This window comes from Alnus glutinosa, chromosome 2 (genome assembly GCF_958979055.1).
Source record: "Alnus glutinosa chromosome 2, dhAlnGlut1.1, whole genome shotgun sequence".
Classification (NCBI taxonomy): Eukaryota; Viridiplantae; Streptophyta; class Magnoliopsida; order Fagales; family Betulaceae; genus Alnus; species Alnus glutinosa.
Genome location: NC_084887.1, coordinates 33225825 through 33297913, shown reverse-complemented (window position 1 = coordinate 33297913; position 72089 = coordinate 33225825). Strand labels below are relative to the sequence as shown.

Here is a 72089-nt window from a genome sequence, read left to right as displayed (position 1 = left end):
CCTATCAACGCTACTGTTCAAAACTTGTAAAACAATGTACATTTTCAAGTTAATTTTTTTTTTTAAAATTATTACAGGATTGTATTGGTGCAGTCGACGGCACACACATAAAGGCCCAAATCCCAGCAGAGCACCAACGCCTCTATCGTGGCCGGAAAAATGAATGCACACATAACATTATGGCAATATGCGATTTTGATATGTTATTCACGTTCGTGTACGCTGGCTGGGAGGGATCCGCGAACGATGGCCGCATTTTCAAGGATGCTGTTACAACTGACCAAGGCTTTGAGTGGCCTACAGATGGTTAGTACGTTGCATACAATTGCGTAATTTTCTATATATCATAAAAATTCATGCTCTTCAATAAACTTTGGGTATTTTATTTATGAAGGGCACTATTATGTGGCTGATTCTGCATACCCATGCACACGAGGTTTCTTGCCTCCGTATAAAGGGGAGAGGTATCATCTCTCCCATTTTCGTAATAGGCCTCTGCCCCGTGGGTACAAGGAATTGTTTAATTTCAGACACTCCTCACTACGAATGATGATTGAGAACTGCTTCGCTAGATTAAAGAGGAGATGGCGTATTTTGTACGATATGCCTAGGTACTTATTGACACGTCAACCTGGCATTATCATGGCATGCTGTACACTGCACAACTTCATCGGGACACGTAATTCAAATGATCAAATATTCAACGGCACTGATGCAGCAGAACCAGAGACGAGTGAGCAGCCTTATGCATATGGCAACAATGATGAGGTAGGCCCCTCGCATTCAGGACAGTATGACTTCTCATCTGCAGCTGGCATTGAAATGGCCAATTTTAGAGAAGGCATTGCACAAGCAATGTGGGATAATGCACATGGAAACGAAGATGGAGATAATTAAAAAAAAGGGCAATTATAATGTTGAAGTAATATTTTTTAGAATGCCCGTGCATTTTGTTATGGTTGAGTTTGTTTTATGGTTGATAAGACTTTTCAATGTAAGACAAATATGTGAAATTGACTGATATGTATGTTGTTTGTGTGGGTCATTTGAATTACATATTTATGTATGTAAATATTTTTTTTTTTTTTGTCCATAGATTTAAGTAAATTGAGCCATTATATTAGTTTTGAAAACTTTTTAAACCTAAAAGACAGTAAAGAAAAAAGAAAAAAAACAAAAACAAAAGGAGCCTATTTTCAAGGATGGAGCCAAAAACTTTTATGAGCGGGGTAGAGCCATGGGCCAAAAATCTGTCATTGAATCTTTCATCTTCATGAGTATCCAGATTTAAACAGGAGCAGAACTGCCCTTGAGCTTGGAGGGACAAAAGTCTTCTCAAATTTTTTAAAAACCTCAAATTTTTTTATAAAAATTAAAAAAAAAAAAAAAAAAAAAAACTCCTGATTTAATGTTTTTTTATGAGTTTAACTCTCCAAAAAAAATCGCTAAGCTCCTTGCTTTCGAACCACTCGATCACTACCTACAAGCTTTGCATGTTGATAACGTAGGTTGACAAGATAAAAAAGAAAAAAGAAAAAAAGAAAAAAAGAAATATACAATAATATGATAAAGAAGAGTGCTACGTATGAGAGGCGTGAGTCACTCGTATGCATGCATGCATGCATGTTAATTGGGAGTAGCCATAGATTAGATATGTCATCATGATACAGATTCGTAGAGAGAGAGTACTGTAACATACATATACACATGCGATAATATTATAAATACGTGTCAAGTGTTGGAGGGTCATCGTTTGAAGTAGAGCTAGAGGACAATGCCCTTGATGGAAAAGGCCAGGGGGTCACGCTTCTCATTGCAATTTGATATTTTATTTGTCCCGGCCCTTTTAACACTAACGTGCCTCCACTTTGAACATACAAAATTAATATTATTTTAAAAAATTAATAATGCTTAAAAAGAAATGGACAGGGAATCAACGGTATTGTTGCCATATTTTTTTTAATTTTATAATTAATTTAAATTAAGTATAAAATTTTCCTTTTAAAAGTCATTTTTTTTATTATTATATTTATTTCAATCATAATTCCACACTACTTTTCATAACACCAATCATTATACACAACTTTTCATATCTCCAATCATTTCTAATCATTTCCTATCATTAAAAAATAATACTTTTCAATCTCAAAATTTAACACCCAAACACAATTTCAAAAAAAACTCTAAACTCTATTTGCCTAGAAATTCGTAAAGAGAATAAGAATTCAATTCTGATTCTAAAAATTCAATACCCAAACGCACCATTAGTATTTTCAGTAAAAATAAAAATAAATAATTTATTGTAAGTGCTCTTAGCCAACGTCCACGATAATGCCAAGAAGGAATTTGGTGTCCTCCATGTTGACGTGGGTAAACAGATGGGTAGACTGTAGAGGGACCGCGGCGTAGAGAGAGAGATTTTTAAGGCATTTTTTTGGGCCTTTACTTTGCCTATACTATAGAGCCGACAGCCTCCCTGCGTTGCATAAACAATCAGTGGCTCAAAATCAAACTTATTTTGATCTAACAAATATTCCTTCTAAAGATAAGATAAATTAACATATCAATCGGCTCAATTTTTATTCAGTAAAGTAACCGTAGGGGGGTGGATAGTGGATACTGACAGCCCTTGAGAGGGCCATTTAACTATATATAAAGCCCAATTGACCTTAAGAGGTATGAAGAGAAGAATCATGGGTCATTTCACTATAAAACCTTGAATAATTTCTCTACTCAAATCTTCTAACACAAAGAAGTGAAGAACAACGCAAAAGAAAAAAGAAAAAAAATTAAAGTTAAACAAAACTACACAACGATACTACAATTTACAAAGCCAAAACTACAGGCAACCCAGACAACCAAGAAAAAAAACCAAACACAAGCATCCTGTTAAATCAGATAACTTTACTAAATACTTATTTTTTTGAACATACATAACCAAGCAAGGAATGCGGCTTTACAGGGCTTCAAGACCGCTGGAAAACAATGAAGCAAACACTTCCATTTCATGTTTCTTCAAAAACAATCCTACTTCTATTCCTCCAGCGCCATCTCTACTATCCGTAAGACATATAGCTCCTGTTTTAGCTATGGATATCATCTCCACCTTCCTTGGCCTTCCCCACCCAAAATCAGTATTGTAAAGCTCAAACCGAGGTGACCCGGCAATTCCAACCACTCTGTCAGTCTTTAAAGCAAATATCATCGGCAGATAGTTTTCAGCCCCCCTTAGAACCCCATCATCCAAACTTATTATAGCTTCGCTAATGGAATTTATGGCCACAGCCACCCCCTCTTCCCCCAATAGCTCATTTCTCTGCGCAACCACCGCATGACCCGATATGCAATTTCCAAAATAAGTCCCGGGGATAGGAGCCTCTAATCGACTTCTGGCGTCCACAGTAATGACAAGAAGGAATTTGGTGTCCATTATTCCTTCTGCCTTGGCTAGACAAACCCACGTGTAGGCACATGTTATTGCAAACGTTGATAAGTGAAGTGGTTGTGTTTGTTCATTCCTCTCCTCCACCGCGGTGGTTATCAATTGCCTGAGCTTTTGCAGTTTTGGACGAGTCAACAGGAATGTGCCTCGTACGAGATCCGGTGGAGCTTTTAGTTCCCATACCATCAGGCTCTTGTTGTTTGGGCCATCATGGTTCATCCACTGGTTCAGGAAGATTCCCTCCAGCCCAGCCGGGTCCTTGACAACCGTCCTGTCGTAGGATGGTGTTAGCTCCGGTGGCATGGACCACAAACCGTCTCCTCCGTGTTTGCACAAGTAGGCCCATGATTTCATAAACATGGTTGAACTTTTGCCGTCGAGAACAGCGTGGTGTGCGGTGATTCCAACGCAAAAGCCGCAGTTTGAGAACATTGTGAGTTGCAACGCCAACACCTGGGCTTGTTCATGGGATGTTGGCAAATGGGGTACGAGGGGATGGTATTCCTCTGCTTCAACAAAGTCGTTCCCTGAGAGATGGTAGAAATCGGCACTGGACTCGGCAAGAGTGAAGGAAACTGAATCGCCCTCTATGTAATTGATGATGGGTTTGTGGGAATCCTTAGGCCAAGTGAGGGTTCCGGCAAGAGGGAGATAGTGTTGGAGGGTGAGGGAGAGTGAGTGTTTGAGGTTTGGAAGAATGGAATCCAACAAGGGTGCTTTAGTAGGAGAGATTTCATAGAAGAAAACTCGCTGGACTGGGGGGAATCTTAGCCAGATTAAGTCAAACAAGGTGAGAGGAAGAGACCTTGGGCTGCCTGAGTCTGGCGAGCTTGGTGGCGGTGACACCCGGAAAACCTCAACTACTTTCACCGAGTTATTGGGTGCCATTATCAGAGGGAGAAGCTCAGAAAAATGATCCCTTTTTAGCTGCTTGCAAAGGCCTTATATTCATTTTCCATTGATTGTGGTAATTTCTCAGATGTAATTTTACCCTTCTAAGCAATTTCTTTTAATTCAGATTTACGGTAAATTGCACTGTACCTCCAAATTATCATTCATTTGCATTCGAGTTTCGACCTAGCTTCCAAACTTTGATTCACTATAACTCCGAGAAAGAGATAAAAAAAAAAATTATGAAAGCACTCACAAGGAACTATTTTAATTTTTTTTTTTTTTTAACAAAATACGTAAAAATGATCATTTAATAATTTTTTTTTTTTTTTTTTTTTTATTGAAAGTTGAATTTTAACTTTAGAATCTCGTTTTGACCTAAAACGTCAATGTTAAAAGTCTTGCTTACTTGGCATCTAGCATGAGATAATTAATTCAGTCTTATCAATCACAATCGGCACACTTTTCAAGGGATGCAAAATTTATGATATCATAATTACTATTTAATTTATGAGAGGGCCGTACATGAGCATTGTCTACGTGGTAAGGTAGTCTCCTACCTTAATTTATTTTTAAAAAATAAAAAAAACTTAAAAAGTAGTGGGGGACCACTTTGCTACATTAGTAAGGTAATGAAAAGTTATATCTTTGGGTGATATTCAATCATTACTCTTTTCCTTATTTGTTTCTCTACCCGAGCAGTTCTCCATGAGCATGTTGTCCCAACTTCCCAAGTCCATCCACTCAATTATACGAAGGAAAATGCTACACATTTTAAATTTTTTTAAAATAAATTTAGTTTTCAAATATTTTATCATAATTTTGTGTAATCTATTATTTTAAAAAATATGTCACAATCTTATAAAATTGTGACACATCATTTGAAAATAAAATTTTAAATTTTTTTTTTAAGAAGTATAGCATTTCTCTTATTGTAATATATGAGCATGGTGACTTACTCTTGCCCTAGCAAATGGTTGCCAGTCCAACTTTTATCTGGTCACGTGTGTCCCGTAAGTGGTCTCTCATAATCATTAGTCCGAATTCTCTCAAATTTTGACAAATAATTTGAGAAGATCCTGATCAATAGTCTTTTTTAGAAACTAAATCATAGATTATTATAGACAGAAGTCAAAGAATGAATTAGTAATATATTAAGATAGGGGGGCGCCTAAGTAGGAATGATATTAAGATTGAACGTTAAATCAATATATAAAAAATAAAATTAGCATTTATTCGGTGTTAATAAAATATAAGTAAAAGAGGAGACATAAAATAATTATTTCTTAATCTATTTCAAATTTCAATCCAATCACTTATCAAAATTAATACAATTCTTTGGTTGTTCTTTTAGAACCCCAAGATCATATAGAATTTGAAAATCATACCCGACAATGGCTGCTAGTTTTGGATGATAATGAAATTGTTGCTGCTATATATTGATTGGGTGGCGTGACATGCTATGCTATGCTATGACTTATTTTGTATCTATGATTCTATTGGCAACTTTATGATTTTTGATGTATTTGTATAATTATAAATTTCAAGGTAAAAAACCCTTAGGGATTGGAGTATTTAGCATATATATATATAACTAGATGAGAAATTATAGAGTTCATTCTAGTATCTTTTTGAAGTCTTTCTACTACAGCTTAATTTATTTCTAGTATTTTTACTTAAAAAAATAAAAATAATGTTGTGTCGGCCTAAAAAAACACTAGAAGGTACTATAGCCTTTACAATAACTAGATAGGGATCCCAAACCATTGGTTATCCAATGTCTCTTTACGCATATAAAAAACCAGACCAAGACTAATCAGCCAATTAGGTATACTTCTCTCCGTTAATTACTAATTAGCTAGGTTTATTCATCCATCATAATAATAATAATAATAATTAGCTAGATTCCCTTTAGGCAACAAGTTGACCAACTATCTAACTTTATTATACAATAGGACCTGTTTAGCAAATAATATGTGCAAAAACTAAATTAAAAAAAGAGATGCTCATGTATCGATATATGTGTGTATACCGAATTTTATTAGTTTTTTTTTTTTTTTTTTTTAATATAAATTTGAGTTTTACTTTCGTTAAAACTAATCAAAGTGAGTTGATTTTTCGTAAAATTGATATCCAATGAGATCTGTGGAATGACGAGTCTTTTCTACTTTATCTTTTAACATAATTATAGTTCATTAAATTAATAAAGTTTATGAAACTGTAATAAACTTTGAAACAAAGAAATTTGAGTCACAACCCACGTACTGCCTAATCATGGAATGACACCAGGCATGGCCCATGCAAAAGGGGAGATCCTAACAAACGTAAGAAAGAAAAATAAAATAAAAATAAAAAGGTACGCATTTTATACTTTCTTCTCCAAATCCATTACTCATGCAATAAGATTAATGAGTTAAATCTCTATACCAACATACCTGATAAGCCTTGGAGCTTACTTTTATTTTATTTCACAAGCACTTCTCAGCTTAGACTCGACAGCACAGGTTTCAGCATCAAGAATTGATAATATCAATTGTTTTATTATATATATATATATATATATATATATATATATATATATATATATATATATATATATATATATATATATATATATATATATAAAAAGGGGGGGTTAATTTTCTCGAACTCCCATTATTTTTGCAATGATCCTCTCAATGTTTTAATTTTTACAATGTTCTCACAAATTATTGGGGTTGCAATTAAGGTACCCCTTTCACGACTTAAAATGACAAAAATGCCCTACATATTTTAATTTTAGTTTTGACTTTTTTTATATCATATGGAATATATTTTTTTTATCATTTTAAAACGTTGAAGGGAGACATTCCAACCTCAATAATAAATTAAGAGGGACATTGCGAAAATTGAAAATATTGCTGGCCAGTGCCGTCAATGAAGTGCCCACGGTCATCTAGTCTGGTTCGTCCAAGCGGGCAAGGAAAGGGGAGGTGGCGTAAGTTGGCCTTGAATATTGAAGAAGTCGCTCCACAAGGATTGGTACGCAGCAAAATCGTGAGCATCAGTAAGAGTGGCAAAAAGGAACCCCTCTTTCTCTTTGCTATTTCTCCCACCATCTCAGCGCCGCTATGTGGCTGTGGGTGGGAGTCTTGGGAGGAACATATATATATGGATGACGATTTTAAAGACGTCCTACTAATAAATTAAAACATAGGATTTGAATTAACGTCCGTCTAACTAATCCACCTATAATCTCAGTCCCTTTCAATTATAGAGAATTAAGTCTTGAATCCAATACATTTATTTAAAATTATCGAAGAACTAAATTAAGCTATATGAGCATAATAATAATAATAAATAAATAAAAAATCATCCTCACATTTTAAAATGGTAGTTGGCCACTGTAAGAAGGTATACTTGGAGTAGGCAACCATCCTCGAGGGAATGGCAAATCATCTTGTCACCCACAATGAATAGTCGGGCATCATAAAAAATGATGAGATCGAGGTGGTTGGTCACAATAACAAAAAGGCTTTAAGGGGTGGTTGCTACTTCCAAGCTAGTTTTAGGATTGCCAACCACCTTCTCAAAGGACAAGGGGTAGTTGGCATCCAAAATATAAAGAAAAGGTTTTAAAGTGTTGTCGACCACCCCCAAACTAGCCTTAGGGTGGCTGACCACACCTTTAAAGGGTAAAAAAGTTGTCGGACCACTCCAACCACTACCTTGGTGGTTGGTGGATCATTCCCTAAAGGGGCAAGGGGCTGGCAAGACTACTTAAGAAGTGGTTCAGCCACCCCTTAACTTCTTCTTCTTCTTCTTCTTCTTCTTCTTTTTTTTTTTCAATTTTTTGATTTAACGTTGCTCAATTCAGTTCATTCATTTTGAACGATGACATGAATTGAAAAAAATTGTAAAGAATCTCAATCTTAAAATGCCCTCCATGGTTATGTACGATATTACATCTCCATTTTCTTAATTAGAGGACTAATAGTAGATACACAACGATTTTCTTTAAATTTAGAGAATCAAACTACTTTTTAATACCCTATCCAAATACATCACACAATAAATTCAATTAATTTTCCTTATATCTTTAAAATAATATTTTTTTTACTTTTACCCCATTTTTCCCCCTTTTATTCCATAATCATCCTCCCTCTCTCTCACTTTCATCTTCATCTTCTCTCTCCTCTATTGTCTCTGTCTCTCAATTTCTCAGTCTCTCTCCTCTCTTGTATCTGTCTCCTAGTGTTTTTGGGTTGAAGATTTTGTGGATTCAGTGTTTGTGGATTTCATGGATTTATTGTTTGATTTGTTCAGTCCTTTGATCTTGAGAGAGAGAGAGAGAGAGAGCTGGCGTGAGCCATGAGGGGAAGAATAAGGAGTTGGGAAATGTTAGAGGAGAGAGAGTGTGTTTTTTAAGAATATAATATTACATTGAATAACTATAGTGCTACCCAAGGGTTTAAGAAAAATATAGAGAAACTAATATGGATGGGTTTTTGTAGTTTTTTTTTTTTTTTTTTGGATTTTTACTATATATATAAGAGCCATTTCTATAAGGATATGCTGTAAAAGTGATGTTTTAAAGCTTCTAACAAGGAGTTGACACATCATCTAAAAAGACAAAATATAGTAAACATGAGAGCACTGAATCTTATGAAAAAAAAAAACTTTTCAGTTTTCCCTTTTAAGAGCCCAACCAGCCCTAAAAAAAACCCACCACCTCCTCTCCGCCCAATGCCGCTGTCGGATTCTACCGGAGGCCACTGCCATCCTCTTCCTCAAGCTCCTTTTTTTTTTTTCTTTTTTTTCTTTTTTTTTGACCAGAAACAAAACTCTAGAAGCCATAAGTTTAAGGGGAAGGGATCTTAATTCACAGCCCTGCTTGAAACCTCTTGAGCGCCCACTCTTCATGAACTCTATCTTTCTCTCACTCTCTCTCCATGGTTATGTCACACATTGACTTCCTTTCTTGAATCCCATCAAGAACCGTTTGGTTCTTCATTCTTGATTGGATCAGGAGTATCTCTATCTTTCTTTATCGAATCACGCCTGTAGATTCCGCCGAAACAATGAGGAGAGAAGACAGGATTTCAAGGCGAGATAGAGAGAGAGCCCATGCATGAATTGGAGATCAACTTGATCTTAGGGTAGAATCTCAAACCCCACTCGGTACAGATCTAGCCGTTTTTGGCCAAACCGGCACAGATCCGGCAGTGACTCGGTGTGTGTGTTCAACATTTTGTAACCAGTGGATTCCGGCGGCGACGTTGGCTGTTGGCTGGGAGAGGTGTGGTGGTTTGTGGGTTGGCTCATTAAAAAGAAATGAGAAGAGTGATCATCCAGTGTTTTAGGCTCTAATGTATTTAGTATCTTTTAAATGATGTGTCAAATTCTTATTGAATACTGTAAAAAGAGTGTTTTACAGATGGTCCTGATTAAAGGCTCTCTCTCTCTCTCTCTCTCTCTCTCTCTCTCTCTCTCTCTCTCTATATATATATATATATATATATATATATATATATAAAAGGAAATTTATTGAATGTTGGTTGCTAGTGCTTTTACAATAGAACTTATGCTTTGATTTAATGTTCTAAAGCACACACAAAAAAGATAAATGGCAAGAAAGAAGATGAAACTCAACATGGTTTGACAATTATGTAGAAAATGATTGATAATATTATCCTACTTGATCAATACTTTAACTGTGCCGGCATGAGAGGATTTAGATGTTATTTCTCTCTTCACTCCACTAACTAAATTAGGTGAAGCATGTTATCTTCATTTCAATAGAAAAGAAAGGTAATTCTAAATGGCCGCATATTGAGGTAAATTCTTATGAGTATTCTCAAACAATTTCTTATCTTCATTCACAAAATGCCATGCCGGAACCAGTAGAAAAGCGTCGTGCCCTGTTCACCTGTCACAGTAGCAGGTAGCATTTAATGCTGCTGATGTGGTCTTTTGTTTACCAAAATATATCAATAATAAAATTACCACTCGCAATAGTACGAATCCTTGTAAGATAAGACTATAAAGAGGGTGTCGAATCTCAAGAACTGTGTAGGAATTATTATCAAGCTTTTCGAGATTAAATATAACTTAATTTAGAAGATGTTTGATTGATTTTGTTTTCTAAAAATAAATACATAAAAGTAAAAGACATAAATGTAAATAGAGTAGGGATAAGAGAAAGAATAGGGGATTGGTTTCACCACTCATCGCATAACAATGATCAATCATATATTAACAAGGAAAATTCATACTACGCATGATATAGGGCTTGTCTCACTCGAGTAGTCAAGAAATTACCTCTAAAGAATAAGTATAATCCATCTTCGGTTGGCACGAACCATCCACCTAACCACTAAGATGCGGTATGACCCGTCTTCCATAGGTATGGATTAGCTACGTCTTTAATAGGACACACACAATCAATGAAAAAGTATAACTCATCTTCGGTTGATATGAACTGCCTACCTAAATTACACTAAACTATGGTGTAGTACAATCCGTCTTCCTTACGCATGGTCTATCTAACCCTCTTGATCATATGTCAATTAAAACCGTTGTAAAACAATCATTCACATAATCACAAAAAATATGAAGGATTGAGTTCAATCAATATAAAAGACTTTCTAAGACAAGATAAGAAATTCCTAATGATTGAACATAAACATTAAAATTAATTCTCACAGTTATACAATCATCATGCATATAGAAAATACCAAATTAAAATACAATTAAACCATTGTTACTTGGAAAGGGCTACATCAACACTCTAGTATGAAACTCATCGTAGTGCTAGGATGATCTCCTGCCATGTTCTTCCCCTCTTCAACTTGTCAAGACTTCAAGAAGAATTTTATGTCTAAATCTAAGCACAAACACCAGCATACCTTCTCTTGAAGCTTAAATGTCTATTTATAGAGACTAGGAGAGGCCTAGAAACTCTTGGAATTTTAGAAAATCGTCTATTGAGTCTTCTTGTCCAAGTAGGAAAATGAAACTTTAATCCAAGTAGGAAAATGATTCCAAATTCGTCCAGAATTGTGGTCTTTTATTGCGGGGCGATTTTAGCATAGTAAACTTCTGAATTCGGAAAAAGCTATTACTAACATATTTGTTTCATTTTTTATTAGCTTTCCAACGCCACCAATTTTATTGCAATCTGATATTTGAGCCGAATACTGAGACATGTGCAAAATTCAAATTTGAATCCAATCCGATTTTGACTCTTATTGGAGAAATTCTGATTTAATCTTTCACTTGATTTGATTAAACTTAACAACATCATAAAGGTTTTCTATTATGATTAGTTAAGCTTAAATATATCTTGTAGTTCTTTTTAAAGTGTGTTTTAAGCTCAAAATTAATGAAATTAATTGCATTTTTGTTTAAAACCTAAAAACAATAAAACAACGCAAAATCAAACAAATAACAATGCTAAGGAATTAATATATGCAAGTTAAGGGACTTGAATGTGCAACATTCAATGTTTATCACATCCTCAAACTTACATATTGCTAGTCCTTTAGCAATACAAATCAAGAAATAAAACTGAAAAACAACAAGATAAATCATTCTTTCGTGGGATGTATGATTGTATTTAGTGTATGCAACAAGCCTTTTAAACCCCTAGGACTCCCTAGTGGACAAGTGAAGTCTCGTGAGGTTTTGCCAGTAATGAAACTCACAAACATTGTTCCTACCATGTTATCCTCAAGTAAGCTTAACAAAATAAACTTCATCTTTACAATTTCAGGGAATTAAAAATTAAGCTACTAACATGGCATTATGAGATATCACAAAATTCAACTCGTGTAAAGTGAAGTTAACACATAGTCATGAGGTTTCAAAACTAATCTGATTCAACACTCAAAATTCTTTAGACTCCTCATTAGATAAAACAACCAAGGCATATATATATATATATATATATATATATATATATATATATATTATTATATATGCAGGCTGTGCAATGCTTAGCTCCCTTATGCTTTCTAATTGACCCATGTAACGAGTGTAAGGTCAATGACTCCAAAACTTGATGGTTTTAAGACTTATTAACTTGAGTAAAAAAGGTTACGAAGCTAAACTTATTTTTTTTATCAATCAAAGAAAACTTTCACTTTTTAATGCGAACATTCAATGCTTAATGAGGCAAGAGATCCGGTTACACAATGAAAAACTCAAAGTGATCAATTTTATTTTATTTTATTTTTTTTAATGCCTAGGTTATTCTTCTAACAAATTACCCAATTGTATCCAAGATATTGATAACAGACATAACTGATTTCAAATTTCATACCCCACAAACTACACGCTAGTGTGCTTGTGAGAATCAAATTGAAACAAGTAATATCTCATGCTGTCAAAGAAAATAACAGAACTCTAAATTCCCTAGTCAAATGATTATGTGTTTATCATGTTAAGCTCACCAATAAAATACGAATCAAAATTCAAAATCAACAGCACGCTCAAGAATAACTTAGCAAATATTGGACAGTGTTTCGTTATTCCATACCCTCAAACTTGAATCACACATTGTCCCCAATGTGTGTATAGAACTGAACATAACAATAAAATGATAGGAATACCGGAATGAGCTATGCGGGGCATATCATACCCCCGAACTTGGTTGTAAAAACACACGTCTTGAAAAAGAGAGTGATACTCCAACCAAATACTAGTCAAGTGTAACATATTGTTGTAAAAATATAAACTAAGAATGAAGCAACAATGGAGAAAATAAACCTGGAAGGAGATCATATACCTTAGCCTGATAGATGACTCAAGCGTACGGGGCCTGTGCTCGAACCAATGAAACTGACTCATTTAGTCAAAATATATGAGATCCGCCAAGCCAACGGAATCTACATCCTTAATGCACTCAATGCTCTCTAACCCTTAAATTTAAATTTGAAACACAAATCTTTTCTTCTCTTGGACCAAAGAGAATTTACCTACAAAAAGGTAATTCCGAATGGCCGTATATCGAGGTAGATTATTTTGAGTATTCTCAAATAATTTTTCATCCGAAAGAGAATCATGAACTGGAATAAAATGAGGAGAATACACAAGGAAGTTTTCTACCTTGATGGTCTCATTTTGCTCTTCTAACAGCCCTAAGAAACTACTCTCCTTACCTCTTGGTAAGTTATAAGCAATAGAGGCTCGGGGTTCATATTGGGTCTTGATAAAAAGAGTGGATGATGAAGGAGCCTCAGTGCTCACTTCCTCCCCTTTTTCCCGATGTAGAGCTTGTGGGGCCTCAATTTGCTCCTCCTTCATCTATTCCACGTGAGTTTCAACCACTTTTCCAATATTCATTGTGCTGATGGCTTGCTCATGATAAGAAGTACTCTCATTCACCATGTAGTGTCCATCAAGATTGGCCAACGACTGTCTTTAAAGCTCTTCTTCTTCTCTATTGACGTGGTTCATGATTTGTTCAAAGTGAGCATCCATCCTGGCTTCCATCTTGGTGAAAAATTGAAGAGTGTATTATTCCTGTTGAGACTGTTGTTGTGGAGGCCAGTAGATGGTAGATAGGAGATGGCTCCTCTTCATAAGCTTCTATCTTGGCAATGGATTCAGAGTGAGAGTTCAATGTCTGACTGAGAGAGCTCAGAGAGGTCACTGTCTGAGTGAGTTTCTGATTGATCTCACCCATAAGTTTCAATATCTGAGCTTGAACATCAGAATCTAACTGAGGAGATGGTGTAGCTTGAGAAGAAGGTTCCCAGTTATCCTCAAAGTCAGCATAATATGGAGATGATTGCCATTGCTGGTAGGGAGGATGGAAGTTAGATGGTGGATAGACCGCTTGATCATTGAACTGTGGCTATCCCTGATGGTATAGTTCATGAAATTGTAGAGCATAATTTTCAAGAGCTTGAGCTTGCCAGAAGATATTAGACTGGTTGCTCCATCCCGGGTTATAGGAATCACAGTAAGGCTCATTCCTCGGTCTAGAAAACTGTGTGTTCATATGTTCATAAGAATAGTTAGAAAATTGTCCTGAAGTAGGACAATCTTTAACATGGTGATAAGAACTATAGCAATATGAACATGGTTCATGGGGTGTTGGAATGCCTGCCAAATGAACAAAATTAACAAAAATAAAATAAAGGAAAATAAAAACAAAAATTGGAAAAAAATAAAATTAATGAAACCAAAAATTAAAAAAAATTAAAAATAAAATAAAAACAGAAAAGAATTAAGTTAAATTCAATCTTTAAAACTTAATAACATAATCGTTTGCAGTCCCTGGCAACGGCGCCAAAAATTGATTTAGTCTTTTGTTTATCAAAATATATCAATAATAAAATTACCACTCGCAATAGTACGAATCCTTGTAGGATAATGCTATAGAGAGGGTGTCGAACCTCAAGGACTGTGTAGGAATTATTATCAAGCTTTTCGAAATTAAATATAACTTAATTTAGAAGATGTTTGATTGATTTTGTTTTTTAAAAATAAATACATAAAAGTAAAAGACATAAGTGTAAATAGAGTAGGGATGAGAGAAAGAATATGGGATGGGTTTCACCACTCATCGCATAACAATGATCAATCATATATTAATAAGGAAAATTCATACTATGCATGACATAGGCTCGTGTCATTCGAGTAGTCAAGAAATTACTTCTAAAGAATAAGTATAATTCATCTTCGGTTGGCACGAACCGTCCACCTAATCACTAAGATGCAGTATGACCCGTCTTCCATAGGTATGGATTAGCTACGTCTTTAATAGGATTCACACAATCAATGAAAAAGTATAACCCATCTTCGGTTGGTACGAACTGTCTACCTAAATTACACTAAACTAGGGTGTAGTACAATCCGTCTTCCCTAGGCATGGTCTATCTTACCCTCTTGATCATATGTCAATTAAAACCATTGTATAACAATCATTCACATAATCACAGAAAATATGAAGGATTGAGTTCAATCAATATAAAAGACTTTCTAAAACAAGATAAGAAATTCATAATGATTGAATATAAACATTAAGATCAATTCTCACAGTTATACAACCATCATGCATATAGAAAATACCAAATTAAAATACAATTAAACCATTGTTACTTGGAAAGTGCTACATCAACACCATAGTATGAATTTAGCCGCTCATCGTGGTGCCAGGATAACCTCCTGCCATGTTCTTCTTCTCTTCAACTTGTCAAGTCTCTAAGAAGAATTTTTCATCTGAATCTAAGCACAAGCACTAGTACACCTTCTCTTGAAGTTTAAAGGTTTATTTATAGATACTAGGAGAGGCCTAGAAGCTCTTGAATTCTAGAAAATCATCTATTGAGTCTTCTTGTCCAAGTAGGAGATTGAAACTTCAATCCAAGTAGGAAAAGGATTCAAAATTCGTCCAGAATTGCGGTCTTTTATTGCGGGACGATTTTGGCATAGTAAACTTCTGAATTGGAAAAAAGCTATTTTTGACATATTTGTTTCATTTTTTATTAGCTTTCCAACTCCACCAATTTCATTTCAATTCGATATTTGAGCCAAACGTTATGATCAAAACACTGAGACATGTGCAAAATCCAAATTTGAATCAAATCCGATTTTGACTCTTATTGGAGAAATTCTGATTGAATCATTTACTTGATTTGATTAAACTTAACCACATCATATAGGTCTTGTATTATGATTGGTTAAGCTTAAACATATCTTCTAGGTTTTCTAAAAGTGTGCTTTAAGCCCAAAATTAATGGAATTAATTACATTTTTATTTAAAACCTGAAAACAATAAAACAACACAAAATCAAATAAATAACAATGCTAAGAAATTAATATATACAAGTTAAGGGGCTTGAATGTGCAACATTCAATGCTTATCAACTGCCTGAATTGTGGATGCCTCTGAAAAGACACATCCAAGAACATGTCTCGCCAGAGTCGGGGACAAGACGTCATGCCCAATCATAAAATGACACATAACAGGGCCCCAAGCAAAATAGGGGACCCTCACGAGCACAAGAAAGACATAACCTCTAAAAAAAAAAAGGTACGCACTTCATATTTTTTAATTTTCTCTCCTAATCCATTACTCGTGAAATAAGATTATTGACTTAGGCATCGTAGTATCCCCATCAAGCCTTCAAGTTGACCTTTATTCTGTTTTGTAGATACTCATTGGCTTAGACTCGACCGTGTGGATTTCAGCATGAATTGATAACATTGATTGTTTAATTTACTCGAGAAAAATGGTTAACTACATTTACATCTTCTAATTAACATAATTTTTGCAGTGTCCCCCTCCTAATGTTTTAATATTTACAATATTCTCTTTAATTTATCATTAAGGTTGCAATGTCTTCCTTATGTGATCTAAAATTATAAAAATACCCCTTTTAAGATAAAAAATGACTAACAATTTTCTAGGAATTTTTTTATCATACGGTAGGTTTTTTTGTCCTTTGAAAGGTGGAAGAAAGACATAGCAACGCCAACAATAAATTAAGAGGGAAATTGCCAAAAGTGAGATGTAAAACAGTAAGAGCAGAAGGGAATCCCTTTCACTTTCTCTTTTTACTCCCCACTCTTACCCTTTCCCTCTCCCTTTTTTTTTTTTTTTTAGGTGTTCTCCGATCATATTAGTAATTTTGGCATCTCTGCTATGCATCCATCCATCTACCTCTGTGTTGTGCCGTTCATATCCTTCATGGCAGCTGTTCTCATGGACGATCTATGAGATGAAAGGTGTGAAGAGTTATTTCTCACAGCCTAGATAGTTCGATGTGAGGGATTATGTCCTACGGCCTGGATAGTTCGGTGTGAGAGGTTGTTTCTCACATTCAGTTTCCGGTTTAAATAAATTTTTTCGAGATATTTGGTTACCATTGTCTTAGATCTAGTTTGTACATGGGTTAGCGAAAAATGAAAGTCATAGATAGCGTTTTATTGTAAGAATTTTGTTTGTATTTATAACTTTGTAACCTCATAGCATGTGGTTATGATTTTACAAAGCTTTATACTCTGTGATGTAAAAGATTTATTCACGTGATCTTTGATCAATGAAACACTCAGATCTTTCGTTTAAAAAAAATGTAATTTTTTTATTTTATTTTTTATTTTTTAAAAAAGGCTCAAAGGATAACATCCATTTCAATGCCAATCTAACAATAATAAAAATAAAAACACAAAATTAATTGAAGAAATTTTGTTTTATTTGGTGGATAAACGGCCACTTGCAGGGGCTCTTGATTTTCACACAGATGCAATACCCGCTTCATTCTAATTAACTTGTCTATCGTCAGAGAAGCAAAGTAATGATACAGCCAAGATGAAAAGAGAGAGAGAGAGAGAGAGAGAGAGAGAGAGAGAGAGAGAAGCAAAGTAAAAATGATAGAAAAACGCATACTCGAGACATTATCTAAGCAGAGCTGGACATAAATCTTACGTAGTAGATACGAATATTTATTTCTTGCAATTGCGATTGAGATTATTGTAGCGGCCGCTACAGTTTTCTGGTGGAGGAGGTTTATTAGGTTGCGGAGTGCATTTTTGATACGATTTACCTCGGCCACATGGAACTGCTTGTCCATTCGGGTTTTCAGTGCCGCCGGTGACCTGCCCATTTCCGGCGAGCATTCTACTTATTTCGGAATCAAACATCCAGTACTCTGGTTCGTCCATGCGGCCGTGGTAAGGGGAGGTGGCGTTGTCCTTGAATATTGAAGTAGTCGCTCCACAACGAGCGGTGGGCAGCAAAATCATGAGCATCACCAGGAGTACTGGCAGAAAGGGACCCATCTTTGATCTCTTTGCTGTTTCGCCCACCATCTCGGCGCCTCTAGCTGTGCCTGTGCGAGTTTTGGGACTTCTTGTGGGCGAAAGCTGGTGGTGATCGAATGGGGGAACGGTATGAATTTAAAGACGTCCGAAACATTTACAGCGAAATGACAATAAAGCCCCTCCACTCGATGGTGTGCCCCAAATTTGTTTTCCGGAATATCCGGAAAAGCCTAATCCACCCTTTGTGTTGGTGTTGTAAATTTAACATTTTTTTTATTGTTTGGATCATAGTCCAAATACGTAGACGAGAGTCTTAAAGCCATATAAGCATACAAATTTGAAAAACGAGAACACCTCCTGAAAAGAAAAAAATTAAAATTAAAAAAATTAAAGGATAGACCTCCCTCCCTTTTGAAAGGTTGTTCGGCCACCCAAAGGTTACTTGGGATGGTCAACCATCCTATAAAAGGAGTGGCCAATCATCTCGCTACTTCTAATAGTAGTCTACTACTCACTCAAAAGATAAGGAATGAGTGGTTGCTTAAAAAAATAACTTTAAGAGGTGGTTGCTACCCCAAGCAAGTTATGGGGTTGCCGACCACACTTGGCCTCTAGAAAAAGAAAAAAAAAAAATAGAGGCTTTAAGTAGTCGTTAATCACCTCCAAGCTAGTCGTGGGGTAGGCCGAGTACCCTCTTAGAGGATGAATGCCTTGTCAAACCACTCTAACCACTGCCTTAGTAGTGGTTGGCCCGCCCAAACACCCCTTTTGGGGGATTGATCATTCCCTCAAATGGTGAGGGGGTGGTTAATTTGTCATTCCCTGAAAGAAGTGGCCGGACTACTTCCTTAATGTCTTTTAATTTTTGACTTTTTGTTTTGTTTTCAATTTGTAGTACTTACGTGGCTCAATTTAGTCCATTCATTTTGAACAAATGGCATGGGTTAAAAAAAAAATTGTAGGAAATCTCAATCTTAACATGCCCTCTACGAGTAAATGGTTATGTACGATATTACATATCCACTTTCTTAATTATATTACAGCTTATGCTTTGATTTAACGTTCTAACACAAACACAAAAGATCAATGGTAACGAAGAAGATCGATGAAACTCAATATTATGGTTTGACAATTATATAGAAAATTATTGATAATTGTAGTGGATTGATAAATATTCTCCCACTTGAATACTTTTCCTCTGCCGGCATGATAGGATTTAGATGCTGTCTCACTCTTACTCCACTAACTAAATTAGGTGAAGCCCTTTTATTTTCCTTTTTCTTTTCCTTAATTAAGCTAGGTGAAGCATGTTTTATCTTCATTTCAGTGGTCTGATCGATTGGGAAACACTAAGCTAAGTGAAATATGTTATGCTCATTTTCTGTGGCCCTTATGAGGCATACCAGCTTGTTTGACATTATCAATTTAGATATAAAATCCTCTCAATTTCAAATAAAACTACATAACGATCAACTCCAAGTTAATAGTCTAACCAAAAACTTCATAGATCGGATAATTAGGCATCATAAGAATCCATTGTTTAAAGGTTTCCATATCGTCATTCTCCTTTTAAAATTTAACAGCCTTAGCATGTGTTCAACGTTACAATTTCGTATATCTACAGTATCACTTTAAAGATTAAAATTACGATTTTAAAGACCAAATTACAGTAACATGTGGCATTTAATGCTTGCCTAAATTATGCATGTCTCCATAAAATACATTTGTGGACATGCCTCGCCAGAGTCGGTGATCGGATACCGTGTCCAACCCACGTACTGCTTAATCATGGAATGACACCGGCCGGCGAAGCCCATGCGGAAGAGGAGATCCTAACAAACGTAAGAAAGAAAAAAAAATAAAAATGAAAAGATATGCATTTTATACTTTATCAACAAGATTAATGACTTAAGCATCAGATGCATCTCTATACCAACATACCCTGTAAGCCTTCGAGCTTACTTTTATTTTATTTCACGTGCACTCCTCAGCTTAGACTCGACAGTGCAGGTTTCAGCATCAAGAATTGATAATATCAATTGTTTTATTATATATATATATATATAAAAAAGGGGTGGGGGGTGGGGGGGGGGGGGGGGGGTTAATATTCTCTAACTACTATTATTTTTGCAATGATCCTCTCAATGTTTTAATTTTTACAATATTCTCACAAATTATTTGGGTTGCAAGAAGGTCCCCCTTCCACGACTTAAAATGACAAAAATACCCTACATATTTTAATTTTAGTTTTGACTTTTTTATATCATATGGAATGTATTTTTATCATTTTAAATCGTTGAAGGGAGACATTGCAACCTCAATAGTAGATTAAGAGGAACATTGTGAAAATTGAAAATATTGCTGGCCAGTGCCATCAGTGAAGTGCCCACGGTCATCTAGTCTGGTTCGTCCAAGCGGGCAGGGAAAGGGGAGGTGGCGTACGTTGGACTTGAATATTGAAGAAGTCGCTCCACAAGGAATGGTGCGCAGCAAAATCGTGAGCATCAGTAGGAGTGGCAGAAAGGAACCCCTCTTTCTCTTTGCTATTTCTCCCACCATTTCAGCACCTCTGTGCGTGGGAGTCTTGGGACGAACATATATACATAGAGGACGATTTTAAAGACGTCCCACTAATAAATTAAAACATTGGATTTGAATTAACGTTCGTCCAACTAATCCACCTATAATCTCAGTCCCTTTCAATTATAGAGAATTAAGCCTTGAATCCAATACATTTATTTAAGACTATCGAAGAACTAAATTAAGCCGTATAATAATAATAATAATAATAATAAATAAAATAAAAAACTATCCTCATTTTGAGATGGTACGTAGTTGGCCACCGCAAGAAGGTATGCTTGGGATAGGCAACCATCCTCGAGGGAGTGGCAAATCATCTTGTCACCCACAATGAATAGTTTGCCACCATAAAAAAGGATGAGAACGAGATGGTTGGTCAAAAAAAAAAAAAAAAGAGGCTTTAAGGGGTGGTTGCTACTTCCAAGCTAGATATAGGATTGTCAACCACCCTCTCAAAGGGCGAGGAGTGGTCGGCATCCAAAATATAAAAAGAAGGTTTTAAAGGTTGGTCGACCACGCCCAAACTAGCCATAGGGTGGCCGACCACACCTTTAAAGGGTGAAAAAGTTGTCGGACCACTCCAACTATTACCTTAGTGGTTGGTGGATCATTCTCTAAAGAGGTAAGGGGCTGGCAGGACTACTTAAGAAGTGGTTCGGTCACCCCTTAATTTAATTCTCTTATTCTTATTCTTAATTTTTTTCTTTTTTCCTTCAAATTTTAGAGTTTACATTGCTCAATTTAGTTCATTCATTTTGAACGCCACATGAATTGAAAAAAATTGTATAGAATCTCTATCTTAAAATGCCCTCTATGGTTATGTACAATATTACATCTCCATTTTCTTAATTAGAGGACTAGCAGTAGATACACAACGATTTTATTTAAATTTAATGAATCAAATTACTTTTTAATTCCCTATTCAAATACACTACACAATAGATTCCCTTAATTTTCTTTATATCATTAAAATATTTTTTTTTTACTTTTACCCCTTTTTTTCCTCATTTTATTCCATAAACATCCTCCCTCTCTCTCTCTCTCTCACACACACACACTCTCATCTTCATCTTCTCTCTCCTCTATTGTCTTTGTCTCTCAATTTCTCAATCTCTCTCCTCTCTTGTCTCTGTCTCCCAGTGTTTTTGGGTTGAAGATTTTGTGGATTCAATGTTTGTGGATTTTGTGGATTTAGTGTTTGTTCATTCCTCTGATCTTGATTGAGAATGGGAGAGGAGAGAGAGAGAGAGAGAGGAAAGAGCTAGCGTGAGCCATTAGGCGGGGAAGATCGAATAAGGAGTTGAGAAATTTGAGAGGAGAGAGAGTGTATATAAAAGGAATTCTATCGAGTGTTTGTTGCTAGTGCTCTTATAATAGAACTTATCCTTTGATTTAATTTTGTAAAGAACACACAAAAAAAAGATAAATGGTAAGAAAGAAGATGAAACTCAATATGGTTTGACAATTATGTAGAAAATGATTGATAATATTCTCCCACTTGATCAAAAGGATTTAGATGCTATTTCTCTCTTCACTCCACTAACTAAATTAGGTGAAGAGTGTTATCTTCATTTCAGTGGACCTTTATTAATTGTGCTCATTTTCTGTGGCCCTTATTAGCCATACCTTCGTTACCGTCCGGGCCACATCGCAAAGTGGGCCGAAAAACATTCTCAATACTTTTTCCAATCTCTCTTCCTTTAGAATCAAACAGTCATTCTTGTATCCCCTTCGCTATTCTCTTTTATTTGCTCAAAAATAAATAAATAAATAAAATCACATCACATTTTTGGATTTGTGTAAAGATGCGGTGAGTGGTTTTTTTTTTTTTTTTTTTTTTTTTTTTTTTTTAATTAACCTACGTCAGGGATAATTTGTTATTATATATATCTTTCCTTCTTAACGGCGAGAAAATGATGGAACAAGGGTCGCTAAAACTAGGGTTGTACATGCGGTAGTGATTATTGGTTATTGTTTTTAATCACTAACCGCTTCACGTTAGGCAATTAGCAGTTTTGAGTAACAGTATCGCCTGTTTAGGTCGGTATGTTATCAACTGTCTTCATTGTCCGGTAGTTGTTATTTAACCATGTACACCCCAGTAATTGCCTGCCAAATTTGGGTCTTTTAAACCTACTTTTGGTGTTTTTGGCCTATATTAGGGCCTATTTTTGATGGTTTTGGCACTGTTTTAGTATTTCAGTATGAAACCCTATGCCAAAATGACATTTGTTATATATTTTTTTATTTTTTTTTATATATATTTATGGTATATATAAATATACTATAAATAGGGATAGTGTATATATATATGCATACTAAGGGTCCATTTGGATTTGCTATTTAAAATAACAATTTGAAAAAAAAATGATTTTTAAAAACGCAGTTAAGCGTTTGGCAAAATCACAGTTTAGCCTTTAAAATCGTAAATTAACCTTTAAAATTATGCGTTTTTAAAAAATAACTATCTTACCTGCGATTTGAAAAGGTAGATTTTCTACGTTTTCAAATGACAATTCTTAAAAACGCAGTTTCCAAACGATATATGTTTTGCGATTTGATTTAAAATCGTACTATTGTCTATAAAATCGTAATTCCAAACGTACTCTAAAAGTAAGTAGACGAAGCCCTTGCAGTTTCCCAAAATTAGTAATTCCCAAAATAAGCAAGTCCGATGGACAGGAGCCTTTAATCGACGTCAACGTCAATGCCAAGAAGGAATTTGGTGTCCCTTACTCATTGTTGGCGTGGGTAAACAGATGGGTAGAGGGACCGCGGCGTGGAGAGAGAGATTTTTAAGGCATTTATTTTTGGGCCTTTACTTTGCCTATACTATATAGCCGACAGCCTCCCCGAGTTGAATAAACAATCGTTGGCTAAAAATCGAACTTATTTTGATCTAATAAATATTCCTTTTAAAGATAAGATAAATTAACATACCACTCGGCTCAATTTTTATTTAGCAAAGTAACCGTAGGGGGGGTGGATAATGGATGCTGACTGCCCTTGAGAGGGCCATTTCACTATATATATAAAGCCCAATTGACCTTAAGAGGTATGAAGAGAAGAATCATGGATCATTTCACTATAAAACCTTGAATAATTTCTCTACTCAAATCTTCTAACACAAAGAAGTGAAGAACAACGCAAAAGAAAAGAAAAGAAAAAAATAAAAAAAAAAATTAAAGTTAAACAAAAACAGCAATTGCAGCTGCACAAAGATACTACAATTTACAAAGCCAAAACTACAGGCAACCCAGACAACCAAGAAAAAAAACCAAACACAAGCATCCTGTTAAATCAGATAATTTTACTAAATACTTATTTTTTTGAACATACATAACCAAGCAAGGAATGCGGCTTTACAGGGCTTCAAGACCACTGAAAAACAATGAAGCAAACACTTCCATTTCATGTTTCTTCAAAAACAATCCTACTTCTATTCCTCCAGCGCCATCTCTACTATCCGTAAGACATATAGCTCCTGTTTTAGCTATGGATATCATCTCCACCTTTCTTGGCCTTCCCCACCCAAAATCAGTATTGTAAAGCTCAAACCGAGGTGACCCGGCAATTCCAACCAATCTATCAGTCTTTAAAGCGAATATCATCGGCAGATTGTTTTCAGCCCCCCTTAGAACCCCATCATCCAAACTTTTTACAGTTTCGCTGATAGCATTTATGGCCACAGCCACCCCCTCTTCCCCCAATAGCTCATTTCTCTCCGCAACCACCGCACGACCCGATATGCAATTTCCAAAATAAGTCCCGGGGATAGGAGCCTCTAATCGACTTCTGGCGTCCACGGTAATGACAAGAAGGAATTTGGTGTCCATTACTCCTTCTGCCTTGGCTAGACAAACCCACGTGTAGGCACATGTTATTGCAAACGTTGATAAGTGAAGTGGTTGTGTTTGTTCATTCCTCTCCTCCACCGCGGTGGTTATCAATTGCCTGAGCTTTTGCAGTTTTGGACGAGTCAACAGGAATGTGCCTCGTACGAGATCCGGTGGAGCTTTTAGTTCCCATACCATCAGGCTCCTGTTGTTTGGGCCATCATGGTTCATCCACTGGTTCAGGAAGATTCCCTCCAGCCCAGCCGGGTCCTTGACAACCGTCCTGTCGAAGGATGGTGTTAGCTCCGGTGGCATGGACGACAAACCGTCTCCTCCTTGTTTGCACAAGTAGGCCCATGATTTCATAAACATGGTTGAACTTTTGCCGTCGAGAACAGCGTGGTGTGCGGTGATTCCAACGCAAAAGCCGCAGTTTGAGAACATTGTGAGTTGCAACGCCAACACCTGGGCTTGTTCATGGGATGTTGGCAAATGGGGTACGAGGGGATGGTATTCCTCTGCTTCAACAAAGTCGTTCCCTGAGAGATGGTAGAAATCGGCGCTGGACTCGGCAAGAGTGAAGGAAACTGAATCTCCCTCTGTGTAATTGATGATGGGTTTGTGGGAATCCTTAGGCCAAGTGAGTGTTCCGGCAAGAGGGAGATAGTGTTGGAGGGTGAGGGAGAGTGAGTGTTTGAGGTTTGGAAGAATGGAATCCAAGAAGGGTGCGTTAGTAGGAGAGATTTCATAGAAGAAAACTCGCTGGACTGGGGGGAATCTTAGCCAGATTAAGTCAAACAAGGTGAGAGGAAGAGACCTTGGGCTGCCTGAGTCTGGTGAGCTTGGTGGCGGTGACACCCGGAAAACCTCAACTACTTTCACCGAGTTATTGGGTGCCATTATCAGAGGGAGAAGCTCAGAAAAATGATCCCTTTTTAGCTGCTTGCAAAGGCTATATTCATTTTCCATTGATTGTGGTAATTTTTCTCAAATCATAAGATGTAATTTTACCCTTCTAAGCAATTTCTTTTAATTCAGATTTACGGTAAATTACACTTTACCTCCAAATTATCATTCATTTGCATTCGAGTTTTGACCTTCCAAACTTCGATTCACTATAACTCCGAGAAAGAGATAAAAAAATAAAAAAGATTATGAAGCACTCACAAGGAACTATTTAAATTTATTTTTTAAAATATTTTTAACAAAACACGTAAAAATTATCATTTAATAATTTTTTTATTAAAAGTTAAATTTTAACTTTAGAATTTCGTTTTGAGCTAAAAAGTCAATGTTAAAGTCTTACTTAATTTGCATCTACCATGAGATAATTAATGAAGATCTTATCCACTCTTTCATCTGCTGAAATTCTATACTTAGTCTAATTCAGTCTTATCAATCACAATCACAATCACAATCACAATCACTTTTCAAGGGATGCAAAATCTTACCATGAGTGCTGATACATGGGACAACCAACCGTCCCTATTACCTTCTTTTCACTTTTTTTTTTTAAAAAAGAACAAAATTTATCCTTTGATAATTATATTAAAAGACAAATTTTAATTCTTTTTTATTAAAAAATTAAAAAGGGGTGGTTGGGGACTGTTGGTTGTCCCCACAAATCGTGGACAAATCGAAAATTTGCTCTTCGATGTGATCATCAAAGGACAAATTTTGTTCTTTTTTTATTAAAAAAGTCAAAAGTAGGTGATGGGGTACAACTGGTTGTCCCCCATATATCAGGACTCCTTATACCATTTACTTGCGAGAGGGGCCATATATTAGCTTTGTTTGTTGCCCCAAAGTCCATTCACCCAATTATTTTAAGAGGGATGTTTGGTGCACAATAATTGTGTATAATTTTTACATAATACAAGATATATGAGTAAGACTTATGTAATGAAATTTATCACATGAATTTTATCTCATATGTTTTGTGTTGTACATAATTATCGTGCAATAAGCTTTTTCGTTATTGTAATATATGAGCATTGTGACCCACTTTTGCCCTTAGCAAATGGTTGCTAGGATGAGTCTTTGTTAGGATTAAGATACTGTTAAATTATTTGTTCAAATTTAAAAGAGTTCATGTAGGTAATTATGAGAGACCACTTATGAAATTCATCTGACTAAATAAGTGATTAGCCAGTCTAACTTTTATTTGGTTAGGTGTGTAAAACAAGTGATCTCTCACAATTACTTGTCCGAATTCTCTCAAATTTGAGAGAATTCTTATTCGGTTTTTTTAGTAACTGAATCATAAATTTTTATAGACGGGAGCCAAAGAATTAATTAGTAATATATTAAGATAGGAGGCTTAAGCTGGAATGATATTAAGATTGAATGTTAAATCAATATATAAAAAATAAAATTGGCATTTATTCGGTGTTAATAAAATACAAGTAAAAAAAGAGACATAAAATAATTATTTCTTAATTTATTCCAATTTTCAATTCAATCGGTTATCAAAATACAATTCGTTGGTTGTTCTTTCAGATCCCGAAGATCATATAGAATTTGAAAATCATACCTGACAACGGCTGCTAGTTTTGGATGATAATGAAATTGTTGCTGCTATATATTCATTTTGGGGGGGCGGGCTGCTATGACTTATTTTGTATCTATGATTATATTGGCTACTTTATGATTTTTGATGTATTTGTATAATTATAAATGTCAAGGTCAAAAACCCAATGGGATCGGAGCATTTAGTATTTAACTAGACAAGAAATGCTATAACTCATTCTAGTGTCTTTTTGAGATCCTACTTCTATGTTGACATGACATCCTGTTTTTAATATATATATATACTACAGTTTGATTTCTTTCTCCTATTTTTATTAAAAAGAAAACAGGGTGCTATGTTACCATAGAAGAACCTCGATCAAAAAAACATTAGAATGAGTTCTAGCATTTCTCATAACTGGATAGAGATCACAAACCATTGGTTATCCAATGTCTTTTTAAGCATATCAAAAATTAGACCCAGAGCAAGACTAATTAGCAAATTAGGTATGCTTCTCTTGGTTAATTACTAATTAGCTAGGTTTATTCATCCAAAATAATAATAAGGGGTAATTACATTTTTCCCCCATGAACTACCAGCCTATGTCATTTTGCCCTTACGAACTACCACCTCGACAAAAAAAAAGCATCAAACTATCATCTTTACTGCTTTACCCCCTTCCGTCAGGGAATCCTGTTAACTTGGATGGAATATGTCATTTTTTACCGTTAAGTGTGATTTAAAGACCAAAATGCCCCTACAGTAATTAATAAAAAATATTAAAATTAATATATTAAAAAAAGAAAAAAGAAAATAAAAAGAAGACCGAAGGAAAAGGGGTGGAGACAGCCACCCTTTAGGTGGCCGGGTGGCTCGCGGGCCACCCACGGCCTCTAGGGTGGTCGCGCGGCCACCCTAGAAAAGACCTAGGGTGGCCGCGCGGCCATCCCTTAGAGCGGGGTGGCGGCAGAAATTGAGTTAGGGCATTTCAGTCTTTGCATGAATTAGATTGACGGAATGGGGCAAAATATGTAAAGATGGTAGTTTAATGCTCTTTTTTGGTTGATGTGGTAGTTCGTGAGGGCAAAATGACATAGGCCGGTAGTTCATGGGGGGAAAATGTAATTACCCCTAATAAGGGTTAAATACGTTTTTAGTACTTGAGTTTTGAAAACTTTATTTTTTAGTATTTGAATTTTGAAAAATTTAGAGGGTTTGTCCATGAAGGTGGCCGAACCACTCCTATGGGCCACGGGAGTTGTTCGGCCACCCCCATGGCCCTCGGGGGTGGTTCAGCCACTATCAAGGGCCAAAACCTTTCAATTTTATTTTTATTTTTTTTGCCATGGGGTGGTTCGGCCACCTTAAACAGGCCAAAGGGGGGTAGCTCAGTCACCTTTCTATTTTCCTTTTTAATATTTTATTATTTTTAATTAATTTTTAAAGATGTAGGTGATTTGGCTATTATGTGAGTGCTGACGTGTCGCAAGGGACATATGTCGTGTTCCTAGTGATGCTAAGTGATAATGATGTGGCATACTGTTAGTTTTTGAATAGAAAACTTGACTGGGGTATTAATTTGGTATTTTTTCAAAACAAAAGTACTATTTGTAATGCAAATTGAAACTCATGTACTAAAAAATAAAATTTTCAAAATTCAGGTACTAAAAACATATTTAACCCTATTAATAATTAGCTAGATTTCCTTAAGTCAACAAGTTGACCAACTATCTAACTTTATTATTCAATAGGACTTGTTTAGCAAATGATATGTACAAAAACTAAATTTAAAAAGATATGCTCATGTATCTATATATGTGTGTATACCGAATTTTATTAGTCTTTTTTTTCTTTTTTCTTTTTTTCTTTTTTTTTTTTTTCTTTTTTTTTTTTTTAAAGAAAGTAGAGTTTTACTTTCGTTAAAACTCATCAAAGTGAGTTGATTTTTCGTAAAATTGATATCCAATGAGATCTGTGGAATGACGAGTCTTTCTACTTTATCTTTTAACATAATTATAGTTTATTAATTAATAAAGTTTATGGAACTGTAATAAAGCGGAGGTCACTAGTTCGAATCTCTCTCTCCCTCTTGTGTGAACATGTCAAAAAATAAAAAATAAATAAATTGGAGTCACAATTTATTATCTATTTTCTTACGATTAATCACAGTTTAACATACATCTCGATGCTGTAAATAGTACGCACAGTTTATCTAGCTCTTAAAAAAGAAAAAAGAAAAGAAAAGAAAAAAAAACTAGCCCTTTCAAAAAAATAATAATAATAATAAAAAAAAAAAAACTAGTAAGCACAGTTTATCTTATAAAATGGCATAAATTTGAAACAAAGAAAATTGAGGGCCATATAGTTGGGCTGCTTTTTAAGGGCAATAATGTATTCACCAATATGAATATAATGTAAATGCATGGTTGGATCGTGTCCATTGAGTCTTAATTAATACATCATAGAAAACCCTTCCCAGCCCGCGTTAATGAGTTAAAGTAGTATTTAACAAAATAAAAGGATAAGAAACAAAAATATAATGTGATTTGCCTTCGTAGTCTAGTTCTTATATTAAGGGTGCGTTTGAGATTGTGATTTCGTAGATAAAAAATGCGATTTTAAATCAAATTACAGAAAATGAATCGTTGGAAAATTATATTTTTAAAAAATCACGATTTAAAAATGCAGAAATCTACTTTTTCGAATCGTACGCAATATGTACTTTTTTGAAAACGGAAAATTTTAAAGGTTAACCTGCGATTTTAAAGATCAAACTGTAATTTTTGCCAAATGCTTAAATACGTTATTAAAAATTATTTTTTTAAATTACACATTTTAAAATCACAATATTTTAAAAATAGCAAATCCAAACAAATCCTAAGTCACATTTGTTTGTGATCCAGCCTCCCTCTTTCAGCCCAGTCTTGCTGGGTAAAGATCAACACTCAACAGTATAACATGAATTAAGTAGTAGCTACAAAAAACTGGACATATCTTGGAGGATTAGGCCCAGTCCGTGGGACCTTTCAGAAATCAAAAGAACCCAATCTGGGCTCTATGAAAAATCTTACTCGCCCCGAAAATGGGTTGGGTCACTTGGCCCAACCGTTGGGCTTGGAATCTGCCTCCTCAGGATGATACAGGATATCACTGTTTTCCTTAAAGCCCTGGAATTAACAATGGAGATTCAACTTACCAAAAATAAATAAATAAATAAAAATGAAAGGTACACATATTTCCTTCAAAGTATCACCTAATTGTCAATGTCCCCCAGAACTATTAATTGCGTCAATGTCCTCTTTAAAATACATGATGTAAGGTATTTATGAAAAAAGTTTTCCTCGGGGGTGTGAGGCATTTTTCAAATTCAATTTTTTTAATTGATGTGTCCAAAAAATGTATGTGAAAATCACATACTTTATTAAAAATGCATGTGACTATGTGAGAAACACATGCACTTTGGTCACATGAAAATTTAATAGGCTGAATTAGAGGAATTCTTACCGTCCAATTTGGAGTAAAACTTTATTCAATATTTACAATATCTTAACTTCTTATAATTTAATTTTATTTAGTGGTTTTCAAACAAAATTTAATATATATATATGAGATAATCTTTTGGTAACATTATAGTATTGTACCCTCATTTGATATCTACATGCAAGGTGTTTATACAATCTCTTTAGCTTTTTCTTGACCTTTAAGTTTTTATGAGATAATTTTATGGACATAAATTACTTTTAAATTGGGTCAAAAAAATTTCTTCTAATTTAGTCTCTAAAAGAGATGCATCTTTTAGTATGTAAGAAGCACACATTTTTTTTTTTTTAATAATATCTGCTTCTCACATACTTTTTTAATAGCATTAATGAAAAACAAAATCATAATAAAAAAAAACATACGCTTCTCACATACTAAAGGACACATGTCACTTTTAGATACTAAGTTAGAGGAAATTTTTCCAAACTAACTATTTTGAAGGAAATTTTTGTCCTAATTTTATTGTTAATTTCTAACTTTCTAGGCAAAAATAAACTGTATACGAGAATTTCTAGGATTCTTGCATGAAGTCAAACGTGAAATCTCACATTCTAGTGATCTTAATTATCAAATTTCTTCTTGGAAATTTAGATGTCGAACAGTACTACAGTGGATAAATTTTAGACCAATAATAGATTAGTTTGAATATATATAGTACAGCTTCATGATCATAAATTAATTTCAATGTGAAAAATTATCAACTTGAGATGGGTGAGTTTTTGCCTAATCTATATATATCTTTAAAAGGCTGATCGAATTAGGTTGCAAATTAATAAGCCTAGCTATAACTATCCGAATTGAATGAATGGTTCGTAAGAAAAATGCCTCTTAATTATCAAATTCCTGCCCGAATATTAACCTAATTAACTCGATCAGTTTTTGATTTTTCCACATTAATAATGATATAAAAAAATAAGGTAAAACGTTGAACTTAATTAGCAGATAATTGATATCAAAAGAGGTAATGTAGGCCAGCTTTTGTTTAATTTTGCAAATTGGCAGTTATATATATATATATATAATATATATATATGTGAGACAGGCTAGGTAGGATGGATGGTCCTGCATGGGACGTCTTTCTCTTTTTGCCAATGCAATTATATATAGAGCTTCCACGCCTCTTTAATGTCGGGGGTTGTATACATGGAAGAGATGATAAAGAAAAAGAAAAAGGTCCAACACGCCTGCATGGGAAAGTGAAAGGTTCATCGATCCCTGTACTGTCTAGCTATAGCTGTTGAGAGGCAGTCATGCAACCCCGGCCCGGCCATAAGGGTGATTTCATTTTCATATAATTAAATTAACTTCTATCTAAATTTTAGTTAATTAAATAACGTACTTTTTCTATTTTGTCTATATATAATTAAGTAAATTTCAAAAACATCCTATCTCCCACACTCTCTAAATATTTATCCACACTATAATTTTATATTTATTTTTTATTTTAGCAAATCTAGCTGTCATTCGATCCCCTCCTTCTTCTCTCTTTCTCGCCACACGAAATATGCCTTTTCGAAGCTCGGCGCTGGTTGCCGTCCCGACGTTGCAGTGCTCCCCGCCTCTTAGCTTGCCACCATGCCCGTTGACGCTGTGCTCATGTTAGAGAGAGAGAGAGTTTTGTGAATAAAAAAGGGTACATGCATATTTACTCTTAGAGTAATTGTGCGATTAATTTCTAATTAATCTGGCTTGTAACTCTTAAACTATTATGGATGGAATGACTGAAATGAAAATTTTGAAAAGCTTACAGAGTTAGTAGATACAATTAATAGATTTAGAAACCCAATGAGTAAATTCAATAGCTAGCTAGTGCAATTATTCATGGAGCAAATATAGATTTACCCATGAAATTAAAAACATGCTGATTAGTACTGTAGCTCATTTTGATTTTAGCATAGGGATAGATAAGTATTTTCCTTTAATTTTTTTTTTTAAAAAAAAAAGATTAATTTTTTATTTTATTTTTATAAATACGTGAAAAGGAACTACAAACTAAAGTCAAAACAGCAAAGTTAAGTTTTAGACTTAAAGAAAAGGAAATTACAATAAATTAGAGTTGGGCAACCCAACAATATTAAATACTCAATAATGCAATTACGCGAAAGCAATGCATTAAATGAATGATGCGGGCTTATTGATTCTTTGTACGGATGCCAAGAACGCAAGCCATTAGTAAAGGTGATTAAAGGTGTATAAAGAGTCCAAAAAACTTAAATACCAGTTGCGTAACAATTATAAGGAACACAAAAAAAATATCTAAAACAAAAAGCCTAGAAAAAACTAGAGAAAGCAGAAAAAATAAAGGATCCACACACATAGATAAGTCAATGTGGAGTAGTTTAAGGGGGTTTTATCTTAATTTTGCATAAAAATGACAAATACATAATCGGATTAAGCTTGTAGACATTTATAAAGCAAACAAATTTGGACAAGCTAGCTAGCTGGTCCAGTCATGACATATATATCCTCCTGGTTATGTGAGATTAAGCTCATTAGATTGTGATATTTTGTTTTATAAAGCATTGCCAACACATTTTTATTTTGAAGAAGAGAGAGAAATAAAAGGAAAAATTTAGGTATCATCATTAAATTCATATGTAATTTAAGATAGGAAAAATTACAGTTTAGCCCTTAAAACTGCCAGCACTTGGACTCTGGCCCCCTAAACTACCAACACGTTTCAAAAATGCAAATTTTGTCGAAATATACCTATAAAACCCCTGCCACGTGTCATTTTTCAATTACAAAATAAAAAAAATAAAAACTATAAAAAATAATAATAAAAAAAAGAAAAAACTAAAATTTTATTTTTTTTTATAAAAAAAAAAAAAAAAGAATTGGGTGTTTGGGGGGTGGCTATCCGTGGCAGCCAACCCCCAAATATATATATATATAAATCAGTTTCTTTTTTTTTCTTTGTTTTTTAGTTTTTTTATTTTTTGAATTTAAATTTATTTTTTTTTAATTAAAAAATGACACATGGTAGGGGTATTATAGGTATATTTTGACAAAATGGGTTTTTTTTTGAAACATTTTGGTTGTTTGGGAGGCCAGAGTTCGAGAGTTGACAATTCGTAAAACTACTAGCAAAACAACTGATAGCTTACGAGTCTAAATTATAATTTTTCCTTTTTAAGTTAAAAGTTTCTGAACAACTGTTCTTGATGTCATTAATTGACTTGCATGTATATATTGCTTTGTGCCATTTATATGCCCATGAATAACTCTAAATTATCTCAGCGAACACTATTTCATATGAGCAAATTAAGCCAACAATTTGAAATAAAACCATATATAATGCATGGACCATTTTTGATAATTTTTCAGTAATATTTTTGTTTAGGAGATTAACACAGGAAGTCTACAATAATGGGTTTGGGGATCAATATTATGGTATACAAGCACTCACATTTATGAGTAAGATTACCATTTAGGAAGACTTTCAGTTTTGACACCACTCAACCTAAAAGCTAGCTTAAACGTATGAGTTTATGTCCAATATTTATGTTATATTAACTACTTAATTAAAATTATGATATTCATCAATTGGAAACTTGATCATTTCACACTCACTACTAGATCCTTAAACCTAGAGCTAGCACTACATTCCTTTGGAAATGGTATAAAGCATCAACCAAGACCATGCATGTCATGCCTTATGCCTTATTCCTAGCAACACGTACGTTTGTTGTGCAATAGATCGATCACGAAAAAAATAAAACAAAGCAATTACACATGAGAACAAAAAAAATTGCGTAGTTCTCTTGGTGTAATGAGTCATTAATAAAATCGATTACGAAAAAATTCACTAACTGAAGATAAAATACAAAAATTATTGCGAAGAAAAATCACTTAACCACAAAAACCCAATAAACCCCCTGTCACTTTTGCACAAGGCAAAGATTTTTCTTTTTCTTTTTTTCTTTTTTTAGCACAATTTTCTAGCCCTAGCACACAAAAGAGAACATGATAAAAGAAAGATATTACAACTCATGCCAATAAATTCTTCATGCGTGGCAACTCAAAACTCTCTCTTTTTCCTCCTTTCTCTTCCTCACATAGGGCTCTTCTGATCACCCTCTTGTCTTCGTGCAGACTCCTCTTTTTCGGTGCTCTCAAAACAAAAGCAAAGCCCAGTATATATAGGAAAGTGGATGGTTAGGTTTTGTGGGAAAATTCACTTCAGTACGTGAACCATTTTCAAATTATGCGGAAATCCCACCAAAAAGTTGATCATGTTAACCGATTTGGGTATTTTCGTGATAGGAATATGAATTATTTAATCATGAGACAGTCCTCTATAGCATGGGACATTAGGGCAGTTAGATCCTCACTCTGAAATTGCCCTGGAGAATAGAAAAGCCATGCTTAATGGTGGTTTTTTTTTTTTTTTTTTACCGATATATATATATATATATATATATATATATATATATATATATATATATATATGTCAAGCTAGGATTTGCAAATTGTGTATTTCTTTTATTTTTTATTTTTTTTCATTCACAAAAAAAAAAAAAAGGAGATCTAAACTAAAGCATCTCGTATGTGGATTAATTTCATGAAATCCGAACATGTGAACGGCTCCACAAAATTGATTGTAGTCCACCAAATGGACCCAACAAATGCATCAATTAATATTCTGGCAGCTTACTATCACCATCACTCTTATAATGTCTTTATCACATCATCATCACGATGTCAACAAAACAGAAAGAAAAGAAAAAGATGATCACCATTACCAATTTCTGGTAGAGAGAGAGAGAGAGAGAGAGAAAGAGAGAGAGGGAGAGATATTCGTATTGCAGCTGGTTGACACAGTAAAAAATGTCTAAATTAGCTGCAATTTGTTTACTTTCATTAACTAGTAGTTTTCTTTCTGTGTCTCTTCTGTTTTGTTACTTCTGTAGGAGTAATTATTGCTCTTGTTAGACCATGCAAATTAAAGAATGGAGAAACCCAAGAAAATAAGAGAAAAGAAAAGAAAAAAACAATTAAACAGAAAGTTAAAAGCGACTGAGCAAAAATAAATGCGGACAGTGAATAGCGCAACAATGCAGCGAAAGTAAAATGCGAATTACCCAGCAACGAAAATAGAAGACAACTAATATAAGAGAGTAAAATCTTTTTTCTGCATTAGTCAGTAAAGTGAAATTGTTGAGCATTTGTAAGCTGATCAGCGGAAAGGGTGCTGCTCGTATGTCGTTCGGTCAGTACTGTACGTACTGTCATTTGTGTTCATCATGAGGTTTGTACAAAATCACATATAGTGATTGTACCTGCTTCCAATAAATTAATGATCGTGATGCCTATAGGACTTTGCATTTGATCTAACTGAAGTAGCTAGCCAGATATATGGGTGTTTCCTACTTTGAATTCAATAGCATTTTATCTCATATCGAGAAAAATGTTAATTTGTAGAAGCCATATATATGGTTTAATATTTATCAAATCAGTCTCTATGACTTAAAATTAATCAAATCATTTCTTAAAATATGTTCCATTATCAAATCGCTTCTCTGTATATCCGCGGTTAAAATTTTTAACAAAAATTTAGGTTTAAGACATTGTCAAACTCAATAAAATAACTTTTTGCGTACATACATACCTCTTTAACTTAATACATAGTTATAAAAATAAATAATAAACGAACAAAAAGGGAGAATGAGAAGGGAGGTCGGTAGTTGGCCACCCACTGTGCGCCACCACCCCACAGAAGGCTAGCTTGGGTGGGTGGCCACATGCCCATGCCACTGGCGGCGTATGTGCATGGATATATAGGGCAACCCACTCATGCCTTGATTATTGGCGGAGAGTCCATGAGTAGGTCATGACCCTCTACCTTCGCTAATGGGGTCGTGAGCGGACCCACTCACGCCATTCATGGATGGGTTGGTTGTCCCACCCACTAAAGGAGGTAAGGGATGGAGTAATTAAAGCACCGTCTACTTCTTCTATTGGTGGAAAGTGTGAGTCACAACTCACACGCCGGCAGAGCGGGTGTGTGCGTGAGTTTTGACCCACTAACAAATAGATGAGGGGATAGGGTCACCACACCGCCCCTTTCTCCCGTTGGCAAATGGCTTGAATTATAACACATTTTTGCATTACGACACATTGGCGGACGTGAGTCGCGACCCATCCACTGCATGTTGCCAATGAGCATGGGTGGATGAGCTAACCCACCCACCCCCCTTTAGCTGGCGGGCAAAGGAGTAGTGGAGTGATCCCAACCCCGGCCCCTTCTTTGTTGGTAGGTAGGGTGACCCACTAATGCACACCGCTAGTGGTCGTGGGCATGTGGGTTGCCTCCCTTCTCAATCTCTTTTATTTATTTATTATTTTTTTTTTTTTTGGGGTCATTTGTCAAGTTGAGATGACACTATTACATACGTGAAGTTATTTTATTGGGATTGACGTGGTCTTATACATCCAGCATACATGTCACAATTTTGGTTAAAAATTCTGATGGTATATATGTTTATGAAGAGGGGATAGAGAGGGATTTGACAATGAACCATTATTTAAGAAGTGATTTAACAATTTTAAACTTTAGGGAGTACGTAATTTGATAAAATGTTGAACCTCGAGACCTTCTAGAATATTTATTTTTTTTCCTTGTTCTTAATTAAGCCATAACTTAACCCCCGTTCCCCAGCCCCTTGAAGATGTGACACGTACATGCAAACCTTTGAGACGTACAGGATCATTAAGAATGGTGTGATTATAAGCCATATTATTTGAAACAAAAGTTTGAAATTATGCTTCTTTGAGTTTCACTTTGAGCATATTATTCATCTGCTCATAAAGAAGCAATGCTACACGGGCGAGGTAATTAAATTGAAGGTGATGATAAATTCTTGTATAGACATGAACGCCAATTTCGCATCAAAACAATGAAGGGGATCGATGTATTCCAATTATAATTTACTGCTGTAGTATTGTTTCTGGCTCTGCATCTCCCCAGGGAAAAAGGTTCATTAATTGAAAGAAGTGGCAATGAGGCATTTGATCAAACAAGGTAAAAACAGCCCCTTAACTTACAAACAAGGTAAAAACAGCCCAACAGAAGAAACAAATTAACACCGGCCTAGCTAGACAGACAACCAGTCGGATAACATCAGAAAGAAAGAATATTCAACAGTCAATAACATCATTGGAGAATCCCCACAACCCGACCTTTTAGAGAGAGAAGGCTAGAAAGCAGACAAAGAATTGATCCTAGATCTAACCTAAGAAGAGAATATCAATTATAGAGATCATTGATGACACTTCTAGCCTTACCATGAAATATTAATTCTAGAATTTCTCTAGCACTATAATGCGCGCATAGAGTAATTCTATTCTTTCATACCTATTTTACATAATTTGATTTGACATGTTTTAAGTTGTTAATATTTTTTTCTGTTTAATAATTAACATGAAAAGTCATTTAAAACATGTCACGTCTATCAACCTGATAAATGAGTGTTCCTTTAAGGCATATATCATTGCCACAAGCATCAAGGTATCCTCTAAAGTTTCCTCCCAACAATTAATGGCCAAGAGAAATTACACTTATCACATAAGAGGTGCCAAATTTAAGCGAAAATAATGCCTAGCTAGTATTTAGTAAATCGGACATAACTTTTATTACGAGTATTGGAATTGCTCATAAGAGTGCTCCAATAGCTCATTTTCGTGCGCAGGTTGTGGCTATGCACCTAGCTATGCTCAGTGAGCGCACTTTTTTGGCTTAAAATCCATTGTTTTCTCTTTTGAAGTATTGTTTCAAGTTATTTTTTCCATGTTAATAAATATTTCATTTAATTATTTAAGAAGGTTTTTATTCCCAAACTCGCCAAATTTCTAGCAAAATCCTTATTTTGATTTTCAGTTTGATTTTATGCAATAATTAGAATTTTTCCAATTTTGACATAAGTCGGTTTGCTTCAACTATTTAAACCCAGCTTGTAGGCTTAGTTTAGTACTTCAAATTTGAATAGACTTTTTCTCAACCCTATTTGATATTTTTTCCTCTCCCTTCTTATTTATCGTTTTACGCTAGCAGAACAATTTTAGTTCCGCGCAGCATCAAAACCTCTCCATATATTCCAAGCTAAGAAGGATCAGAAGGATGTGCTTCCTTAATTCCCCTTTTTAGACCTAAAAGCTTGGGATAACTAGCTTTGTGGGAGGGAAAGGAATTTTGAACATACTTTTGTCAAATTAGCAGAAGGAACCAGCAGTACTCTTGCAGTACGCGGTGAATTCTGGAAAAGTCGTTCATCCGGCTACCAGTTGATGAATGATTATATAGGCACTGTCTTTTCGGTGAGTAATGGGAGTACTAGCTGACAAGTTGGTAAAGGGCTAGCTACCAAAAAGAGTTTGAGGGTGAAAGGGAGGAGCTACAACAAATTAAACCGGAAAGGAAGATCCAATTTATTTTCAAAGGTAAATTCAAGAAGACTTGTGGGAGTGATATTCTTTGTAGTGCTTAGGGTATAGATCGATGGGATTTTGTTTTAATTTTGCAGAGATTTGTTTATACTAAACTTCTTGTTTGTTAGTATGGTTGGGGTTTGTATAGGAGTTATAAAGCTCTATAGCTGTTTTTTTTTTGTAAAGTGTTCAGTTGTTTTGTTACATATGTTAATGAAAGTTCCTCATTCATCTATTAAAATATATATATATATATATGAAGAAGCTGGCAATTACCCATATATTTATACGTAGAGGGTGTAAGCAAATAATATTATATATACATATCTGTATGGAACTATGCATGAATATTGGCATGATATATGAAGAGGATTAGAGTGATCTACCAAAGATCTAGAGCTATATATATATATATATATATATATTGGAATTTTTTCATCAATGCTTGCTGCTATTATTTCTTCTAATTTAGAACTTATTTTTAAATAGATTTCAAAGCACTTGAACTAATGGAAAGTGATGATCCTTTATTTTTCTTTCTACTCTATAAATTGTAAACCTCATGATAAAGGAATCATGCTTAAATTAAGCTAGAGCTGTTATTACAAAGATGTTTCTTTTGTTCTTTTTTGGTCTGGCTCCTTAATCGACATTAATAGTAACCAAGTTTAAGTAACTATTGAAATGGATGAATTAGCAACACTATTCTTTGCTGCTTCCAAAGAGCTCAAGCGAAGTCATATTTCTGTGATAAAATACCCAATGAAGTAGAAATTCAACTCTAACTAACAATATTCTGACATCCCGATAATAACATGTTGAAAACCCCCTCCAAGAAAATATTTGAGGGGGATGGGTTGAGTTTTATACTAGAGATCGATGGTGGATAATATTGTGGTAGCTGCTCTCCTGCTCCTGCTCCTGCTGCTGCTGCTATATACAGAAAGGTGAGTGTGATTAGTCGTAAGCCGATCAAAGGCTTTGTGTCTGGAATCTAGGGACCATTTATTAGGCAATAATGGTACCCCCTTTAAGTCAGTCTCTCGGACTGTGCCAACCTCACTGTCCCCTTCTTGGGATGCCCGCCACTGCTTGTTTGGAGCCTTCAGACAGAGATGAAGAAAACCCATTAAGGATTTTTTTTCTCCCATCTGTTTCCTTCCTACAAATAATTAAAGCAGTGGATCGATGGCCATCTCTCTCTCTCCCTCCTCTCTCTCTCTAAATCAAAGTAGGAGGTCATTGAAGAACGACTACTCTGATAGTTTCATTAAGATTCTTTTATATATATATATATAATAGTTTCAGTAAAATTCTTTTTCATTGCTTCTTTCAAAAACTAGTGATAAACTCTGATAAGCCTTTCTCATCATCTTCTTCTTGGTTTTCATCATCTTCTCTTTATTTTTCTTTTTCCTTTTTTTTTTTTTTTTTTTTTTTTTTTTTTTGCTTTCCTTTAAAAATTATGGAATAAAAAATATTTAAGTTAATAACTTCTTTTTTTGTTCTGCTGTCAGCTTTTAGGCCTTTTAGACTCCGAATGACTTGTCTATTTCTCAATCTAAAATAACTAACTAAAACTTATTTTATCTAGTTTAGCTAAATGGTTTTAAAATGCACTACCCATACAATTATCTATTCGATCTTAACTCTATATATTTTCTTTATTCTTTTTTATTAAAAAGTTAAAAGGTGAAAGAAAAGTGAAAGATGAAAGATGAAAGAAAAAACAATAAAATAGTTATAGATCTATGAACAGTTCACAAATGGAAGTTAAATATATTCTACCTTTTGAATAGATAAGTTAATGGACGACTTTTTTACACTTTCATTATCTATTTTAGCCAAAAGTAAATTTTACATCATTTACTGTGAGTGCTCTTACATAAATTTATAATCAATAAATTTTGCCATGCTTCGCCAAGGGGCAAAAAGTATAATATTATTGTACATACACTATATGCATAAAGCTAACTAATTTCGTTTGGCTTTAGTGGAAATTAGGGTTTTTGTTTCAGAATTCTTGCTAACATACAGAAGCTAGGGAATCTGTACCTCATAGCTAGATTGGTGAAACTTCACATGGTTGTACGAAAGCTAACTTTAATTTCTTACTTGTCAAGGAACAAAAAATTACACGGTTTTTAGGGTTTTCTGTCTTGCTTCATCTTCTTTTACTTTAAAAGTCATTGTGTGTGTATAAAATGCTGATGAAGAAATTCAAAAGTTACTTTTTGTCTTTTATATTAATTTTTAAAGCCATTGAAGATAGATATAATATGGAGGAATTAATTGTTCGTACGTGTCTTTATGTAAAATGCTCGGTAAACTATCCTTTTACATATCTTGTCATTATCTTTTCACTTCGATCTCCATGTTCATATATATGGAAGATGATTTGATTACGTCAGTTTCTTGGCTCCTTGTTTTTGCCTTTTGGCCCTAATTGGTAAGAAAGTCTTACCGTTGGGTTTTGCAGGATGCATTAGGAAACACCAACTAGCAAATAAGGCAGGGAAAGTTCTGCAGTAGTACTTGTCCCACAAAGGCCTATTCGGAGATCGAAGGCTAGCTAGGGTTTTGGAGTTGGGATCCACCTCCCAAACCACGAAAAACCTAACCATTTTTTATGGGTGAAATTAAAGCATAGTAATTTGCAGTTTCCCAATGATGAGAAAGAAACTGGCATACGACTCTCTATATCTCTCAATGTATATGCATTAATTACTTTTCTTGAAAAGAGTGATTATATAATCCTTTGCGGAGTGTAAGCAGCTGTATGTGTGAGGCTAGCTCTCTGAACTTTAACTTGCTTATCCGTGCATATCTCTCTGCAACAAAGTTGTGTGGTCCAATTGTATTCAGTGGGTCGGCTAGAAGAAAAGAAAATGTATTGGTCCCTCACCTATAAGGTAGCTTCTCATTGTCTGTACGTAGTACATGGTAGCTATCATACACAAGAAGATGACAATGCTCTTACACTACTATATAGACCACACAACTTTGTAACCCATGAATAGACTTGTCAAAGTTACTTTCTTTCTTCACTCTTGATCTATCTAATCTTTTCCATGTGTGAAATCTCATTGCATATGATCTAGTTATCCCCGCATGGCTTTATTCATTAAACCATTTTCCCTTTCTCACTTTTGTTTTATATATGCTTCTAAAACAAAAACTTTAACATATAATTTCCTAAAATACAAAACATTTAATACTGTTTTTACCTTTGTGTCATATCAAAATACTTTTTTCAGATAAAACACATCATTTAAAAAGCTTTAAGAAACAAAGGCTTTTCATTTTTAAATAAAATTGTTGTGTTCTTTTCCGGCCAAAATATAGTACTATATGTGTTAATAGTTCATGATAATTAAAGCGATCATATGCAACTTAATTATTATAAACTTATTTCTTAAAACAACCATTTTGTTTCGATCGAGTGGCATATTGGGTTAGATTTGGCCATTAATTGTGATCGCGAATACCATTACACGTCAGTTGCACTTGATGCGGGCAGATGAATTTTTTTTCGTGACATTTATCCTTTTAGGGTTAATTACACTTTGTCTCTCCAAATTAACTATCGTTGATCTATTTGCACTTAATTACGCCAATAAATTATATATGTCGTGCCAGGTACGTGTAGCGTATTTCATCTATATATTTTTAACAGTCAAATCTGACTTAAGAGTACTAGTCGAAAGAAAGTGGGTGTAAGTGCAATTGAAGTACTGTTAGTTTAATTGAGGGGAGTAAAGTGTAACTAGTTAACCCTATAATAACGCATCAAGGGTAAAATTAGGCCTCATAAGTAAATAGATGGAACCAAATTAAACTTCGGCTAAGTATACCAAATGGCTTTGTTGACATGAACGCTTCTTATCTTTGTACTAGGCGTGCATTCATCAACCCATGTGATAGGAATTCAGATGGAAAACCTTTTGTAGTTGTCAATAAAGCATGGCACACCGGCCAGTACTTTTTAAAATGTGCAGCCGGCCAGCAGCCATGGTCCCCAGTCGAAAATAGCAACTATGACTGTGTAGAAGCTTCAATATTAAACGTGGTTGAACATATATATATTCCTCAAAAATAAAAAATATTTAACATGTCGTGTTGTGATGTACTTAGCAGAGGATTAGCCCTAACCGTTGGTTGAGGCAATTACTAATTAATTATGTGTGAGGACTGAGAAGAAAATGATAAGATATTGACTAGCTAGCACATTTATTTAGCCGATGGTGAGATGTGCCACGTGGTTGCATATGAGCCTTTGCTTTATCTTTCCGTGGAGCATGGTCGGTTGAATTCCGGCATCTTCCTTTTCTCATCCGGCTCAACTTCTACAACAAGCTCATGTTAGTCTCTGCAATTGAAGAAAATTCCAACTTTGAAACCTATACCCAGCTGCTTGCCTGAGTTTGCTATCAAAGGTATACAATATTATTCAACCACGCATCAATTCGTCTGCTACACAAAGAATATTTAGAGTTCATGTAAGTTCACTTGATATTTATATATATACTAGCTAGCTAGATCTTAACCTAGCTAGGTTTGTTTTAACCTTGGCAATGAACAAGAGTATGATATATAGACTTCTGCTATGTGAAATTCGAATTTCACAATAAGCAAGTTAATTGATAAGGGAGTTAGTTGCTTTTAACTTTGGATTCTCTCATATATTAGCATCAGGTAGCTGTAAACCAGGTTCCTGATTGAGAATTATCAATGAAAATATTGAGAGTTGTATATTTGTCAACAATTCAGTACATGCATATTTCTCACTCGATTCTACTTCTTAAGTTTTGAGACCATTTGTTTAAATTTTTTTAACAGAATTCAGTGATTGCACCAAGTCATAGAAATTTAACTTTTGGGAAAATGATTTCTCCTTATTTTAGGGAGGGGATATACCTAGTCTACTAGTTTTTCTGGAAGGATTCTACATCATTTTAGGAAATTAACCTTTTTTTAATCTTATAATTCTTCTTTTGTGGATCTGATGCAGATGGTCGTGACAAACAACATGGATTGTAATGCAGCAATATTACTCATTTAAGGGAATATATATATATATATATATATATATATATATATATATATATATAATATAGATGAGTAATTATATATCTGCTGGTTAATCAATGATGAGAGGCATAAGATGATAACAAGTCCAAAGGAAGCAGATTTATCTAGTGATAATAAAATCACAAAGGCTTCATCATCTTGTACTTCAACGCCATGGTTAAGATTGAAGGATCCAAGGATAGTGAGAGTATCGCGTGCTTTTGGAGGAAAAGACAGGCATAGCAAGGTTTGCACCATAAGAGGATTAAGAGACAGGCGGGTGAGGCTTTCAGTACCCACTGCTATTCAATTGTATGAGCTTCAAGATAGGCTTGGCCTTAATCAGCCTAGCAAAGTTATTGATTGGTTGCTCAATGCAGCCAAGCATGAAATCGATGAGCTCCCGCCCTTGCCTATACCACCGCCCGGTAGCTTTAGCCTAAGTCATCAACCAATGCTTCCTTCTAATGATCAAGTCGGTGCTTCTCAATCCAATGAAGAAGGGTTTTATAAGATGAATAGCAGCTTTTGGAGTTCCGATGCGCCTTTTTGGCGGGCTAAATCCAAAGAATCAGTCAATCCAAAGGACAATTGGGCAAGAAGGAGTGAAGAAGAAGAAAAACTAGAAGGTAATGAATTTCCATCTAATAGCTTCTTGTCAAGAGCTAATTTACCTTCCTTAGCAGGTTTACTCATGAATAGTAGTACTGCTGTGCCATACAATAATTATCACTGCGATCCTTCAAATTTTCCCCCTCATCATTTTGGAAGCCATGGATTCATCAGTACAGCTCAAGCAGAAGATCACCACAGCTGTAGTATCATGCCATTGCCTTCTACTTTGTCTTTATCAACACAATCTTTTTTCCCTCCGCATGCTGTTATGGCTTCAGTGGGGGAGATTGATCCCAGACAAGTCAACCATTTTCAAATGTTGAGCTCAAGCTCACATAATAACCTCTTGCAAAATTCTCTCGCGCAACCTGTATACCCTATAAGCCAACCAATAAGGCCTGTCCAGTACTTCAGCATGACTCCTAAGCTTCTTCATTCTCCAACCAACGACAGAGGATCAATGGATCAGCCAAATCATGAAGACCAAGATTCTCCCTCTAAATGATACAGAAACAATAAAGTGTTATTATAAGGAAAGTTGCTGTTCGTTTCAAGAAACAATTAAGCATCTCAAAAATCTTCTTTAAACAGTCGTACAAAGAAGGTAAGGTGCATTAATTAGAAGACATCCTACTTTAATTTGTGGTGCGGACATCTTTCTTAATTAATTAGTTACGATTGCCTGTTTGATTTCCTTCCTAGTTTTGCTTCAGTGTCGTTATTAAGTATTCCAATATATATGTTAAATCATTAATTATTAGTTCTAAAAGCTAAGCTGATAACAATAATTAAATTTAATTATATAATTAATATTTTATAATGTCTAATTTTCATGTTTACAATCTCATATTTAGAATATCTTGGTGAGATTCATTGCTTTCTCTCTCTTTGTGTGTGTTGGGGGGTTAAGCTATACAATTGCACAGTTGCTTAAAAAGTAAAATTAAAACCGTCCAAGATTGGAGGGAGATTAGAGAAGCCTCTGCGCCAACCCGTAATACAAAACCTAAAGGGAACTCTGTTAACACTACTTATCACAAAAGTTTAAAAATTATTTAATTAATATTTTAATATTGTCCCTTACATGTGAGTTTAAATTTCTCTTTAATAAGTGAGACTTAATACATAAAATATTTAATTGAAATGAATGTGAATGTGGATAAAAAAGACAAGATTCAACGCGCCATTAAGGGGCGTTTTGTTTGGTGTTGTTTATTCTATACGCGAGGAAAAACAAATATTAGTTGGTGTTATTTTTTAAAACGCCAACAAAAAGAAAATGTTGGCATTTATTTATTTAGGTCAATAAAAAACTAAAATTTATGGAATTTATATACAGACACCAGGAATCACTAAAAAAAAAATCATCTATTTTGACATTTATTCTAAATGCCAAATATTTTATTTAAATCACGAAAAAAAATTTATAGCATTTGAATTAAACGCAAAGAGTTGCTACGTGAATTGTTACAAAAATTTCTGGCAAATAATTAAAAGTTCTAGGATTCGTTGTGTTTACTAAACGGCAAGAATTCTAACATAAAGTACTCCTAAAGTCTTCTAAGCTTAACAAAGAAAACCTAAAGTCGATCTCACTCATCTGCGGTTGTCGCCTTCACCTCTCTCTCTCTCTCTCTCTCTCTCTCTCTCTTAGAAGCAGTGAGCAACAAAGAATGCCGAAGAACACGGTGAGCAACGAAGAACATGGTGAGAATCAAAAAGTCGAAGAAAGAAAATCGAAAACATAAACAGTCCTTCTCTCGCTCCCTCGTCGATGATGAGGCTTTTCAAATGGAAAGACAATTCCTTCTCTGATACCTCACCCCAGTCATTCTGTCCCTCCCCTTTAATTTGCTGATGCCACTAGTGATCGGACTGGCGAGGCTGATTCGGCTTGTGTACCACAACAAGAAGGTGGGGTTTTGCATGGATTCTGAGGCCTTGGCCGCGCTCCAGCTCCTCAAGGGACCCATTGGCGTCGTCTCCGGCCAACTCATCAATGATGAGTGAAATTTAAGGTTTATGGATTTTTCAGTAACTTGATTAGTGCTTTCCTTTAGTTGGTTTTATAATTTGTGAATTGAGATGGTCTTTTAGGGTTTTAAAGCTAGAGAACTGTTCCAGTGTGATAAATGCATGGTGGTTTAATTTTGTGATTTGAGCAATTTAGGAGAGCTTTAGTACTCGTATTAGGACAATTTTTTTGGTTTTCTTCTTATTTCTCTTGAGTGATATTTTCGGTTCTGCTTTGTTCTTAATTTCTTCTTTAGTTTTTCAGCCATCTCTTGATCCGCTTCTGCTTTTCTTCTTCAAGAACTAGTTTGCTTGAAGACAATTTCTTCAAGCAAAACCATTTCTAAACTAGCAAAATTGGTTTTGCTAGTTTTATTTTTTATTTTTTGTTTAAAAAAGAAGATTATGTGCATAGATTACTGGTGTTTAATGAAACGATCAGAAATTTTCCGAAATTTTCTTGGCGTTTCACTAAATTAATGCCAACAAATCTAGCTTAATTCCCGACACCAGGTATCCCGGCCCATTTGATATGCCAATAATTAATTAATTAATATTCTAACAGTACTATATCTAACAAACCCTAAGATCTTAACCAACGATTCTCCTACTAAGGAGTAAGACCATAGAGATCAGTGTTGTATTTGGCTTGATCCAAAACATAATCTCATGAAGCACAATATACACACGTTCTAAGATTTCTCCTAGAAGGTACTTGTGTTCCTTTAATTTGTCTCCAAATTGTATATATTATCGTGTCAAAACGTATGGAGATCTGACTTGTATTATTCTAGGTGGGAAGGAAGAGGAATCTCTAAATCATCTCTTCTTTTGATGCATGTCCCTTTCTCTCCTCTATATATATGGATCTCTTTGTGGAAAATGCAACAGTACCCAAGCTATATATATTGCAATGAATTGGCCCTGTAGGACACTTTGCCTTGGCTCATTCTTTCAGGCTAGGGGTAACTTTCTCTCTACCATATATACCAGCAAATGTGGTGTACATTCATTGTTGTAGTCTAAGGAAATATTATGGTAGGGCAAAAAAAAAAAAACTCTTGGCTTTTCCAGGGCCACGGTCGATCGATCTCTAGATGAGTAGATGTAGCTAGATAGTATTTGTTACGACCTTAATTACGAGATTAATTAATTTTTGGATTAATTCAAGCCAAAATTAATTCCCTTCATCACGTACTGTCTCCATATCCTATGCCAAAAAATAGTTGACTCTTTGGCTCTTGGGGATTTTTCTTATTTAATTCCCCTAACTCGATCTAATTAGCTAGCTAGTTTTTGTTTGCTCCCATTTTCCCAGTTAGTTGTTGGTCATGCATGCTCTCTGGTTATAGCATGGGGTATGCATGCGCATGCCCTAGTAATTTTGTGATATATGTTCTTTCTTTTAAATTTATTCTTACTTACCAAATTAAAGACATAAAATATAAAATTCCGTACATATATAGCATGGGTCATGCATGAGTAATGTGGGACAAATGTAAATTTTACACCTTGCTAGAAACATTTGGAAATTAAAACATGCTATACAAGTAAGGGAGTCATTTTTTCTCTTTATGAATAAGAAAGAATTATATTAAAGAAATTAACAAACAAATACAAATTAATTAGGTCTGAGCACCAACGAACGTACCCTAGAACCTTATAACCACCAAGTACTGCTAACATCACCATGCAGAAGGAAAGATAGTCACGACGAAAACTAACAAAGCAAACCAAAAAAGCAACCAATAATTAAACTGAAAGAAGGGCTGGAACATACCAAAGAGAAGAATGCAAGGATGCGGTTGGCTTGATTGAACTGAAAGAAGGCCTGGGTGTCGAAAGAGGATAGGAGCAAAGCACGAGAATGGATGCCTTTCAAATGCTCGGGTACCGAAGAACGATTCAATCTAGGCGAAGTCGAGTTATTATGCTTTTCCATGTGTTTCTTTGAACGGGCGGGTGGCATGAAAGCGAGAATGAACTCTTTCTCCAAGACCGCCTCGGGCGATATTGGATTCATACGGATTATGATTCGACCTTCCACACACACACATATTTTCCTTTCTAAAATTTTCCCCACACACACACACACACATAAATATATATATATATATATATATATATTTTCCTTTCTAAAATTTTCCCGAAGGTCTTTACCACTATGAATCGGTTGCTCAATCTGCGATCGATTTTACAAGATTGGGTGCTTCTCTCCTTTGCCCTACACTTCCATGGCTGTTTTGTTCATGTAAATTCTTCCTTGTCTCTATCTACTGAGTTGTAGTTTGCAATTTAGAGTTCATACTACCTTATGGGAAAAGGGTGCCTTTTGTTGTAAAGAGGGAGAGCAAATTGGAGAGGCAAACAATCTTCACAAAAGAAGGCTCCAACAAAAAACGGGAGAGTAAAATGAAGAGGGAGGAATGGAGCCAAAGGAAAAATGGCGACAGGCAAAACCTTTAAAGTTTGGAAAGTAACCAGCTTTCTTTTTTTACATTTAAAATAGACTTTTAATCTTGGCCGTTAGTTTAAAGTACACCAGATTTGCTATTATTTAAACGAGATATGATACATTATTACCCCAAGATACAATTTCTAATCATCTTTGTCTACGTGATAACTTTTACTTTTATTTTTTTTATTTTTTATTTTTAGAAAAAAAAACCTTAAAGCTAACTAGGAGACTACCTTGCGACATGAGTAAAGCGATTAAAAATTATATCTTGATGTGATAAAATATCATATATCTATTTAAACTAGTGCATATACAAGAGTTGGCTAATGCCTGTAACTGCATCATCAGAACATTTCAAGGTGTCCTTATCCTATTTGTTGCCTAAATGGGATTGATTTTTGAGTCCTACTTTTTATTTGGTAGATATATGATATATTATATATGTTACATTTTCTCAAAATAATCAAACACTTATTAACATGCATGACATGCACTTCAATTCCATATTAATTGGAGTAGACTTATTCCAAACCTTCTCCAACCCTTTTTCAAAACTATCTTGTCATATTAAATCTCTGAACCTACCCCGAAGAGAAAAGAAAACGAAAAAATGAACCTAATTTATTTATTTTATTTTTCTTTTCATATCATATGTGCAAACGGCAAACCCATCTTTATCACATTGTTGTATCCAATTTTTCATGACCCAACCTCTTTATTATAATAAATATATCGGACATACAATTCTATTCATGCATAAATACATAGTAATTTTAAAAGTCTCTCATGTGATATTTTTTGTATTTCTCAAAAAATGAAATAATTTTTAAAATTATCAAATTTAACAGTGAAAAATCACGAAAATAAGTAATTTAATGAAAGGATAAAAAAAAAAAAAAAGAAGAAGAAAAAAGCAATTTCTTGCCACGAATTTCAGCTTGCTGTGGTAGTGCGTTCGCTTCGTAAGCGAAAGGCCGCGAGTTCGATCCTCACCTGGAGCTCTGATTCGCCTGTGTTTATTTTGTCTTTACTTGAATCCAAAAATCTAGTTGGCCCCAACGGCATTGATCGATGCCTGACACCTGGAAACTTTTTTATTATTACTTTATTTTCTTGGTCAATCACGTGAGTTGAGTTAAGAGTTGATTTAAATGAGCTGTTTTAATTATGGAACTTGGAAGTCTGGAAGAGTCGTACTTCAGAACAATGGAAGCAAAGATCTAATTTCTTTTTTTCTTCTTTTTTTCTTTTTTAAAAACTTAAAATTAGATCTTGGCTATTAAAAAACCTACAAAACCTATGCCAAATTCTATTTTGAGAAATGATTATTATAAATCGTAGACACAATTTTCGTTCAATTTTATCTACATGACAATAATTTCTTTTAATTTTCTTTTAAAAAAATGACCCACTATTTTTCCCTACAGTAATTCATCTTTTCTGAAATAAATAATTAAAAAAAGTAAAAATAAATTATTACGTGAGCAAAGTTAAATATAAATTATATCTACGGTTGTATAACAATCATTTCTTTATTATTTATCATAAAAAAAAAAAATATAGCATTTTGAATATTTTCATTTTTTCCAACTGTTATTTTTTTCAAACACACTTTTAAACTTAGGATTTTTTTTTTTTTAATATAAATTTTGTTTAAAAACGCACACTCGTTTAACGTAAGAATTGATGTTAAGATGAGTCTCGATTAGGCTAAGTTCAACCAGACTTGAGGATTTGAGTAGAAAAAGAAAAAAAGAAAAAAATTAGAGGGGCATCAATGCAAAATCCCTCGAGAGTTAAAATTATAATTTTTTTTTTTAACAGAAATTTCTTACAAATCGGTTTGTAAAAAATTTCATATATCCCACGTATAAGAGTAACATGTGTTCTTTAAATATGTGGGAAACACATTTTTTATTTATTAATACTATTAAAAAAGCATGTGAGAAGCACATACTATTAAAACAAGTATTTCTCACATGCCAATGGACACGTGTCAATCTTATACGTATAAAATTTCCTACAAACCGGTTTGTAGGAAATTTTTGTCCATTTTTTTTTTTAAAGAGTTAAAAGCTATAACTTTTGAAAAATGCTATACTTTCTATATTTTTTTTCCCCAAATAATATGTCACCATTTTATGAGATAATGATACATTTTAAAAAAATAATATATATCATTTAAATTTGACACATTATTTGGAAATTAATTTTTAAATTTTTTTTTTTTAAAGTATAGCACTTTTTACGTCAATTGTCTTTCTCCACGTGCTCAAAGAATTAAAATATTTTCGAAAATCATTTTTTTTTTCTACGCAATAAAGGAAAAAGGGTGAGGGAATTTCGAAAAGCAATTGATTAAATACACTATATATCTTAATTTTAACAACAAAAGAAAAGAAAGAGGTTGTTATTATGCTATTTATATTTTATGGATAATTGTACCGTTGGTTCATGTGATATGCCATAATTATTTTTTACTCCTTATGGTTTAAAAAGTTCATAGGAGGTCCCTGTGGTATGTAATAATTACGTTTTACAACCTGAATCGATTTTTCGTTCACCATTTTGACGGAATCTGTTTATCCTACACGTCAACGCCACGTGTCGCCAATAAGATGACGACACGTGTTCATCTTAATAAAAAATAAATAAATAAACTTATTTTTTTTTAAAAAAACAAAACAAAAACAAAAAGAAAAAAAGAAAAAAAGAAAAAAAGAAAAAAGGGTAGGCCAGCCACCCCCTGCCTTTTATTATTATTATTATTATTTTTTTAAATTTTTTAAAAAATAAGTTTATTTATTTATTTATAAATAAATTCATATTTTTTTATTAAGATTGACACATGTCGCCATCTTATTGGCGACACGTAGCGCTGACGTGTAGGGCTAACAGATTCCGTCAAAATTGTGGACGGAAAATCGACCCGAGTAAAACGTAATTATTGCATACCATAGGGACCTCCCATGAACTTTTTAAACCGTAAGAAGTGAAAAATAACTATGGCATATCATAAGGACCAACAGTGCAATTATCCCTAGATTTTATAAAAACGGGGCTACGGAAAATAGAACAATTTATGACTTTTAACTTGAAATTTCTGGTCCAAATTTTTACATGAACCCCAGATCATTGTGAAGCCATCCGGGGGACAGCTGTCAACCAGAGGCGGAGGTTCTCAACCCCCTTTCCCCCACACATGTTTCCCCTATCATTCCTCCTCTTGTTCTCTTCTATATAAGTATCGCACCTCTCTCTCTCTCTCTCTCTCTCTCTGTGTATGTTTCGCTTTCGATCCAGAGGGTGTTACTGGGGTTTAAGCGCATCGTCTCCACTACCAAACCCGAGATTGCAACCAAGCAATCTTATCTTGTGGTTTCTCCGGCCAGGGCTTATTCAATTCGAAGCTGGTCGTTGTTGGAGAGCTGTCTTCTGAGCTCAACTCCTTCTGCTGTTTCGATGCTCGAAGTAGATCCAAAACCCTAGAAATGGCCGGTGAGTGCTGCTGAGCTGAATTCAATTATTTCTGTGAATTCTTCTACTATTTGTTCCTGTAATTCGAAAAAACGGCTTTCTAGGGTTTGCTGCCTATAGGGCTCTGTGAAGCTTAGTTTGTGTCTTTTGAGATTTGTTGCACTTTTTTCTTATCAAAAAAAAAAGAAAAAGAGATTTGTTGCACTTTTTAGTAGGTGACAGCACACAGAAAAAATTTTCCAAGAGGGAGTACTTCATGTTTGTAATATTTGCGCGTGTTTTATTTATATATACTCGGAAAGTTTTCCAAGTTAAATTGGCGGCCGGAACTTGTGGAGCAATGCGAAAAAACTGAAAATAACACTAGATAAGCTTACTTCAGTCAGTTTTTTTGTTGTTTGCTCATTCTTATTTTTTTAATTGTTTCCATGGGTTCGAGTTTAAGAAAGAAATCATGATTCGAAGTTTTGATTTCTGGTGTTTTCCAGCATTTTATCAGCTTTGGAAGGAAGGGTAATCGATGAAATGATGATTTATGGGTGAGTAATGCAAGTTTTGGGGAATTTGTTACAATAAATGGTGCATTTGGGTGTGCAACATCGAATGAAGTGATATGAGGTGTTGAATATGAGCAATGGAGGTCGGGAGAGTGAAAGAGAGCCTGAAAAACCAGCTGCTCAGAGGAAACCCAGTGGCGTTGAATTTGCCCAGGCAATTGCAAAGATTGCGGTAGCACAAATATGTGAGAGCGAGGGGTTTCAAACTTTTCAGCAGTCTGCTCTTGAAACACTATCTGATGTTGCTGTTCGGTATATTCGTGATGTTGGGAAGACCGCGCATTACTATGCTAATCTAGCAGGTAGAACGGAGTGCAACGTTTTTGATATTATTCAAGGTTTGGAGGATTTGGGTTCGGCACAGGGATTTTTGGGTGCTTCAGAGATTGAGCATTGCCTTGCAAGTTCAGGAACAGTTAGGGAACTTGCTCAGTATGTTGGTGAAGCTGATCAGATCCCATTTTCCTATTCTCTTCCTCAGTTTCCAGTTGTTAAAGACCGAAAGCTAACTCCAAGTTTTTTGCAAATTGGGGAAGAGCCTCCGGGTGAGCATATACCCGCTTGGTTGCCTGCGTACCCTGATCCCAGCACTTATGCTCAGTCATCTACTAGGAATGAGAGGTCGGCAGAACCTCCGCCGGCTAAAATTGAGCAGGAAAATCAGCACAGAAAGGAAGAAAGGTCTTCATTGAACTTTCATCAACAGTTGGGTCGTAATGGGTTGGAAGGACACTCCTTGCTCATCCCTGGAGATGCTTCTAAGGCAAAAAAAGCAACAGAAAGTAACCCATTTCTTGCTGCACCTCTACAATTTGGTGAAAAGGAGGTGTCTCCTGTTGTTCTTCCAGCTAAGGCTAAACTTTCAAATGAAGCAACTATGGGAAATCCTATGATGGAAAATCATGGAATGGATAACCATATCTCAGTATTAGAGGCATTTGCTCCAGATATTGAAGCAATGAAGAGCAGATTATGTGATACTGAGGAGGGACCGAAAAAGGTTCTTCTGAACAGCAGGCCAACTGTGCAATTTAAGATCGGAATTGGAAAGAAGTCCTTTGGTACAATGCTAGATTTGAGCCCAGAGAACGAAAGTTTTGAGGTAGCTGCACCCTGGTTTGGGAGGGAAAATGAAAAGGACGACAAGAAGAGGAGGGCTGAGAAAATTATGAAAGAATCTATGAGAAACACAATGGAACTTGATCATTTGTAAATTAGGCTTGTTTGATTAGAATTTGTATACTTGTTTAGGAGACTGGCAGCAGAAGATGGTTCCATGGTAGTCATAGTCAAGGGCATAATGTTGTCTGCATAGGGCATAATAGTTTGGATATTACAAACTGCCAGATGGAAATGTTCCCACTTTAACAAGGTTTTGAGGTATGTGCATGTCAGTTGCCATGGTAGACCCAGTGAATGATTCTTTCTAATTGAAATTCTTTTTCTTCTCTTATTATGATCTAATACTAGATGGTACATGGCTTTCTCCAGTGCTGGCCTGGATTGAACTTTGCGATGCATATTTATAAATTGACTGTGTACAATATCATATTAATAGAGTACCTGTTATGAAAATCAGTAAAATTGACCGAGTCACTGACGCATATTCTTCCGTGCCTTTTTTTAAAAAAAAATGAAACTGAAGTTGGAGAACTTGTTCAGCTTGCATTGAATTGCTTTCCTTGATAGCAAGAAAATACAATTCTATGCTTGACATCTTATTTCATGATAAATTCAATTCGGCGGTTAACATACATGCGGGAAGCAGGCGGTTAGGTTTTGAGACTTTAAGCTCTGAACCCAATTACTGGAGAAAAGTCCTAAAAGATACACATTATGGTATTTTACAATTTCATGTTTTTGTCTTCTGGTTGATATTGAGTCATTTAGCTAATTGCATCACTAAAAGAAGACCAATTCTTTTGTTCTCTTTTGAGTTTCAACAAAGTCTCTGCCAGAGAGTTGTTCTCCTTTATTAAATATTTGTTTGGGATGAGTGATAGACAGACAGATAGATTGGGAGGAAGTAAAACTAACTTGTCTTTTTGATATTTACCAACATTGCATCCATCAATACCTATTTGTCCTGAATGGGAGAGATTTTTGAAAAGTTATTTGTTTTATTTCTCTCAAATAAATTTGAAGTGTAAAAGGGGCAGAAATGGCCACCCAACTTCTTACAAAGCAGTAGAGTCGTAGAGCGAGATGGAATCTTTGTTCTCCATCATTAAATATTTGTTTGGGATGAGTGATAGACAGACAGATGGAGTGGGAGGAAGTAAACTAACCTATCTTTTTTGCTATTTACCAACATTTCTGTAGCTGAAATTCATCCATCAATACATATTTGTCCTGAAGAGAGATTTTGAAGACTTCTTTATTTTATTTTTCTCAATTAAATTTGAAGTGTAATCATAGGGGCAGCAATGGCCGCCTGACTTCTTCAAAGAAGCAGACAGAGATGTAGTCTTTGTTCTCCATAATTAAATATTTGTTTGGGCTGAGTGATAGACAGATGGAGTGGGAGGAAGTAAACAAACTTGGTTTTTGCTATTTACCAACATTTCAGTATCTGAAATTCATCCATCAATACATATTTGTCCTGAATGGGAGAGATTTTTAAAAACTTCTTTCCTTTTTTTTTTTTTTTCAAATAAATTTGAAGTGTAGACAAATGGACAGCAATGGCTGGCCAACTTTTCACATTTCCAACCTCCAATATGTATGTAAGCCCTGTCAGCAATATACCAATACAGGATTGAAGATCACTTTCTTTGAGAAGCTCCCTTAACATATTTTGTTTTCAAGGTATGGATATCTTACCTGCCTGGGGATGTGTAAGAGACAACCAAACAGTGCACAAAAGGTGCAAGGGTGGTTATCTTGATGTTTGTTAAGCCATGTGGGCACTGGGCATTTAAGCATCTAATTGACTTGCGGCCTTATTATAGTTGTGGTGTGGACTCAAGAGTAGTACTTTCTCGAAGACTAGGGGTGCAAAGCAGATATAATTGTTTCAGTTAATATTATATTTTTCATGAATTTAGACAATCTAGTTTTGGATTTAGCCTAGCATTATATGTTAGTTTTTTCCAATTCTCCACATTCTTATTCAACAATGAAGCTGGAAATTAGAACAATCTGGTCACCCTGCACTTTTGTATTCATGGGTCAAAAACATTTTTTTTTTTAAAAAAAAAAATTGTGTTTCAACTCTTGCTTCAAATAATTTCCTGAGAAGAGCAATTTAGAAACCTTCCAAAGGAGCAGAACCCCATCCTCCAACCGACAGAAGTCAGTTGTTAATACTATAGGAGTCAAAGACTGGCTTTGGAGTCAGAAACTGAAAAGAGTAATAATCAGGGAAGTTTACTATGGGATGAATTTAGCGTTGTGATTGATTCCATTTTCTCCTGCTCCACCACTCTGGCTACCGTCTAATTTTCTATGATGTGAGCTCCATCTTCTGCAGCATCCTTGGATGATGGATGATGGAATCCATGGACAATCTCTGGAAGCGGCGTGTCATTGTGGTTAATAGGTGTTGTATGTGCAACAGGAATGAGGAGTTCATGGACCATATTCTTCTTCATTGTGAGGTTGCTTGTGCCATTTAGAATGTTTTCCTCAGTTGATTTGGGTTGTCTTGGGTTATGCCTAGATGAATAGTCGATTTAAATGCTTTTGGTGGACTATCGGCAACACTCGGCGTGCTGCTGTGTAGAAGATGGTGCTTTTGTGCCTTTTGTGACGTCTATGAAAGGAAAAGAATAATAAAAGTTTTGAGGACTGCAAGAGGATTTTGGAGGAGATTAAGTCTTACTTTTCAATACTTTGTATCTTTGGATAGTTGCTTATGTTTCTCCTTTGGTGATTAGTTATCATAATTTTTATGTTCTTTTGCCTCTACTAGTTTGGTGGCTTCTCTTGTATACTTCTTGTGTACATGGGACGCCTTATGCTTTTAATGATATCTCGATTACTTATAAATAAAAAATAAAGAAAGAAAGACGATGGAATCCTAAAGGGGTTAAATTTTTTATCTCCAACTGGTGACTTTATTGGAGCTTTTCTGAAATTGATTCCATGTTTGTTCCAATAGACAGGGGAACCTACAATGGGAAAGTTTAGGAAGTTTTCTGTTTATTTTTCCATTTAGACCTTGCTCTTGCTTTAAGCTCAATGTCGGTGTTCCTCCTGAATTCTCTTTTGGCAAAGAGAAGGTTCCAACTAATTTTATCTTGACAGTGGGTGAAAATATTGTTGCAATGGTGTTCTTTTTTTGTGTTATATATATATATATATATTTTTTTTTTTTTTCTAGTTCTTTGGGTGAGAGATTGGATGCAGGACTGTCCGCACCATAATTCAGTTATGGTCTTTGTACATTATTGTGGTTTATGTCTAGGATTACTCTTTTATCTGCTTATAAGTTCTTAAATTTTCCAAAGTTAGATCTTTTGTTTTCTTTCCCTAGCGATTTTGTTGGTTCTTTTCTATAGTTGTGTGTGCCTTTTTCATTTTGCTTTCTGATTCTTGTTATTGCTGATTAGAAATGACATGTTTGCCAACAGGAGCTAGAATAATATCTTTATGCCATGTTTAACTCTCAGCTGCAGTTTTCAGATGCCATAAATTATTAATTCGAGGTCTATTGGATTTCAGTAACCACTTGCAGGGTCATGGTACTTGGTTTCCACATTTCAACATCATATGTGGTGTCTTATGGCCAAGTTGATTTCAGCTATAGAAAACAACTGATTTTAAGGTGATTAATACTTTGCTTATAAGATATTGCTCATTTTTCTATGCATTAGATATTGCTCATTGTTCATCCTTTTTTACCCCTTAACTATGATTTTTTATTATTATTATTAATTTTTTAATTCGGGTTTATTTGTTCACCCTATAAATTGCAAGTCATTTCTCTCCTTTGATTTGGGAAAGGTTTGCTAACAGCTGAAAGTAGGGATAACTTGCAATGCTAGAATTCTTTTAGTGACGTTCTGACACCCAAACTCTTAGACACCATTTTCGTACAAAAATGCAAGAATATCCATCTTTTCTGGGTAATCTTCAATTTCTAAGGTTATCCTTCTGACTTCTCAGTTTCTTTTAACAAGGTAATTTATCTGTCATATCTAGCCGGGCATTCTGGTGTGGGGTTGATCATCAGCCCCGGTGATGGCTACTCAAAGCCATGGTAGGATCAAGTACAACATAGTTGACAAGCAAATTGCCCAGTAAACAATAATTCAATTTGGGCATAGGAATTTGACGTAGTGGAAGAAATAGAAAGAGAAGAATAAATCTCTTTCATGAATCCTTACGCCATATGGAAGCAGAACACAGAAGAAATCTGTCATTTTATTAAAAAAATGCTCAATAACAAGTTTAATGATCTCAACGATTGAAATATATGGTTCAATACAAACCTTTTGTTACACATCCCAGTCTAAACAGAAAAAGTAAAGATATTAAAAGACTCTAAAAATGAAATAGAACAAATTCTAAACTACCTAGGAAAACACCAAAAATACAAAAAATCCTAAAGTTATTGGGAAACTGATGCAGGAGGAAATCAGACACAACTATAGAATTAATTGGTCTATTAATGCAAAAGAAAATCAGACACAAATATAGAATTAATTGGTCTATGATGTGGCGATGAGATTTATTTGGCTTAAGCAAGAATGGAAAGGGTCAACTACTCAAGAAGGAAAGAAGAGACCTTTGGCAATTGTGATTTAGAAGATATTCTCTACCGAGTTGTCAACATCCATCAAGGGAAAAACCAAGAAGGAAAGAAGAGACTATCGACAAATCTCTTGATTCATCTTTTAAAGAATTCTCATATTTATATTTACTTTGTCGTTAAGTAATATTATAATTATTATATTTTCCCTAATATGGTAATTCTTTGGCATCAAGTATTTCCCATGAATTTGGAGATATTCTTTGGCACAAAGTATTTTCATAATATGTTTATTTGTATTTATTTCAAGTCTTAGGAGATTTTATTTCCTTTAGTAGTCATTAGAGCTTTATTATAAATAGGGACATTTGTAATAGAACAATCAATGGATTGAATATTGTTATTTTCTCAGAGTTCTCTTTGTGTTTTGGGATAATTTATCTGTCTTCTTCCTTGCAAATTGCCTGTTGAATAGTCTGCAAAATAATCGTTATTCTATCCGGCGTCAAAAACCTAAAAAGAAAATAAAGTAAAGTAGAAGAAAAGAAAATCCTAGCACGATTTGAATTTAGGGTGTCACTTATCCTACACTGACATTGGAGATTTCCTTATGGGGAGTTGGTCGGGAATTAATGGAGTAATATGAATAGAATATAATAGAAAACCCAAGCATGGATACAGGATGTGGTTCCAATGTTGAAATGTTTGAATAATTCTGGACATTGTCTTATTATGTGGGAGCAGTGCATAAAGTTACTACAAAAAATCTGATTAGTGGACCAATTCTGTACATATGTTTTCTGAATCTTCATGATATATGTTGACCAAGTTCTTAGAGTTCTTGAGGCGAAGCATTTCTTTAATGTTATTACTTATTAGTGCTGTTGTCTTCTTAAAAATGATTTCTGATGATGTGTGTAGCACAGTGGATTTCAGTTAAACAGACGGATCATAGATATACACTGACTATAATTTACCTGTATGTTATAAGCCTCAAATGGAGATTTACAGGCTAGCAAAGAGCTACATTCTTACTCAAGTATTATTGGGATTTTATAAAGAGTAAAACTCCAACCATCTAAAAAAAGAAGAAGATTGAATCTCATCTAAAACTATGTTACCAAAACCCCTACATGGAAAGCAGCTTCCTGCAAGGCCTACCAGGTCGGCCTTGCTGACCAGCTCCCTCACTGTACAGAACTTCAGTTATTAAGTCTTTAAAGATCAACCTTTCAACATCCAAAACTACCCCGGGAATTTCACTGTGGCAGTCTGTCCAATCCATTGATCGATGCATTAAATCTTCCCATTTGATGCTCCTCAAACTGTCATCCTCCTCTAGGCTTCTGTTCAAGTTGTTGTTCTGTATCTGATCTACCTCTGAACACAGTTCTTCCAGAAGCTGCTGCCCTCTTGTTTTTCTTCCTCCTAGCTTATTTGGTGAGAACCACTGCTGGGGAGGACCTCCCAACAGTAACTTACGAGCTAGAATTTCATTAACAGTATCAAATATCAGTAGTCTTTGAATGTTCTCAGCAGGTTCTGACTTAATAATCCTTTTATCACTTTGTTTATCATTTAAGATCCCTTTACTTGCCTTAATTTGTTCCAATGCAAGCAACAAGTTATGATTAATGGGGTAGCCGTCAACTTGGAGCTGAAAGGTCATCGAGCCAGAGTCAAGATCTCTAAGGACACCTGATGCTAACAATATTTCTGAAATGTACCTGTGGTCTGAATTTGTGCCCTCTTGGAGGTGTGCAATGTAATTGGTGGTGGGTTCCTCTTCAGTACAGTTTATTTGCTGAAGATTCTGTACTAAATGCTGGATGTTTTCTAGTTTCTTATGATCAATGTCAGCACTGAATCTTGGTTGTCTGCTCTTCTGCAATTGAGCTAGATCTCCTGGATTCCATTCCGCTTCATCAGGATTTAGAGCCTCATAATCTGTTGCAAGAAATTTGAGGAGAAATCAATTCATTAGCAAGTCTTGCAATCTGTTATGCAGTCTCTCTCTCCCTCTCCCTCTCTCTCTCACACACATCATATTTAGGAGTGAACAGTGTTGCACTCCTAAATTGGTGGTAGCTTAGTTTTGTTTGGTATTATGGGATTGTAGATTACGAAAGAAAATGAATTCAAAAAACCAGGGTTACTATTTTCTTCCCTTGTTCTCATTGATTTTATAATGGAAACCATGCCATCTCACCATTAGGCCTAGCCAATTGCTACCTTAATTTGTTTTTTTTCGATGCTGTTGTTCTTCCTAGAATTATCATGCTTCTGTAACTTCTGTTCATATTTGTTCTTTTTTAATCATCCTTATGAAGCACTTATCAATGTTCTAGATGCGGGAATTGGTTTACTGGCTATCAATGGATTAAATATGTTGAAGTTCTACTATACGAAATCTATGGTGTCAAATGTACAAGAACTGCACCTTTAGAGGCATTTGATATCTTCTTCACAGGAGATGGCGACTCATCTCTGTAAAATGTAGCATCAAGAACAGAGACAGGACTTGGTTGTTCCAAGGTAGCTATTGCAGGTTCTACCATCAACCTGTCTTTGCCGAACCCTTCTGGATTCTGAATGAGAGAAAACAATACCTGTTAGCCAGATATTTAAAATGCTTCTGTGGGCAAATAAAAATCAAGGACACTTACCTCTTGTTTCTGGCAATAGTGCTGGAAGAAGGTGGTATTGATCTTATCAGATTTATTGGTGCTTGTAACTTGTGTGTCAATATGAGAGCCTGAGCTAATGTTGCTCTCAGATTGCAGAGAAACGGTGTCACCTTGGTGACTTAAATCTCTCATGTCACTGCTGGTCTTGCTCAATTGGTCATTGCATTGCTGCAAACTGTGAGATTTTAGTCTGAGTTTTCTACCTGGTGAGTTTGATCCTGTTGGTTGTCTTGTACATTGGCTAATGATCTTGCTTGAATCTGATGACGAGATGGTGTGAGGTGACTCCTGCTGCAATCTGAAATTCCTTTGTTGCAGTCTCGGGCTCACAGTAACTGAGCTTGTCTTTTTTTCTCCAATGATGTGTCCGGGCACCTTTAAGGCTGATGTTGATTTTGAAGTTTTTGCATGTGTTTTCTTATCTGTGGAGCGAGACGGTGGACTGCAATGGTCTTTTAGATGATTGCTTCTTGGAGTTATATCTTTAGCTGTTCGCATGTCAACCTTTCTCCCGTCTGCAGTGTCACCATGCTTGCAGAGACCTGACATACTTTCAGTTGGAATTATGGTGGAAGCATGATCACATGTTCTTCTGATAAGGTTAACTGGTTTCATGATGACTGTTGGGGATTTATAACTCTTTGGAGAATGAGACCCCTTGACTGTGGAAGAAATTGGGTCCTTATTTTGTAGCTTTCTTGGGCTTGCTAAATTTGAGGTTTGATGAGAACTGCTACTGTTGCTTGTTTGAGATGCAAAATTGGAAGCCTGTTCTCTTTTGGTATCTAATGCTTCTTTCGTCTTCTGCATTGATTCAAGTATCTGTTTAAGAGCTCTGAGATCCTTTCCAGATTTTTTGAACTCAAGTTTGGCCAGCCTTTGTTCAATTTCACCATAAACAGAGAGGGAGGAGTTTGAGGCTTTTGTGGTACCTTCCTCATACTTGAAATTTGTTTGTTGAGAATCTCTGCTCCCATCTGGCTGCCTCCATGGAGCTGGATCTGTTGGAAACCTTGAAGCCGAGGTGGGCCGCATAACTGATTCAACATTTTTCAACCTGGCTAAGATGGGGTCCTTCCTCGGGGACCCAGAAATTTGATTTTGCTTGTTTCCATCAGTTCTTGATGCTTTTGAGAAGGGAACAGATTTATCTGTTCGGCAGCTACTAATAATCCCTGATGGATTCTCACTTGTCCACGTTGACTGTGGGAAAGCTTCCACTCCCATCAACTTTGCAACAACGCTGGAAGATCGTGTGGAACTTTCTGGTTCTTGCTGCTGGTTAAGCATCTTGCTGGAGTTCCCATTCCTTCTCTGCAGATCCTTCACAAGAAAATTTGATTTTGTTTCAGAGGTAGTACCCCTTATGGAGCCTTCTCTGCTGTCCAATGATAGCCTTGGTAGTTCTTTGAGCTTTATGGTGGACTTGCAAGCATATTGTGATAGCCTTCCATCATAAGAGAGCCGGGGAGCATCCTTCAGTGATGAAAGCTTACGACCATCTTTCTCTTCCTGGTAATTCCTAGATGCTTCCCGGTGTTTAGCAAGAACGCGAAATGAATCATCGAGACTGGAAGCTCTGGGCTTGACAGGTTTGGGTGGCTGCAAAGGCCTTGGGGAATCTATGTATACCAAGGTACTCACCACTGCTTCCTCTTTACCAGCAGTTTTTACTGATAATGCACGGGCTTCTCTGTAGATAGAATCTTTAACAACATATCGGATATCAGGGGATTGCTGGCTTAACTGCAAAGGAGCGTTTGTTTTTTTCATGGGGCGAGTGGGGGTTTCAGGGAAAATGGGTTGATTAAACGAAGATGCTGTTTTGTCATACTGATCTATAGAGGAGAAGCCAGATGAACATGAGGAAGATGAAAGAGAGGTTTTGGATGATTCTTTGGAGACTCTCTCTCTCTCTTTCACCAACTTGTTCCGATCTTTTTCCTGCAAAATTGTAAGTGAAAATATGCTCAAATGCTTCTGCTAGAAACAAGCGTCGTTGTAACGATTGAAGTTTAAAATTCTTACTGTAGCTCTCTGTAATGCACTATCTGGCTGCGATGCGCGGTTGCTATTTTGCCCTATAGTAACAACAAATCGTTAAAAGTGTTGAAGAAATTAACAGAATGGTAGATGGTTTTAACATTGCTCAAGCTTGCAAAAAAACAAAACGAAGGGCAAAAAACAAAGTGTAGCAAGTTCACGACAGGCCGGGTTTGATAACACGAGGAAATTAATGCAACGTATATTACTGAAAGTAGCTAAAAATGCTGTTGGGCGCAGACCTAATTAAGGGCACATGTGAACAGTGAAGTGGTTCCAGAGGAGATAGAGAAAGCTGTGAGGCTGACGGACAAGAGCCTCTCTGATATTTAATTAATTTACTAGAGAAAAAATTAAACTGGATATAAGTTTTTGCTATAATTAGTGGCAATTTATATAGCAAAATATTAGATGTGTGTAGGTACAGAGAAAATCAAATCACTCTTATGAACATTTTATATGCCCCGAGAAAGGAAAAGTGATCAAAGAGAAGTACTAGGCCATAGTAATTAGCAAATGATTATCATTCATACAAACGTTAAGTTTTCTCAAAGATGTGAGAGAAGTGATAACGAAACCGAGTCTTGGGGACTAAACAAACCGTAAACCACACATTCCTACAAATACGCGTACAACATCGTAGATGAATGAATACCTGGAGGAAGTCTCTTGTGGCTGTGGCTGTGGCTGCTCACGCGTCGGCCATTGAGGAAATTGTGGCCGTTAAAGAGCTGAAAAATGCCATTCATGCACCCAATCTGCTTCTGTAGATCTTGGTTTTCATCCGTTAAGGAACGCAAAAGCTTTGCAGACATTTTGATCACCCCCCAGAAGCAAAAAAAAGCTTAATTTCACTGGCTAATTAGCTTCCCTTAATATCCCATCTCCAAGAACGAATGCAGTACTCCAGGCATATTGGGTTTCAGAATCTTAAGAGCATTCAGAGCATTAATCGTACTTGCAATGAAAGCACTCCAGTTTGGCATAGACCATATAATAAGTCTGCAGGAAAAGCTGAGTGGTTCTTCTTTTACAGTCTCTCTTTTTTCTTTTTTTTTGGGAGTTTCAGAGAAGAACAGAAAATAGTGGAATGAACAGATAATAAAGAGAATAGGAAAAAGAAAGTAAAGCATCCCAAGATATATCACTATCCATGAGCAGTTGTATATATTGGGGTTTTAGTTTTACAGAAGAATGCAGACAATATCTTCTGCAAAACGAAAAGCAACGAAAAAGAGAGGGACGGTAAGGGAGGGGACCCAAGACCCACAAATTTGCCACTTGCCCCACCTTCAAAGGACTATCAACACATATATCTGCAGCCTTCAGGCTGTTTAGAGGCTATAGGCTTATAGCAATGTGGGGGGTGGGGGGGGGTATGGCCGACTATGGGTGTATTATATATGAAGCCAATGCTGAAAATCAGCTTAGGAAGAATGAGAAGCTGCTGTGACGACCCTTTTTATCATATTGCGTAAGAGAGAGAGAGAGAGAGACAGAGAGGGGACGTGGAATATATGGGTCAAATCTTGGGGGAGGGGCAAAAGTATACTAAAAAATGATAAAGGAAAGATGGAGGGAGGAGAGGTGTGAATCTGTTGATGAGATCTAGAACGGTCATTTTCTCCCACTTCCATGTGGACAAAATAATGTGGTTGTCTGGAGCCTCAGCCTGAGCCTCAAGATGAGCATGTGGAGGCTGTCAGAGAGTGGGAAGAAATATTTTAGTGGATCTATGCACTGGAAAGCTTGCAGCTTGCAGCGCCCGTCTATAAACCCCTTTTACAACTATATATCATTTCTTTTCTTTTTTTTAGGGGCCGAGGTCGAATTTATAAAAATAATACGATTTCTTTGTTTCTCCTATCAAGCTGTTTTATTTTATTATTAACCTTATTCTTCCCGTTAGTTGACAAAATTTGTGCATAAATTAAGCGAGAAAAAAAAAATACAAAGCTACTTAGATGTTAGATTTTTTTTATTTTTTATTTACAAATAATCGAACAAGTAACAGATTTTATGTTTTGTTTTGCCAAAAAAAAAAAATTAAATAAGTACCAGAAAAAGAAAAGATGAAACAACAAAACCATTGCATCAACAATCAAAGTAACGTGCCTTTTTTTAAAAAAAAAAAAAAAAAAAAGTGTACTAGCTATACATAGACGTGACATTTGCTTTCACTCAATAACATACCTACGTCAAAACAATAAAGCACCTAGCTAGGTAGCCATACAATTTAGCAAGTTTTGTGTTGTCTAACGTACAATGTGGATGCGGCTTGTGTGTGGGTCTATATATAATAGCCACAAGCTAGCTAATAATTAAAGTTGTTACCTTTATCTATAACCCGAGAAAATTAACACAATACAAAGAGATTAGCTAAGAGGAGGAGAAGAAGAAGTTGATGATGATAAGAACTACAAGAAAATTGAAGAATAATTTATCTTATACCAAGTCTAGAGTAATACTATAATGTTTTTATTGAGTTTTCTAAAAATTAATGTAACTTTTAAAATCATCATTAAATATTCTATAAATTAGATTTTGATTCAATGTTAATTTTAAAGTCAGATCAATTTTGAGATGATCTAAGAAGGACATAGGTATTCCTTATAGCATTACTCCCGAGTGTAACATATTGGCCTCATATGAGAAAGATAAGGAGTTGCCTGAATAAAATGGGTGGTTTATAAAGATAGTCATGAATGCTAAGTTCTACATTGTCTAGTTACTAGGTGAATTAAACTTGGCAGATATAGCTAACGTTTTTTCTAGGGTCATTACATCGATTCTCCTCCGGGCATGCATTAGTCCTCTATAATATATCTTTTAAACTTTTTCATTTTTTCAATATTGAAGAGAAAAGAAAGAAAGGAAATGAAGAAATTGGGGCACAAAGATAAATAACTAACTGGGCAGTAATAAAAAAAATAACAATTACACAACTTGTATATAACATCATTCACATGGGGTGGGGTTTATCACCACATGAGCCCACCCCATATGACTGATTATTGTGTAAAATTTATGTAATTGTTATTTTTTTTATTCTTTTCTCGACTAAAAAGAAAACAAGAGCCAAATTGCCAAAGAGAGAAGAATACTCTAAAACAACAGCAATAGACAAGCAAAAAAGGTGTAAAAACACGTCACGTCATGTTTTGAAAGGCCATGTATTCTATATAATTTTATTTTATTTCATTGAGTTAGGCCATCATATAGATCTATTTTTTACTTAGAAATTTTGGTGGCTAGCTTAAGATCTTTTGGGTTTGGTGGCTTAAAATTTATAAGCTTTTTTTATTTCAAGAATATTAATTATGTTGTAAGATGTCTTTCATACAGAATTATTTTGGGAGATCGAATCACCGTATAGATTATTATTTTTATTTTTTTTCTCGAGATTTGAGGGGCCTAACTTGTGTTTGGTCATAAAAAGTTCATTTCTTCCCCCCAATTTAAAAGAAATTTTTGTGTTTGCCGCTCCAGAAGCATGCATGGTCTAATACGTAGTACTTACATACTTTACATAGCATTGGGACCACTTTTGTAGAGAAGACATACATTCATAACGTTGGAGGTGATTACCTCGAAAGTAGGGATGATAATTTGTGTTTGAATGTCGAGTTTGGGTAATGTCAAGCTATGAGTATAAGATTATATAGGTCAACATTAACTCGACCTATTTAATTAAATGGGTCAGACCATTCAATCATAAATCATTAATTTCGTGTTAGATTTGCTAGTTGTATTAAAAATTGTTAACCGTGAATGTCGCGTGTCGAGTTTAGGTCATGTCGACTCGTCGAGACATGAATATAAAACTATATAGGTCTACCCGACATATTTAATTAAACAGGTCTAAACTCCTTAATTTTAATCCAATAATTTCGTGTTGGGTTTGTGTAAATGAAATTTTTTATTTTTTATTTTATTTTTTTCCCACAAACTACTGTCCTCGTATAACTAAGTTTCTCAAACTTTAACTCAATGTAATCTGGACCTATTTTTAATTTTCGGTATCAATTTAACCATGCTGCCCAAATCAACCGTTAAAATTAGATAGAAAAACATGTGAAATGATTAAATTGGCATTATATATATATATATATATATATATATATATATATATATATATCTCACTTAAGGCCTGCCTTACGGAATGGCATTAAAAAAAAAAAAATACATGTTTATAAGAAGGGAAAGAAATAGAGAAAAAGAAATTAATTTTGTGCTGCATATTTATTTTCTCATTAACTTTTTGGATGGAGGTGCACGTCGTTTCTTATGAAACCTTCAATCAGTGGCAGAAAAGAAGGTAGAGGGGAAAAACGAGTAACAGGTCGAATTCTGAATAATAGAAAAATCAAAGATATTATATTGAACAGTATATTGCATGGATCTTCACACTTTTAATTTGTGAAGTAGAAAAAAAAATTAATAATAATAATGAGAAAATAGGTAATCATGAAGTGTCTCATTAGAGTTGTATTATTGACTCTCGAAACTAGGGCTGCACTGAATAAATGAAGTACTATTTTTTTATTATTTATCAAAATCACATATATTAGCTCGGCACATTTTAATAATTGCCCCTGTGCATATAACTCCTATACGGCTATATGTTAAAAGGAAAAATACTCAGGGTATTTCCGTTTTTTTTATAATTTTTTTATAATTAAATTCACGTGACGATTTACATTTTTACAAAAATAAGTGTCATGTATATGTAGATTATTATGTTACTGATCACATTTTAGTGACTTATCTTATAACAATCATGTCGATCAGTTTATAAGTTTGATAAATAGTATATGTATTGGCGCATGACATTTCACATCTTAGTTTTTAATATGATCATTTATAATATGATTAACGTACAACACTCTTATTGTTAATCATTTTAGCTCCATTTCCAGTAAACATGTATTCATAATTATAATATTCATAAACATGTATTCATCATTTGGATCGTTCTCTTCATTTTTTATCTACAGAATTGATGTCACCAATTAATATCTATTATCTTTGCCACTGCAAAAAACAAGGTGGAGTACTGTGGATAAACTTGTTAAACGAGATTTGCTAGCTCCTCATGCCTAGTATTATAATTATATTCTTAAATCTTTTAATTGTAGTTTTCTAGATTATGCCTCGGGTACAGTAGTTGTACAACTGATTTTAGAAGGTAGGTATGTAGACTTATGCTGATTTTAAAATATATATTTTTTAAAAAAATATTAGAGGATCTTGAAAAAATCACTTCATTAATTATCGTGATCATTGATCGGTTTTGTATTATATTCTTCCAACCACCCACAATTAAAATCCGATCTATTAATTAACGTGGCCCATTCTAATTCTCTAGAATTATAAGGGATTAAGGGTAAGTACATACTTTGAACATTTCTTAACTACACCAGCAGATTCATCGCAGAGAGAGAGATCCAGACGTAATTAATTATAACGTACGTCCATGAATCATCAATTCTCTCATTGACTTTTTTTCTCATGCTATTTTTTTTCCCCGAAATATACAATAATGTCCTTTTCTTTTTCTTTTTAGCTTAATACTTTTTCAATTGGGTAGAATTAATTATCTAGGAAAGGAAAAAAAAAAAAAAAAAAAGATCTTTGCCAGTGCAAAGCAGATGGCTCTTTCTGCTTTATATGTATATGGCTGGTGCAGTTTTAATGCAGTGGGATTTTATAATATGATGGCTTCTTTACTACGAATTCATGATGAGGAATGGGGCTGATGCCCTCACGACTGTCAGAGCCTAACATGACACTAGGTTTTTCCATGGACAAACTGTCTTACGCCAACTACCATGATTGAAGAAGTAGCAATTGCTTGGACGTACGGGGTATTTTTGTGGGTTTCGTTTATAAATTATTTTCTCTTTTTCAGTTTTGTAGTGTCGTTTTTGATCTCCTTATCCAATTAAATTTTGGTACGTACTGCGTAGAAAGAAAATGGGCTTGTCCTATATATATATATACATCGGCCAAGGAGCGGGAGATTGATGGCCGGGTTTATAAAGCACTACGAGTTTCCAGTCGGCAATTCTTGGAAGAGATACTAATTTAGTGGGTCCTGCTTATAAAATAATTCTCTCCTATTCGGTACCGTAGTGCCATTTCTCCTGGCCCTTACCCTCTTGGTATTGGGTAGAAAAAAGAAATGGGTTTGTCCCGCATCGGCCAAAGAGCGGGAAATGGGGTATCTTAATAAGTGATACTCAACGTGTGGAATATTTAATTGAAATTAGAGGTGATGACGGAGACAAAGTTCTAACTCACGACATTTGCTTTGATATTTTGTTAAATCATAATTTATCCAAAAAGCTTAAGCCGATAAGAATGATTGAATTTAATCATTTAATTTATATTCTAACAATTTTTATTGTTTATGCGAATGATTAGATATATTTATATTGTTACACAAAATACCATTTTTATGATTCCATGGCTCCCCATTAGCCAATTTCAAATTGATTAAAAGAAAATCAAACTCTGCACATGCTTGTTCTTTTAAAAGGTTGCATTATTGACAATTTACATTAGATACTAATTACTAGCCAAGGCCATAGTGGTGTCACGTGCTTTGCTTCCATAGGAAATATAAGGACTAAAAAGAAACATAAGATGAGAGAGAGAGAGAGAGAGAGAGAGAGAGAGAGAGATGTAAAGAAGAGTACTTAATTTGTAGCAGTGGCATGGATGGTAATAGAATAGTAATTAATGAGAATAATTCAATATATAACGTACGTCGAATTGACAATGCATGTTGTTTGGAATGAGAAGGACTCAACCGCGTACTGAAAGAACATTGCATGTGCCTTTATATATATTTTTATTTCTCAATTAATTAGCGTGCATTAATTGCATCATAATATTCTTCTCTCTTGTCTCTCTACTGTCCCTAATTTTCATGTCTTCCATCCCCAACTAAGAATAGAATTTGTGCTTCTTTTTTTTTTTTGGAGATTGGCAATGCAAATTTCTAAAACCATTATCGATCTTAGAGCCCGCGGGTTACAAAATGTATTTTTCAACAAAATCGTGAAAAATATCCCGTTTAAGAGTGAATTTTCAAATGGGAGTACGTTTCTATTAATTCCGTTTGGAATTGTTATTTTTTTTTAAAACCGAGCGTTTTGAAACTGTTAAACCTAACGGACGAACCCTTGGACACGTAATATTGTAAGATTAGAATGGGGGAGAGGGAGTAGGGTTGATGATGATGGTTGAAATAAATAAGAATGAAAAAGAATGCCTAACCACATGGAAAAAGGGAAGATATCACATGAGGGATGCCTTAACTTCGTAAGGCACCAACAAAGGCATCTCTGTCATCGTAAACTAGGTTCCAAGAAGCATTACCATCACTCTTACCATGATTGGCACATGATGTCCCCCACTCATCCCCCCCATCAATATTTGCCCATGTGAATTAGGGCATTAATAAATAGGGTTTTTTAAGTCAACAAGTAAGATATATAGCAGCTTAATAAATCAAATAAACAATTATGGTCAGAGAGAAGGAGAGATTCAAAAGCAAGCCAATGTGAGGTTCCTATCCTGAAGGACCCAAAGATATATAGTGTGACCATTAAACAACCTCAAAGGTTTCTTCAATGTGGGGTTAGTCAAGATTCCATCTTATCCCTTTTAATTTACACATGAAATAACTTAATAGTTCTATTTTTAAATTATATTTAATATTTCTCCTCACGTGTAAGGCCCAACACGTGAAATATTTAATTGAAATTTGGTGAATTGATGGAGACAACATTCGAATTCATGACTTCCGACTCTAATACCATGTTAAATCACTATTTATTATAAAAACTTAAACTGATAACAAATGATATGGATTTAACCATTTAAATTATATTCCAACACTATTCCATCCATATATCTAAGCTGCTTGGGGTGTAAGAAAACCAAAAATTGATCGAAGTTGGAAACAAGCTTTCTTTCTAAGTTGTTACCAAAAGCGAGTACATGCAGCATATCATCTAGTTTGTAAGGAAGAAAATGGCGATTGCCTGACTGGTATGGACAACTTCATAGAGAAGGGAAACATAGATAATTCAGCAAGCTTTGGAAGAAAGATGTGGCCTGGCCTTGCTGGACATGCTAATTAAGAAAGCCTTTTAACTATTATCGACTAAATAATGATAACTCACAGCTAGCCAGGTGTACAAAGAAGATTTTTTCTACTTAATCTTCTTATTTTTAATATAGTTAGCATCATTAATTAAAACTGTTCCTTCACTTTGCAACATTGACAGTTGCGAAAAGTCGAGATTCGTAATCCAGATTACACATTATTTTAAATTCTAAATGACGTGGCACCATGATTAGATGCAACAAGGACACAAAATAAAAAAAAAATTAAAAAAAAAAAAAAACAAAAATCCTCATGTCATGGTTGTGAATCTCTAGATTAGATAATTAGGGTAAGTTGTACGCATAGGCCCCCTTTTAG

The 72089-nt window shown here is 34.9% G+C and overlaps 6 protein-coding genes across 9 annotated transcripts in view; 3 read left to right on the top strand and 3 right to left on the bottom strand.

Annotated features, from left to right (window-relative positions):
* The window catches only part of LOC133860533 (uncharacterized), a 1437-nt gene extending 540 nt beyond the window's left edge, over nt 1-897 (top strand). Inside the window, exons 2-3 of the mRNA XM_062296119.1 lie at nt 78-306; nt 395-897. Coding sequence (XP_062152103.1) covers nt 78-306; nt 395-897 — 732 coding nt within the window. The remainder of the gene's footprint in view (nt 1-77; nt 307-394) is intronic.
* A 1969-nt stretch (nt 898-2866) lies between these two features.
* LOC133859600 (phenolic glucoside malonyltransferase 1-like) lies at nt 2867-4468 on the bottom strand. The gene has a single exon (XM_062295051.1). The coding sequence runs from the start codon at nt 4328-4330 to the stop codon at nt 2957-2959; it is 1374 nt and encodes a 457-aa protein (XP_062151035.1). The 5' UTR covers nt 4331-4468; the 3' UTR covers nt 2867-2956.
* A 19284-nt stretch (nt 4469-23752) lies between these two features.
* On the bottom strand, nt 23753-25439 carry LOC133859598 (phenolic glucoside malonyltransferase 1-like). Its single transcript, XM_062295050.1, has one exon. The coding sequence runs from the start codon at nt 25399-25401 to the stop codon at nt 24028-24030; it is 1374 nt and encodes a 457-aa protein (XP_062151034.1). The 5' UTR covers nt 25402-25439; the 3' UTR covers nt 23753-24027.
* An 18618-nt stretch (nt 25440-44057) lies between these two features.
* On the top strand, nt 44058-46921 carry LOC133859597 (transcription factor TCP13). Of its 2 annotated transcripts, none has more exons than XR_009898777.1 (2): nt 44058-45266; nt 46317-46921. XR_009898777.1 is itself a non-coding variant. In XM_062295049.1 (2 exons), the coding sequence occupies exons 1-2, from the start codon at nt 44142-44144 to the stop codon at nt 45165-45167; spliced, it is 969 nt and encodes a 322-aa protein (XP_062151033.1). In that variant the 5' UTR covers nt 44058-44141; the 3' UTR covers nt 45168-45356. The 2 variants fall into 2 exon arrangements, 1 of the variants encoding a protein (XP_062151033.1); XM_062295049.1 differs by lacking the exon at nt 46317-46921 and having other exon boundaries at nt 44058-44676; nt 44734-45356.
* Nucleotides 46922-52277: 5356 nt separating this feature from the next.
* On the top strand, nt 52278-63581 carry LOC133859596 (transcription initiation factor TFIID subunit 8). Of its 3 annotated transcripts, XR_009898776.1 has the most exons (5): nt 52278-52631; nt 53099-54547; nt 57833-57935; nt 61211-63185; nt 63280-63581. XR_009898776.1 is itself a non-coding variant. In XM_062295047.1 (2 exons), the coding sequence occupies exon 2, from the start codon at nt 53238-53240 to the stop codon at nt 54378-54380; it is 1143 nt and encodes a 380-aa protein (XP_062151031.1). In that variant the 5' UTR covers nt 52278-52631; nt 53099-53237; the 3' UTR covers nt 54381-54620. The 3 variants fall into 3 exon arrangements, 1 of the variants encoding a protein (XP_062151031.1); XR_009898775.1 differs by having other exon boundaries at nt 61211-63581; XM_062295047.1 differs by lacking the exons at nt 57833-57935; nt 61211-63185; nt 63280-63581 and having other exon boundaries at nt 53099-54620.
* Nucleotides 59826-64972, bottom strand: LOC133859595 (protein LONGIFOLIA 2-like). The gene is made up of 5 exons (XM_062295046.1): nt 64248-64972; nt 63578-63630; nt 61529-63493; nt 61303-61450; nt 59826-60809 (listed from the first exon to the last, which is right to left on the bottom strand). The coding sequence occupies exons 1-5, from the start codon at nt 64405-64407 to the stop codon at nt 59992-59994; spliced, it is 3144 nt and encodes a 1047-aa protein (XP_062151030.1). The 5' UTR covers nt 64408-64972; the 3' UTR covers nt 59826-59991.
* Between the last annotated feature and the right edge of the window lie 7117 nt (nt 64973-72089).

Coding starts and splice junctions, on each gene's coding strand:
- LOC133859597 (XM_062295049.1), top strand. CDS start 44,142: ATGATAACAAGTCCAAAGGAAGCAGATTTATCTAGTGATAATAAAATC. Junction 44,677..44,733: donor AGAAGAAGAAAAACTAGAAG/GTAATGAATTTC, acceptor CTTCCTTAGCAG/GTTTACTCATGAATAGTAGT.
- LOC133859598 (XM_062295050.1), bottom strand. CDS start 25,401: ATGGCACCCAATAACTCGGTGAAAGTAGTTGAGGTTTTCCGGGTGTCA.
- LOC133859600 (XM_062295051.1), bottom strand. CDS start 4,330: ATGGCACCCAATAACTCGGTGAAAGTAGTTGAGGTTTTCCGGGTGTCA.
- LOC133859596 (XM_062295047.1), top strand. CDS start 53,238: ATGAGCAATGGAGGTCGGGAGAGTGAAAGAGAGCCTGAAAAACCAGCT.
- LOC133859595 (XM_062295046.1), bottom strand. CDS start 64,407: ATGTCTGCAAAGCTTTTGCGTTCCTTAACGGATGAAAACCAAGATCTA. Junction 63,631..64,247: donor CCACAAGAGACTTCCTCCAG/GTATTCATTCAT, acceptor TTGTTACTATAG/GGCAAAATAGCAACCGCGCA. Junction 63,494..63,577: donor GTGCATTACAGAGAGCTACA/GTAAGAATTTTA, acceptor ACAATTTTGCAG/GAAAAAGATCGGAACAAGTT.